Here is a 71,004-nt window from a genome sequence, read left to right on the forward strand (position 1 = left end):
TTCGAATGATAGCTTGTTAATTCCTAAAATGAAATCTTTCTGATATAAATTCAGTGCAACACAGACATTATATACATCTTATACAGATTACAAGAGCGACTCAGTCTTTTAATCTTTAGTCATACTGCAAACATTTAGAAAAATATCTCATGATCTGCAGCAGCATTTGACTGTCATTGAATCTTTCATTTAAAACACACACACACATTTTCAGAACTGCTTGTCCCTTACGGGGTCACGGAGCCTAACCCGGCAACACAGGGTGTAAGGCCGGAGGGGGAGGGGACACACCCAGGACGGGACGCCAGTCTGCCGCAAGGCACCCCAAGCGGGATTCGAACCCCAGACCCACTGGAGAGTAGGACTGTGGTCCAACCCACTGTGCCACCGCACCCCCCCTCTCATTTAAAACAATATATAGAAAACTATAAGATGGTGATTTGCCATGATTCTACAAAGTTTAACCATTTCAGTGTATTAATACCGTAATCTGGTACTAGGACTGAGCATTTTGTAAACATCTGTCAGTTAAACACTTAACAAGTGTAGTCATTACAATATTGTATAAAGTGAATAAAATTAAAACAGCCTGTTGATCTCTATGATGTTTTGCGGTTTTAAGATATTAGGATATTTTGTCACCATAATAACTGCATACATGAAGGCCTAACTGAAATATTAAGAGAAGAATTTTATTAAACTACTCTTTGCTGTAGTGCAGGTTGTCCTTTAACATCAACAAGTCAGCACTGTTATCTCAGGGGCTTTTGAGCAGCTTTGGTTTGCACCAACCTTTACACCTTTAGCAAAGGTATCAATTCACGGTAAAAATGTTATTATTATTACTATTATTGTTGCTGTTGTCATTATTATTAGTATTATTGCTATAATTGCTATTATTATTATTATTATTATTATAACCAGCTTACTGCAAGGTGAAAATTTTATAAGCCTATAAGGAAATGTATTATAAGTTCCCAATTTCTTTTTATAATTTTACAATACTTATATTGTAATAATATTTAAATATTAAAGCACTAGACACCCAATTTTATTTAAATGGTTACTCATAATTGTTCCCATTCGTTACAATGGAAACTGTTACAGATCACACACACACACACACACACACATTTTCAGAACCGCTTGTCCCATACGGGGTCACGGGGAACCGGAGCCTACCTCGCAACACAGGGCGTAAGGCCGGAGGGGGAGGAGACACACCCAGGACGGGACGCCAGTCCATCGCAAGGCACCCCAAGCGGGACTCGAACCCCAGACCCACCGGAGAGCAGGACCTGGTCCAACCCACTGCACCACTGCACCCCCGTTACAGATCGTATGTATCTTAAAGACCTCGTGCAGCTGAACTCTACAATATTTAGATTAATACTTCGACAAAAAAATGTAACAGTGTGGCTTCATATAATGCTTTTCTGCAGGCACGTTTAGAAGACACATGAAAGTTTTGCTCATAAAATGGGTTTACGTGCACAGTGCTATTTCACAAACAACCCAAGTGAATAAACACTGTCATAAGTGCAAATTTCAGCAGAGTTAAGTGTGGTTTGAATGAATCCCCTGCTCCACAAGAACGAAGTGCAATGAGAGACAGACAATTAATAAAACAATAGCAGTTTTCATTTTCAGAAGCTGTGAGGGGCAACAAGTGAGATTGCAATTGTTTTACAATTGTTTTTAGCTGGATCCAAGTGGAACTGCTCTGAAATACAGTAATAACTTGAGTAGTGCTGTACATGTTCCTAGAAAACTGAGTGTTAAAACAGAAGTCTATGGGGTCAATATAACAGTATAAATTGGAAAAAAAAAAGAAAAAAAAAAACTTTTTTAACCTGAGGCATATACAATACTGTATATTATACAGAACATGAAGAGCATGAGGAATAAGTCAGTGAACAGTTAATGCTCATAAAACAGAATCCCATGCAACAAAAAAACCACTAAAACGCTTTACAAAAATATAGCATTTCACTAAAAAGCTCAGACACTGTTTCTTCCAGAACAAAACCAACTGCATTCTGTATGTCCATATACAGTCATAAATCTTCCATCACATTGACTGTCTCAATCAATCACAACCCTCAATTAAGGTAAATGACAAGTGAAATAGCAAATGCAGCACACAGGGTCCTTGAGTTTAACTTACATGTTTTTAAAGTTAGGTTAATTTTTAATTCTATTTTCTTTACTTCTCAACTTTCAAAAAATTGCCCATCTATAGATGTTATGTGGCTGTAAAATGCATCTAGAGTAGGGATGTGAAACCAGATTAATAAATAAGTCATTTTATTTTAGCCTTTTTCAGTATTTTTCAAATAGCTTATTATAGCTGCATCAATGACATTTACAGAACCGATCCAGCAAATAAGACAAGATGTTCCTAAAAACAATATGTTAGTGTACAGATAATAAAACAAAGTGGGCAGATGCTGATGAATGTAGTACATTAAGTTAATAAAAGATAACTTGGATGGACAGGAGCAGTCATACACAGTATTCTGTGCTTCGTGCCTTATGTTTACAAGAGAGGCTTTGGACCACAACGACCCTGAACCAGTGAGCCTATAGTGATCATGTCTCCATTCAGGGTGCACACTGTCTCATGTGTATGCGGTGCTCTGGACCTCCACAACCATGAACTGGACAAGTGGTTACTCACAAATGACTGAAAATATAACATTAACACAAGATAGAAATAATTTATTAAATATATTGGTACTTCCATCATCATGCATAAAAATACTTAAGAAAATTTTAGGTGACAGTTTGACCCATTAATCAATTTTTTTTTTCTGTAAGAAATTCAACCCCTTCACATGGGAAATTGATTTAATGTGGTGATTTCACAGAACAGATTAACCTCATTACAGGAGGAACTGGTGTAATATGGTAATTTGATGCAGTATGTTTTGAACTGTATAATGAAACAAATGTGAAAAATGATGACTAACAAAGCCTTAGCTGTCAATGAGGCAGAAGGTGAGTGTTAAAGTAAATAGGCATAGTACTGTACGTCTATTCTGACGAACCTGCCTCGCTCGGTCACTGAATACATAAAGGATCTTTACATGCACTGAAAAAGCAAAAAAATTCAGATTACAATGGGTGTGGAAGATCGAACAACAAGGAAATGTTTTTCTTCCATGAGTGTGGAAGACTGCACTCTTGTCAGGTGTCCTGCTGTCACAGCTACAGCTAACTAGCTGATGTAAGAACACAACATCTACCGCAGGCTGGATGCGAGCGCACACGACGTTGTCCGAGTGACTGCGAGAACATACACAACCACTTTAAGCAAACTGTTGCACCTTGTGAATTTCGAATACGTTTATGAATTTTTACAGTTTATGTTTACAGGGCTCCAACACAAAAGAGCTATAGCAAAGCAGCACTTTCCAGGGTATTACTGTTTTGTTGCAGTCTTTTGGTCAGAAGTATTACCATGCAAAAACGGGAATAGTTTAAAATTACATTTTTAATCCTGTCACTGGTTCTTTTCACACTAAAAAAAAAAAAAATTAAGTCACAAATACTTTAAGTTGATAGACGTTCATATCATGCATCAACTATGTTAACATCAGTCCTGTACATAGAGATTAAACATTTCATACAAATGTCAAGAATTTTTATATAAAACCTTGTTAGCAACCAATGGTAAGACAATTCTTTTAATCTCAAAGTTGATACCAAACAAAAAGCTCATTCCACATTTTTAAACACCTGATGAATTTTTAGAGATCTTGCAAGCATTTTTCATAGCAGAAAGTGTCAATCAGCTTTGCAATACAGGTAAATATGAAATGCTGCAGCAGAAAAAACCACCTGCAGGTGACCAGGGACCACATGAATCAATCCCTAGCACCCTTTGGCAACTTATTCACTTCATCTTCCAGCAGCACACGAGATGGATCTTCTGCAGCTTCTTCCATTTCTCACTTCAGCCCAATCCATTAATCCAGCATCTCCAGGAACTGGAAAATCCATAGCGCTTCCATATCTGCTTAAATACATGGCTAAAGAGTGGTTCCAAAAAAGACCCTGTTAGAATACTTTTCCCGGTCACCTGGCCCCATTGCGCTTGACCACAATTGTACCAGCAACGATGTCATACACAGTTCTGTTGTGCTGAAAGAAGAGCAATGTGATGAAAGCTGGGAAGAAGAGGGCAATGGAGAAGTTCTTGTTTAAGGCTCGCACCGTGGATCTGCATAGAGAGAAAAATATTGTTATGCAGTATCTGTATTCAGAGAGCAAAGGAGAGACAAGCAATCAAGATCACAAGTATGGATACCTCCAATGTTCCAGTCCAACCCATCAAAAAGCTAGATCATTTTCAATATTTTCCAGGACAAGTTTTATTGAACAGACACACTGAGGTCAGAGCAGCCAAGAGACAGAAACAGCATACTAAGAAACTGCAAAGACATGCACATACACAATACAAAGGCAAAAGCCTTACGTTTGCTGGGGGTGGTTATCTAGCAATAAGACATTAGAAAAGGAAGATCAGATCTTTCAGAATTCATTTGAACAATCATGCAGATCAAACCATTTTGTACTGAAAGTTAGTTCAGCAAGTCACATGTTTGGAGAAGGAGCTTATGGTGTGGGCCATAGCACTAAAATACATTTCCTTGCCAAATGTGTAGGCATAATCAACCTATGTTCCATAATCAAATTGCAATCCAAAGGTTGTTTCTAACAGGAACATAGATGGCAACAAAAAACAAAGGTTTTTTGAGTAGTTGAGGTTATTTCAAATATCTGCAGAATGACAGAAGCACGGGTTCTTTAAATTTGTTGTTTCTGTGGCTCTGAACTATCACACAAGCACAAAGCACGAACTTTATGGGTTTGCTACTTACGCAGAAAATTTGACATTAGAAGCAGGCACCACCAGAACCCGATTGGGTCGTACCAGGACTGCAGTGTCACACGTGACAACCCTGAGGCCAAGAAGAAACTTTCCTGGGGTAGCTCCACCAGCCCCCCAGATACAAATTATCTGAAAACAGGGTAAAACACCACACTAGTTCCAAAGTGCACAAAATAGATCTAGTCCAGCAGTTAGTTTTAAAAATAAAAATAAAAAAAACTTTTCAAGAATTCCTTTTCTTTGTTCTCAGTTTAAAACTCTACAAGTACAACGCAATTTTTTTTTCCATTAATATTAAGTGTTGTTATCCACAGATCCATGGACGCCTTGGTGTTCTGTAGATGGACTACAAAAGCTTTGAAGTAAAAGCTTGTTGTAAAAATAACACAAAGTAATGAAAAGTGGGGAAAAAAATTATTGGAACTGCTAATATTGAGAATGGGCATATAATAGTGTGACTTAATTGTTTCATAAAGACCATTCTTTTTGCAATATTATATTAATGAATTGTGATAATTAGTGCTACTGTTACCTATGACATAATTCAATGTGAAGTTCATTTTCAATGCAATAAACTGATCGCAATATTTTCTCCGACAGCTTCAGATTCCTAAATAAGGTCTGTGGCCTGAAAAAGCTTATGAACCGCTGGTTTACATGATGGCCAATACATAAACCAATAAAATATACATTTTATTTAATACTATAATTGCCTGAACAGTAACTATTACACTGACTTCAAATAAATGTTTTATTTACACCTGGGAGTAATGAAAGGCAAATGTCACCTCATAACAGCACACCAGTATTCTGTAAATGAGTGCAACCAGCATCATCTTCTGTAGCTCCTCCATGGAAGTGTCCTCATCTATCTCCTCCACAATGAAATGCATTGCAAACTTGGAAATGTCCCTAAAATTAAAAAAAAATAATACTGAACTGAGAAACTAACACTGTTTTGGTAGAAATAATTTACAACTCACTGATCTCCACAGCGTCACTATTTTAATTTCTAGAGGATCATACATACTTCACCATGCAGCCGGTCAGCTAAATTTAACGGCATGTTCTGGAGCGTCCCCAAGACAACCAGTAAATTCAAAACACCACGTTAGAGTGCAGAAGAACAGGCTGACTCACTTCATCCCACTCAGGTGCATGATACTGAGGATGATGGTAGCCTTGATAAAAAAGAGAATGAAAAAATCCACCATCTCAGCGACAAATCTCTGCAGAGGAGAGGGGATGGAGAACTCCCGGCCTAGACACAGGAAAACACGGCAAGTGCAGGTCAGCTCTGCCTTGTCTTGCTTTTGCTTTAAATGCAGAAAAAATGGTTACACTTTAGATGACACTGTTCTCTAAAGTAATTTATAGCATCATGGTACAGTGACTTACCCACTTAAACAGGTGGGTAATTCTTACTGTACATATACAGTAAAAAGGGGGGTACGCTCTAGGGTACCACAGCAGGTGGTGGGATTCAGAGCTGTGTCCATCGAGTCCAAAGGTGGCAGTTCTAACCACTATGCCACCTGTTGCTTGGCGTTTAAGCCTCTACACGCTTCCTTCCACTCACACAAGATGGGTTTAAAATCTGTTGCTCAAGCATCAGCTAAATGAATGAGCAGTAAGAAGCAGTAGTTGAGCCATTTATTAGTATAGTACCTGACCCATTTTTCAGTGCAGCAGTTCAGGTAAGTACAGTCACGTGATCATCATAGTGATAATGAATGATAATGTATGAAACGAGGAGTGGGTGCCAGCCCTCACTCCTCGTTTCATACATCATTCATACATCACATAATCATCATACCTACCTGCACTGAGGCTGTGTACCTGTAGACAGAGTGTAGTACTAGTAGTCTAGTCCGTGTCCCTAACCTAGTAAGCACTGCGTCACTTCAGCAAACAAAACAAAATACCTGCTGCTGCTTGCTGGGCGTTCCGATTTAATTGCTGTTGTTGTTGTTGTTGCTGCTGTTGTTGTTGATGCTGCTGCTGCCCGGGCCTCGTGTCGCTGCTTCCCGGAGTCCCGGCGGCCCCGGCATCCGCCGCCGCAGCACTGCTGCCACTGGCAGTGCCGCTGCCGGGCGAGGCCGCGAAGGAGCTCGGCATAAAGAAAGGGAAGAGACGGGGATCCGGCACCCCGGGGTCCTCGCTGCTCACCGACAGCTGCGGTGGCGGGACGAAGGGAGGGAAGGCGAAGAAGGGCGGCGCGGACGCCCAGCTCAGCCAGCCCACGTAGCCGCTGTAGTACTGCCACATCCAGCCCTGCAGCCTCCTGCAGTACTCCGTCGTCGACATGTTCTCCACAGCACCTTGCTTACACCCTGAGCCCCGCTTGTCCCCTTCGCAATCTCCCGATATCACTTTCACACCGGACGCGTTTCTCGCATCATTACTGTCAAACGACTTTTCGTTCTGCCTCTCCCCTCCTCCCGCGTCCGCCATCTTTAATCGATGCCTTTTTCCGTCGTAAAGCAGGAAAACCCGGGGCGGCCGTACCAATGGGGTGAAAGAAACACCAGTAAAACAAAACTTCCTGTGGAAAACATCCTCTAATAAATATTAATAACATTGTAATTTTATTTTGAAATATGATACGAGCAACAATAACCTCTATTTAAACTCGTTATTTAAAATGCCCACCTAATTTGACAGTGGTATACGCTACGAGGTCGTGACGCAATTCCGCTACGTCATTGCGCTGCTACGTTGGTTACATCATAGTACCGCGAGTTAATAACAGCCTTACGAGATACGTTTCTATACACACAGTCTTAAACTCTAATGTGTGAAGCTAGCAGAAGTTGAAGTTACTGATGCTCACTGTTTGGTCACTTAAAGTTTATAAAACAAAATTCTTTTCTGTTTGTAATTACTGCAGAACAGCGTGTAGTACACAGAGAGGTTCAAATGACAAATCCAGCGTTGTTTTAGACTTGATTTTCAGGACACACTGGGGTTTTGGACTTGGCTGTAAAACTGCATTGCTGGTTTTGTGCTTCAGTTGGAAAAAAAAAATTAGATGTGCGTGTCTTTATTTGTCTGCAAAAGAACGCGCACGAGTTTTCTGCGAAAAGAGCTGTGATCAAAAATGCAGGAGAAAGAAGTATATTCGGGAAAAAAAAACCTAATTATGGCATTAGAAACACTTGCAGAAACACCAACAGTGGAGAAATTTTGCCAAAATTTTTGCTCAAAATTTGGCACAGTACGGTTTTTTTTGTGCCGTTCAAACCTTTATTTTTTTTCTCTTCAATCGTTTCACTCACTGCATCCAGAGGAAAAAAATAAGGTGAAAAAAACGAACGAGTACACACATTAAACATTCAAATCTGATAATATATTAAATACTTAAACCAGAAGTGGGGGACTAGCGAGTTACTGAAACGGGGGCTGATTCGCATAAGCAGTTCGAGCGTACAGTCTAATAGCGTAATAACAGAGACGGGCCACTAGGGGGCGGCACTGCACTGCCCAATAATACAGTACCTGCGTTCAGCACCAGATCACATTCGCCACTTCCCTTCAATAATAGAACATGTTCACGTTAAACTATTCTCCCATAATTGCAAGTGTATGGTTACATTTATTCATTTAGCTCATACATTACATAGCAGATGCTTTTCTCCAAAGCAAATTCAAATGAACGCTATGTAGTGTTAACAGCCCACACACCGTATTCACCAAGGTTAACTTACACTGCTAGATACACTACTAGGGTCACTCATCCATACATCAGTGGAACACTCTCCCTGTGTCACTCACACACTATGGGGGAACCTGAACAGCATGTCTTTGGATTGTGGGAGGAAACCAGAGCACCCAGAGGAAACCCACAGGGAGAACATACAAACTCCACACAGACTGAGCGGGGATCAATCCCACCTCCTCTTGCACCACCCAAGGCTGTGAGACTGTGCCAAAATAAATCCCCATACTTTTCTCCAAAGCAACTTAGTCACTTACCCATTTATACACACACACATTGAAGCCGCTTGTCCTCTTACCCATTTATTCTGCTGAGTAATTTTACTGGTGCAATTTACAGTAAGTACACAACTCAATGGTACTACAGCTTGGGGGGATTGAACCTGCAACCTTTAGGCCCAAAGAGGGGTACGCTACCAATTGGTTTTACACTCACACTGTCTGAAACTGCTTGTCCCGATCAGGGTTGCGGTAAACCGGAGCCTAACCCAGCAACACAGGGCATAGGGCTGGAGGGGGAGGGGACACACACAGGAGGGGACACACCCAGGATGGGATGCCAGTCCGTCACAAGGCACCCCAAGCAGGACTCAAACCGCAGACCCACCCGAGCGCAGGCACAGGCCAAACCGGCTGCACCACTGTTAGTTTTATATAACATTAATGTTATGACTTCACTATGATGAAAATAAAATCGAATTGCGAAGAACAATTAAAGAATTTTTGGGTAAATTTTTTTCAGAAGGTTTTCAGCAGCTGAAAACCTGTCATGTATCTCTTTCTCTTTTTCTCTCTCACTTGCTCTTGGGTCCTATTGCTGATGAGAGTCCATCAGCGTTAAGAGTGAAGTTCAAGTGGTCAGATGACTGTGCTGCCTGCTGGATGGAGCATTCCAGATGGAACACAATCCACCCCGGTGTGACCGATCGCTTCTGACAGGCTGCAAAGGGACAGGCCAAAATCAATAAAGCCAAAAAGCATCAGCAATGTCTGAGTCTGTGAATCCTCTAACACACCAGATCGATAGCGATGAGTTGGCATGTTTTTAAAAGTTGCTCAGTTGTCCATTCTGTGTTACACACACACACACACACTCTTTCTGAACCACTTGGCCCATTCAGGGATCGCAGGGAGCCAGAGCCTAACCCGGCAACACAGGGCATAAGGGGAGGGGACACACCAAGGACGGGACACCAGTCTGTCGCAAGGCACCCCAACCAGGACTCGAACTCCAGACCCACTGGAGAGCAGAACCCAGTCCAACCCATTGCACCACCACGCCCCCCATCCTGTGTTACATTTAAATTTATTTAGCAGATGCTGTTCTCTAACAGGGTGGTGTGGTGGTGCAGCGGGTTTGGCTGGGTCCTGTTCCCTGGCAGGTCGGGGGTTCGAGTCCTGCTTGGGGTACCTTGTGACGGACTGGCGTCCCATCCTGGGTGTGTCCCTTCCCCCTCCAGCCTTGCGCCCTGCGTTGTCAGGCTAGGCTTGAGCTTGCCACGACCCTGTTTGGGACAAGTGGCTTTATCCTGTGTGTGTTTGTGTTAATTATTTAGCTGATGCTTTTATCAGAAGTGATATTTTGTCACACATTTATCCTTTTTAGAGCTGGGTCTTTTATTTGAGCTGCTCAGATTTGGTACCTTCCTTAAGGTTCCCTCTTGAAACTTCTTCCAGTTAAAATAAGCATCTCAGGAAATGTTTCTGAAGAAAGGGAAAAGGGTGCAGTCTTTGCGCTTCAAGATAAATAAGAATGACATCGTCCAAGAAAGTGTCTAAGGTAAATACTTTATTTTGGTATTTATAAGATGGAAGTACATTTTCCTGGGATTTTCACTCTCCATTGCTGTAATGACAAGTATCATAAATAGGAAGGTGCTCTTTTCAAATAATGGAAGAAAATCCTGATAAACAGGTCGAGGTCCTAATTGAGTCCGTGTTGTTTTGTATCCATCTTTCACCCTGGCTGCGCATGGCGGTCCAATATGCTAAGTGAAAATCTATCTTTAGATCACTAGATTTACATATCTTTCTGATTTATGTTTCTACATACTTCATATTGCTTTTATTCTAATAGCAGGTTCCTCAGAAATCAACTGACCCAGAAGCGTTATTATTTTCGCGTTGGTAATTTACTGCCTAACACAATATCCATTGCTTCCATACTTCCAATCGGTCCTGTTCCTGGCTCTTAGTTCAGATACAGCTGGGAATTCATAAGGGTGTCACTTATGACAAAAAAAAGTTCACAATGAATTCTTTGATGCCACAGAAGAAACGGTGCCGAAATACCCCACGCATACAAACCACGTGACAAGGACAATCGCACCCAATCGCCGAAAGCTTAGCGGTGGCGAACCGAGGGCCGATTAGACAGAAAAGTGAGAGTAAATTCCATTTGTGTGTAAGAATGTCTCTACCCCACTTGATAAGTCTCTTAGAGAGCCAAATCAAAATTATTCACAAGACAAACAACATACAATACTTCAGATTTGCTTCATCTTCTCCTGTTTAGTTCCTTATGCAACTTTGAGTTTAGACATAAAGAGCCTATAACTGTATAATAAAATATGATGTGTACATTTTAATCCAAGCACCAGTGTCTCCTATGTGTAGTTTAGTCCCTTAAGGTTTGAAAGGTATTTGTTCAATATCCTGTTAATTGTTTTCCAGAGAAACGTTTTTGGCTGCGGTTGTTTTATTCTCTGCAGTCTATGCAAAACCTTTAATTTCTTATTATTAAACACATGCCATACTATATAGTAATCATACATTCAGCCCAATGACATGTTTAAAAATGTGAATTCTAGACTCTTGTACTCAGTTAGGCAAGTTTCCAATTAAATATAGTTATGTTCAGATATGCAATGCTGAGGCATTTAACAAGCACATAGTGTCATATAAACATTGCAGTAATTAATTAGTCAGGTACTTTTATTGTATCTTTAATTACCGCACTTATTGTTTGTAAGAAACTGCCTTCCGGCTTTTTGAAGTTTAATACTGTCTGCTATGAAAAAGTTAATAAGGACCTCAGCAAAATCAATCAATTTAAAACCATTGGGTAAGTAATGATGTCTATGGAGTACTAGTTATGGTATTCTTAATTTAATTGTATTTGCGTTGCTATGAAGAAAATGTTCACATCAAAATTACAACTCTTTAGTAGCACAAGCACCTTGTACTCTGGCAAAATTATTGCATGGTGTTAAATCATGCTGTGTCAGCATTCACATTTATTTATTTAGCAGACACTTTTCTCCAAAGCAACTTCCAATGAACTCTGTGTAGTGTTATGAGCCCACACACCTCATTGACCGCAGTGACTTACACTGCTAGATACACTACTTACAATGGAAGAGAGCATTGTAGGAGAGGTCCAGAAGCTTGAGAGAGGAGCCCAGGTGGCCGATCTTCCCCTCGTACATCCTAGGGAGACAGAGGGACCTGACATTGGCTGAAAGGGGCTCAGTGACACAACGCTGCTGCCACTTACATTTATTCCCTTAGGGTAGCTTTTCTCCAAAGTCACTTACAATGTTAAAGTTACAATTACTTACCTATTTCCCCCCCAGAGCAATTATTTTTTTTATAGCATAAGTACTTTGCTCAAGCCAGGATGTTACAGCCAGAGGTAGGGCTCAAACCTACAACCTTTGGGACTAAAGGCAGTAACCATAACCATTATGCTACCAGCTGTACAACCTATATTTAGCCACTTAGTGTGGCTTTTCTCCAAAGCCACTTACAATGTTAAGGTTACAGTTATTTACCCATTTCCCCCCAGAGCAATTCCATTTGCATTCACACTTCATAGGGAAAATGTTAAGCACTAAGTTATATAAAAGGTCAGGTGAGAAGTTCATTACAAGTATATTATCAAGAAGTAAACTTTTCAAATGCCTTAACCTCGGACATCGCGTGAACACAGCTACACACACACACACACACCCTGGTGAGAAAATACGGAGAAAACACCCCAAAACTCCGTTACCGGCACTTATTTTATCTGTTAACAATGACGGTTTAAGTAAACTCCAATCCTTTCCAACAAAAACACAGTGCTTCGACTCTTCTGGGCCACTGAACTTTGACGGCATTATGACTTGAAACTTTATTGATTTAATTAAACGGACTCTTTCGTTAAAGCAAAACATCCGTCTGTGCTGCACAGAACCAGAATACACTGTATAGCAGTAGAGTGACAGAGGAGAATAAGGCTTTGTGTTTTATGCATAATGACGACAATGGAGGAGTGGGAATCCAAGGCATGCAGCTCCTTCTTCCGTCCCACAGTGGGCTGTTTGTGTGTGCCATGCAAGGCTGTAAATGATGATACTGACACCCCAGCATCGAGCCCCACTCATACTGGTACCGGGCTCCGTCTCCATCGAGTCCATGCAATAGCAAGGATGCGAGTCCTTTATTCTAAGGGACTTCTTATGAACTTAATAAATCCGGGCAGACAAATACGAAGCGCTGATTACATCACGGTGTCGAGAACGGAGATGAAAAATCATTGCATTGCAGCGCAGAAGAACGGGCTTCGTGAGAATAACACACGTCATCCAGGAGTTTCAAATCTATAGTCTATTTCAATATTTCCAAACAACAATTTGTAATAAAAAAGTAATTCAGCATCACCCCATGATGAGTCCAGTCTAAATCTACTCCACTTTGGCTCCAAATTGTTTCTCTGCACTCTTTGAGAGGAATGGACTTGTGTTACTGTCATATAACTAAAGCATAATATTGTTTCCATTATGGTTATTTCTATACAAATATTTGGAAACAGTAGGATATAATGGAGAAGATTTTATAATGGTATTTTCATATCTGTATGCTTAAACATGATCTTATTTTTTTTCCCTTTCATAACTCTGTGTATCATCTATACCACCTTTTTACCCATATTACCATTCTGCCATAGAAAAATAAAAGAAATGCTGAATAATATTAAATACGCAGACTTATTTTGCTCAGTGTACACATCTGGCCAGCTATCCTTAAACACGAGCCAGAATGCCAAATTCAAAAAATACATGAGCAGTAGAATTTGTGCACTGTACTGTACAGCATAGAAACATGAATCATAGAATATGTGGATGAGGTTGTCTTAAATTGTAAAAATAAACTTGTACATTTAAAACAAAGAAGTATTTTACAGGTAAGTATGACTATATGAACGTTGTAAGAACTTTTTAACTCAGTTTTCACATAAACCTTGATTTGACTTCTGCTTTAAAGATTAAGGCCATGATGGAATGTGTTTGGATTTTTTTGATTAAGCGACTTCTCAGCAAAGGGCAGCTTCTCACAAAGAGAGCTTGTTGGCCAGTGAACACGCTAATCCAGTGGCCCTGAGAATTTTCTATTCACAGATCCACAGTGAATTAGTCTACCGCAGGGATTAAACATCACATGTTTTCAAGGGCTTCTAAAAAAACATGTAGGGGGGGGAAGACGGAAGGCTGCGGAGGGCTTTTAGAGATTTTTTTTAAATGATCAAAAATGCTCAAAATTTTACATGCTCAATTGTTACTTAATATTTCGTGCCATGATCATACAATTATTTGTATATTTCAGATATGCTATGGAGAGTTTTCCTTTCTATGATAACATTTCCATGAGAACAATATAGTTACAGCCTGCCATGTGACACAGTTTTAACACAACTGCTATAAATACAAATTACGCAGATTTTAAAAGATGCTGAAAAATGCAAATATGTTCAAATGAAAATGTGTAATTACCAATGACATAAAAATATTTTTTATCATATAAAGAGGGTACACTTATGTACATTCAATATTTTGGTAGAAATAAAATAGGGGGAAATGCAGAACCTTCATAATTGTTGTCTTGAATCTGGTTATATTTAGCATTAACCCACGAAGCTGGGAAAAAACAGAAAGGTTCAAGTGTCCAAGAGTAAAACAAGGCAGTGAAGAAGTGTTTTTAAGAGCAGGAAATGCTATGTGTCATGAGGACGTGAACTGTATGCAGTTCGGGTCCAGCGTCATGGAATTGTCATTATGAAGCAATTGTTCTCATCGCTTGTACACTAAACATTGTTTATCACTTTTCATCAGAGAGCAAATGGATCCTCCAGCTCTGGCCCTCTCCCATGAGGGGATGTAGGTGTAATGTGCATAAAGTTGAAGCTCAGGTCACTTGAACACTAAACTCAAAGCCAAAGTTGGGCACAATGGATTAAATCACTGTCATTTACTGTGGATCTCAGCTTCAAAAAACAAAAAAAAAAATACATTTACATACAGTCATTGGGGGGGGGGGGCAGGTCCTGCTCTCTGGTGGGTCTGGGGTTCGAGTCCTGCTTGGGGTGCCCTGTGACGGACTCCTGTCCCATCCTGGATGTGTTCCCTCCCCCTCCAGCCCTGCACCCTGCATTGCCAGGTTGGGCTCCGGTTCGCCGTGACCCCCTATGGGACAAGCGGTTTCAGAGAGTGTGTGTGTGTGTGTGCAGTCATTAGCAGATATTGTTTCTGAACAGTGATTTATTTTTATTTTTTATAGAGCGCTCTTCTCACGCAGTGACGCAGAGCGCTTTAGCACAGGCATACAGCAAGAAAAACTGATACAAACAAAGAAGACAGTCAACTAATGGCTGCCATAATGAAGAACCTATTACAGAGCTACAAGTATACCTACTGGCCACCGGGGAAAGGAACAAAAACTCCCAACTGAAGGTTGAGGGAGAAAAAAACCTCTGGGGGTCCACGGGCCAGTGTTTGCCCACCCCTCCTGGTCATTCTAGAAAGTAATTGACAGCTCAGGGTGTATAAAAGTGTTGGCACTCCATCCTTGGGGGGAAATGGTCAACAATTAATACCTACAGTAAAGCTCAGGCATGCCTAATTAAATCATTTCAGTTATACTTTCAACAGTCACTTGCTTTTGCTTTAAATAAACCACTCTACTTGAGTCTGTGTCAATGAAGAGGCTTAAATACACGATTTATAAAAATGAAGTTTGTTCGTCCGATACTTCTGCCTTGTTACTTATAGAGCTGCCTGTTTGAGTCAGAATGAAAATACGAAGCTGCTCATGACAGTATGATACATATTTATGCAGCTGTAAGGAGATCTGGAGATAACTGGGTCTGAAAAGACGTTTTGCTTTGCTTCATGGATGTCGAACAGGATTCAGCAGTTCCGAGGATCTTGTCAATTGACTTTTTCCCCCACTATGAAGACATAATTTAAAAGGTTTTTTTTGTCTCAATACCATTATCACGAAAGGCCACTACTGTGGCTATTTCTGGAAGAGTTTAATCAAGAGAGCGTTGCTGTTGAAATGGTGGACTGATATTATTCCCCATGTTGGCTGGATTTGGAGCTCATCGAAAGCATGTTACTAGAACGCCGTACCCAGAGCGGCAGAGGTGCTGACAGAGCAGAACTCCCTGCAATCCTGGCTTGGAACAGGCAGCACGTGGGAGCAATGAAAGGGGAGGTTTGCTGAACACAGTATCATATTTAATGCTTATTTGTATGACTCGTAGGATTGCAAAAGAAAAATTCCGCAGTCAGTCGAATTACCTTTGACGGGTCATGTGAGTATCTAACAATTACATTATCAGGCTCAACTAGTTTTCTGTTTAATACCTAGTAGAGTTGCCTTCACAACTCTGCAAGAACATTCGGAATATCACGCCACAGTCAGACAATGGAAGGATGGGAGCAATATAATTACTTCTAAGTGCAGATTTCCAGATGTTACCAAGTCACACACAGGATGTGAGCTCACTGATGTGAAATGACCTCTTCGGCAAAACAGCTACACTGCGTTCCCAAGATAAACACACACGATATGCTTATATCCTACTGGGTGTGTGACTAAGAACTAAAAGCAAAAAAAAAAAAAAAAAAAGTTTCAAAATTACTCAGGTGCTACAGGCTGCATTCTGCTAAATTAAAAGACAAAATTTGCACTATGTACAGTAACAGTCAAAAGTTTGAGTACACCTGCTATAAACTAGTATTTATGAAGCACTTGGAACCTCATTTCCTTAAACTTGACCCTGTTTTCCCAAACACGCCAGTTCTCAGAAACTGAATGGAAGCATTTTGCTTTCCCCTTTCTTGTTGGAGGTGTTGGCCTGTTATACTGGTTACTTATTTTACATTTATTCATTTAGCTGATGCTTTTCTCAAAAGCCATTTAGTGTTAAAAATATAGCCATCTACCCTTTTATAGATTTGGGTAATTTTACTAGAGCAGTTTAGGGTAAGTACCTGCCTCAAGGGTACTTGAGCCAGAGGTAGTTTGTCAAACCTACAAACTTTGGGGCCAAAGGCAACAGCTTTAACTACTACACTAGCAGATTTTTGTATTATGCCTCATAATTACATGAGTCTAACAGATGTAGACTTCCTGTACTGCTTAAGTTCTAGAAGTCTTATTGTATGCCTTTCCCCCCCTCTCTCTCATGTATAGCTCCTCTATTTGCTGGGAGCAAGTACACCCTTCTCCTTTCAAGCTACTCTTGGAGCTCTGTGGGCAATAAGCCAGTTGAGGCATTATCTGAGTGAAATTGTATGGCTCTATATTTTTGCCGCGACAAAGCCAGTCTGCTGATTGGGCACCTTCTCTGGTCGGCTGATTTGTATGTCGCATGTCCATCCATTCAAGTTCCAGAACACTACCTGGATTCTCCTTGTTCAAACTCAAAGGCTCTCTTGCATGGGGCTTGCAGACATCCTAAGCATTCAGGCAAAGGGATTTTTTTTTTTTTAAAAAAAAAACCATTGAAAGTTGACTTGTGAATGGACTCAATTTCACCTGCACCATTTCATTAGCATTTTTCAACACTGGAATCCTGCCAAGTTTGAGAGTTTAACTGTTCCAAATAGAGGCACATTGTATAGTTCTAGATTAGAACCAACATCCAGTAGTCACATGTGCACATAGACCAAAGCTTGTTGGGTAGCTATAGGTGTATTTGCTGTGCAAATAACCCTCAAAAAAAGAGGCACCCAAGATCCATTTTCAATTTGACTTTATTTTTTTTTGTTCAGTAGAGAAGGCTTTGTTGTAACAAGCAGTAAACACCAGTTGACCAGAAGAGGAGTCCTCAAACCTGAATCATGCTTCCTTCACATATGTCCTCACAGCCACAACATCACCCATTATGCATTTCTGGAACAGAAAAGTACAAAAACCATTTACTTCATTTTAGTAAATTCAAAAGGTGCCTTGCCAAATAATTTAGTGATTCACCCATTAATACAGCAATGGATAGTTGTTACAGCCATTGCCTTTTGCAGTGGCAAAATCAGCATGAGCCACTACACTATTAGAAGACTTGATCAAGGAATGTACCTTAAAATTACCCTAGTAATTTACCTAGCAGAAGTTCTACAAGCTACTTTGAAGAGCATTGACTACATGAACACAGCAGGGTGTTCCTATTGGAGCAGTTGAGGGCAAGTACCCTACTCTAGGAGAATAAAGCAGAAATGGGATGCAAACAGATCTTCAGAGTGCAGAACCCTCATTAGAGGGATCTATACAATGAGTCCAACTTAAAGGGTTGGGAGCAGAACAGCTGAGGAATGTACCCAGCAGTACTGGGTATACTCCCATCTCACAGCTGGGAGAAGGATCGAGACCCAGTGTGGTTTGATCACTAACGTCCGAACATCAAAGACACAGGCAGGATGCGATCAAAGGCCAACTTTCGCAGCCTCAGTGGAGGCTGCGCGAGGAGCTGCTCACCGCCACGAGCTTGTCGTCCTGCACGTCCCTCTCTATCGTGGTGATTTTGTCGTCCCAGCGCTGCTTCTGCACCAGCTTGCAGTCCTCCAGCGTCACCACCGTCTGAAGCAGGAGCGCCACGTGGTCAGCACGGGGAAGAAGCGCAAACGCGAGCGACCGAGTTATTGAGATGTAACCCCCTCCCCCGGCCCTTCCAGACACTATGTGAAGCCCCCGCGTTGGACATGGGGGATTCGAACCCACCTTCGTCTTGCGATCGTCGGCCGTGGTCTCGTCGAACTCCTCGTTGAGTTTGAACTTGATCTCGGTGGACTTGAAGGTGCTCTGCGACTTCATGGTGATGAAGCCCTGCTCGTCCACGCTAATCAGCAGGTTCGGCTTCGCCATGTTGCCCATCTGCCGAGTAGCGAACCCCACACCTACCGGACGCAGCCGGCCAGTTACCACCACAGAGCGGGTTCGTTCGCAGCCCGAGGACCTTGAGACTCGGCCTTCTCGAACTCTTAACTCTAGCATTTCCCTTTAGCTCAATTAAGGTGAGAAACCCTACAAAACCTGATTACTGGAGAAATGGTTGTATTTCTGCTTAAAAAAATAATCCAACATTTACTTAGTGACTAAACGTTAGCACTGACTTAAAGTTTAAGCGTTTTACGTAAACATGCTTTTTTTTGCGCAAGTGGAAAATAAAGTTTCCCCAACATCAGCAGTTCTACAGTCAGCGAGTAAACAAAAACAGTCCCAACTCTACCAGCTCCTAGATGAGAAAAATGTGCACAATTCTCACCTAGAGCCTTCATGTACTCGTCGAAATTATCGCTGGAGATCATCTTCCATTTTCCCACGAACCTCTCAACCATGTTGACCAGCGAAGGGAACCGAACCGCGCCAGTGGACGCCCAGCCACAAGAGCAGATGCAAGCCAAGGAAAACAAGCACCTAAGGGCGGTCATTTTTTGTATTTAAATGCGCGTGGCCGGCACGTGACTTGCGATCTGCCCAATCGGGAGCTCGGACCTCAGGCGCAGGGGTTCGAGGGATTCTGCGAGGTCAGAATCATGGAGAAGTTCTGACAGGTTGCGGGTTGCTGTCCCCGGCGATGTTTTTTTTTTTTTTTTTTTTTTTTTGTATTTGTGCGTGTGTGTGTGTGTATTTTTCATATTAACAATGTTATAACACGACAAAACGGATGAGCTATGTCTTTAAAAAAGTGCAGTTTATTTGCTTGGTTGTGGTAATAGATGTTAATTCACCTTCATCAGTGCTGGGAGGATGAAAAATGTGTCGAAATTTCCTGTTGCTAAAGTTTCCTGTTTCATTACAAGGAAACACACACACACACACATTTTCAGAACCGCTTGTCCCATACGGGGTCGCGGGGAACCGGAGCCTGACCCGGCAACACAGGGCGTAAGGCCGGAGGGGGAGGGGACACACCCAGGACGGGACGCCAGTCCGTCGCAAGGCACACCAAGCGGAACTCGAACCCCAGACCTATCGGAGAGCAGGACCCGGTCCAACCCGCTGCACCACCGCACCCCCCTTTTATTACAAGGAAACATGATGTGTAAAGTCTGAATACTCTGGAAATACACACGAGGAGGCCCTGTGTATTTCCACGACAGTTTGCATCGTTATTTCCTAGAATAAATAGTTTAGTCTCGGCATATGTTCAGGAAAGCTGATAAAAATTTGCGCGTTGTGAGGAATTTTCCACACTTAAATGGGGGAAGGTATGCGGTGACAACGAAGATCTCGTATCCGCCCTCATCTTTACATTCAGCTCAGCCGTAGGGATGCGGTGCTGCACCCTATGGGCTCTGTCTCCCGAAGGCCTGGGAGCTCGAGACCTACTGGCAGTACTCATTATTTTACACCTCTCAACAAGTGTTTGTTGGGTCTTGATTTATTAGCGGGACAGGAATTCTGTTTTGGCAGTGGAGGCTAAAAAAAATATTTACTAAACTGAAGTGTGAATTAAAGACTATCTTTGAGACTGGATGAATTTCCAAGCGCTCGATAGGTTCACATGTGCAAGTGGTTCGTATTCTGTACTATGGGAAGCGGCTCTGCCCTCTGCCAAAAAGACTGATGGTACAAGCTGACAGATTTTGTTTCATCCCACAATCAGCAGAGTGCACCTGTAACACTTAAAAGCCCTGTTAACAGTTAATGGTTAATAAATGTCAAACCTAAATGAGTTTTTAATGTCCTAATCATTGTATAATAACCATCTTCCACAGCAAATCCTATTAAATTGCATGTGTGTACATACATATATACACATCAGTCAGGAAGAGATTTGTTAGAGTGTGCTCTAGAAATGTTAAATCAAGGATGTGAACCCAGAACCTTGTGGTTACAAGTCCAATTCCTGAACAATTTTGCAAAAACACAGCACTCAGTAGGGTTCCAGGACCAGAATTTGGCCTGAAGATGGCAGCAGAGAGCTTTACCATGAGTACCTTTTATTTACTCTTTTCTCACCGGTTCAGAACAGACACAAAGACCATGAGACCAGAAAACTTCTCCTGCCATGCTGTAACTGTTGAGTACTTGAAAACTATGGATGAACATCATTTTAGCCTTTTCATCAATCCTAGAAAAGGGTTTTCATGTCAAAGCGTTGAAAAGGGTGTTTTGTGCAGTCAATTGAGAGCACTGGGAATGACGTAATGCTTACAGTGGGTCTAATAAAGAGCACTTTGGGTAAGGAGCACCCTGACATCATGCAAAGAAATGAAATGCCTTAAAGCCATAGGACTCAATATTTCTGACTAATGAATTTGAAATAAACATTGTGCATGCCAGATTGTCCTGGCCCAGGGCTGTGCTGTTACGCATTTTTTTGGACAACTCTATGACATCTGTGCGATTATTTTAAAGACGCAGACGTGGCACTGCATGATATGAAGCTGTGCGGTGCTCATGGTGGGCTACACTGTGGGGAATCCTTTGTTTTGGAAATATAGGCATGAATGTCATGGCTATAAAACAGAGGATCCCGGTGCATTGAACTAAGGCTGATGGCAAGAAACGTACTTATGACCACAGAGCTACAGATTCAGATTTGAGGAAGGGATTTTTAATCCTCGATACTGTGTAGTCATTCTGTGTAGTTCAAATAAACAAAATATAATTAAAAAGATATGTTGCTGCTGTAATATTTTGGACCTCAAACCGGTATGGATTCGCTGAAAGTGGCCGAATTGAGAACAGCCAGTGATAAAAAAAATGGGTGACAGGAGGGGCCATGAAGATGCAACATTACTTTGAATTTATCCTTGAATCTGGCTCTTCAACAGACTTACCTATTCATGGAGTGTTAGAGGAAAAATATTGAATTTCTCAGCCTCCTGTGTATTTTTTTTTTTTATTTTGACAACAGTGTTTCTATCACTGGTTGGATAAATTTAGTCATTATCAATGAATTTTTAAAGAGATTGTATTGAATTAAGGGGGTGCGGTGGTGCAGTGGGTTGGACCGCAGTCCTGCTTTCCGGTGGGTCTGGGGTTCGAGTCCCGCTTGGGGTGCCTTGCGACGGACTGGCGTCCCGTCTTGGGTGTGTCCCCTCCCCCTCCGGCCTTACGCCCTGTGTTACTGGGTAGGCTCCGGTTCCCCGTGACCCCGTATGGGACAAGCGGTTCTGAAGATGTGTGTGTGTGTGTGTATTGAATTAAGAGGGGGGCGTGGTGGCGCAGTGGGTTGGACCGGGTCCTGCTCTCCGGTGGGTCTGGGGTTCGAGTCCTGCTTGGGGTGCCTTGCGACGGACTGGCGTCCCGTCCTGGGTGTGTCCCCTCCCCCTCCGGCCTTACGCCCTGTGTTGCCGGGTAGGCTCCGGTTCCCCGCGACCCCATATGGGACAAGCGGTTCAGAAAGTGTGTGTGTATTGAATTACTAATGACTTGCTTTATTTACTCTTTTCCAGAAGGAAAAAAATAATTGCTGGAGCACAGTGGTGATGCCTCACAGCTCCTGGGCTGTGGATTCAGAAATGAGGTTGATCCATGTGGGGTGCGTGTGGGGAGTCCGTGTTCTCCTAGTGTTCACATGGGTTTCCTCTGGGTGCTCCAGCTTCCTCCCACAGTCCAAAAACTTGCATTTCAGATGAACTGGAGACTCCAAGTTGCCCTTGTTGTCTGTGTGTGGTATTTCCTTGCAACGGACTGGTTTTTGTTCTAAGAGTACCACGCCTCACACACCATGCTTCTCGCATACGCAGCGTGACCCTGCATTAGAAAAGCAGTTACAGATAATGGAAACATCCATTTCAATTAATCAATTTGTGATCATAAATTTTGCAAATAGGATGATGTGTGATATCCTACTTATGCAACACACATTATCTGGCATTGTAAAAAAAACACAGTGAGCAGTATACATTTCTAATGTGCTGCTGCTGGATGGTGATGAATTGAAAGTACTGCTGTGTGCTGTTAAAAATGTAAAAAAATTGCTGCACAGATATACTTAAACACAGATATTACCATATGGCATAAACCTGTGGTTTTATGCCATTTCACTGTGTTATGTCAACCCACATATCATCACTAAAGCATTTAAAAACAGAACATCTCAATGTGATATTGTTCAAAGTAAAATTACCTAACGCATTTGTTATGTCATTCGGCACAAACAAGCAAGTATCACGCTCTTTGGCATTATAAAGTGAATTTTACGCATGTAATAAAATGATCAGAAATATAAATTCTTTGCCTTGGAAGTAAATATGTTCTGTTTCTGTTGACAGCTCATCAGCAACGTGGAGGGAGGTGTTCAGTGCTGAGGATCCATCTCAGGAATGTTTTAATTCCTTAGAGGTGCAGGTTGTTAACGTAGGATTAACTGTAAGGGATTAGTGGGTGGTTGGGAAATGGTGCACATTGAAAAGATATTGACAGGTCCTAAGAGATGTGGGTATGGGTTTATTGTGGAAATAACAATTGAATCAAAGTTAATCCCTCTGTGTTTAATTAACTGATGTTCTTAATCATGTGTATTGAACCTTGTTTTTCTATCGTATTTATTGTGTGCCAAAATATGTTGATCTGTTTGTCTCACAAAATACAAAATAAAATTAATTGTTGTGTAAGTCTTGGTGTTACACACACACACATTTTCAGAACCGCTTGTCCCATACGGGGTCACGGGGAACCGGAGCCTACCCGGGAACACAGGGGCGTAAGGCCAGAGGGGGAGGGAACACACCCAGGACGGGACGCCAGTCCGTCGCAAGGCACCCCAAGCGGGACTCGAACCCCAGACCCACTGGACAGCAGGACTGTGGTCCAACCCACTGCGCCACCGCACCCCCTCTTGGTGTTACCATTACCTAAATTTCAGTTATTGCAGACAAACAGAAACTCAGCTAGAGTGAACATGTCAAACAAATATGTGTTAAACTGATAATGCCATACTGGTGTTTTTTTTTTTAAGACTTGTGAATTGTGACTCAAGAAGCATGCTGGACGTGTGTTGAAAATTTAACTCAGTTTTCTGAGAACCTCATGGTTTCTTGCGTTTACTCATCACTACACATTGATATATGCTCACTGTAAGTGCCTTCCTTAGCAGAAGGCTTAAACAACAATCATCTGGAATTTTATATTTTTAATAAGAAATCTGCAAGGTGGATTCTGCTAGTAAGGAAAAAAAACAGATTATAGTTTGTATATTTTCCATAGTAATATTTTATATCATATATGTCTTTATATCACGAGGACTGATTTAAGATAAGTTTGTATTCCCACAAGTCTTTCTTTATTACATTGAAATACAGAGTCAGTAAAAGGGCTAGCAAAATCATTCTAGACCCCTCACATCCAGGCCACTTCCTCTTCGAACCCTTGCCATCTGGCTGGCGCTACAGAGCACTGAGCACCAGGACAGCCAGGCACAAGAAAACTTTCTTTCCTCAGGCCATCTACCTCATGAACAGCTAAATCCCCCCTAGAGAGTAAACCAGTGCAATACACAAGGCTATTTATATTTATAACTATTTATTACATCATATCTCTTACTCACACTCCCTTGCATTTTTATAGAACATACCTGTACATACATACAATGTCTAGTGACTATTTTTATATAGTGGGTACTTTATATTTTTATATATTTTTTATCCTTCATCCACATACTCTATCTTCTCATCTGTCTTGTCACTGTCATTCTGTCTGTGCTGTGGAAGTTTCTCTCACCAAGACAAATTCCTTGTATGTGTGAACATACTTTGCAATAAAGCTCGTTCTGATTCTGATTCTGAAATTTACATGGATTTACTAACATGACAAAAATTTTCAATTTCTATTATTGTCAAACAGAATTTATTATATATGGAAAGAGTAATAACAGTATATACTGAGATACTAAAATTACTAACGTGAACTGCATTGATTGTTCATGAGTAGTTAACTTATTGTGTATGACTTTGTGTATATGTCGTACACATGGATATGCACATATGCATAATTATTGGACCGTGTATAGATGCACATTAATATCAGTGAGTAAATTATATATGTGTGTGTGTGTGTGTGTGTGTGTGTGTGTGAATCAATATATATGACATATACAAAAAACTCGGTGACATGTCACGCTTACTGGGGGTCAGTTGCTAGGCGATAAGGGCACAGCCGCCGTACGTCCAGTGACGTCGTGGAGGCGTGTGCCTTACCGTCCAATGGGAAGCCCGAACAGCAGAGAAGCCGCACATGTTCGCGGGCGGCATTCCGCCGGTCTGGACTTGTGCTGCGGAGAGCCAAAATGTGAAGTGGATTTCATCGCTGGACTGGCACTGCTTGAAAAGTATGTCTGGGTTTTGTCGTGAATGTTGGTTTCGCTTGATATCGACCGGAACGAATGCGATTGGTTTCTGTCATTCTTTGTCCCGGTCAGATTCAATGAGGAGAATAATCAGCTCGAGCGCGGACTGTACACACTGACATGGCGTTTCCGGGCCCGTATGGACACGATCCGTGTCGGGTTTTCCGTTTCTCCACGAGCCCACGGGAACGGACAGAAAAACAAACAGGTCGAAGGAGGAAAGACACGGCAGCCGGTCGGAGGAAAGGAATGAACGTGAACACGAACGCGAACTCGAACTCAAACATGCAAGATGTGCTTTGTTGTTTTTAAACATGCTGTCACTTGCCCTCGCCTGCTGCCATAACATAAGGTACAATCGAATCGATAAGTGAATAGCAGGCACAGTGGAACGTGTTTTCGGCTCCAAAAAATTGCGGCATTATTAATAACCGACAGTAAGCCATTGATTGATCTGTATCTGCAGAATCTATCGTAGATTATATGGCTCTAGTGTGTGAACGAACCCTGTAGCTTTTGGACCCAGGGCAGGGACGCGAACATGCACTCCCGGCGCCAGGTGAAGCGCTCTCTGCTCGGGAGCCGGGTGTGCGCCGGTGCCGGTGCCGGTGCCGGTGAAGGAGCATTGCTGCCGTGGGGGCTCCACGCGGTCAAGCAGGAAAACGGCGACGCTCCAGTGGGACTCCAACACGACGCCTGCGCGATCATGCCGCTGAAGCGGGACGGCGAGTCGTGCACCGACGAGGGAAACGGCGCGTGCGGCGACCGGCTGCGCGCGACAGCACCGCTCACATGCACCCTCAAGGTTGGTGCGTGGGTGGGTGGGTGTGTGTGTGTGTGTGTGTCCGTGTGTTTACGCGGCATCTGTGTCTGTGTTTTCCCCATCCTTCACCAAATGAGTCACCGCCTCGCTCGCGCCGTGCGGGACCACCGCAGTGCGCGTGCAATGGGCTGCGCTGCGGCGTCGGCGGCGGATCTCCTCCACCGCTAATGGAAGGACCGGCGGTGTGGAAACGGCCGTCCCTCAAAACACAAACCGTGAAATTTAACTGATTAAAAAAAAAAAACGCATCCGATCGGTGACGGGTGGTTGTGTGTTGAGCGTTCGCGCCCGCGCGCGCCTTGTCCCGCGCGCGCTCCTCCTCCGCAGCCACCCGCCGCGTGCCGCACCGTCAACATCGTGCATTTTTGATTCCCCATTATGCACGTCTCATCCCACTGAGTCGGCCGAGAGACGATTGATTGGTTTTCTCCGCAGATGCGTGCGTGCGCGCGCGCGTGTGTGTGTGTGTGTGTGTGTTTGTGTGTGTGTTTGTGTGTGTGTCTCGCACACCGACATGTCGGCACCGCCGAAGCGATGATGTAATTTCTCTAGTATAAATAAAGACACATGATGATGACAACCTCTCCTCTCCGTCCGCGTTATTGTGCGTCGAGCATCGACAATAAGAATAAGAGAGAAGAGCTAAACAGTGACTTTCGAGGTTAATTTCTTCATAAGCGCAGATGCAGTTTGACAACATGCGTTATTGCGCTCACAAGGTGTAACGGATTTATTGTCATTATGTCCAGTCTGGGGTGGAGGGGGGGCGGCGGCGGCGGGGGGGGGGGGGGGATGTCTCTATGACATAATGGTTTAGGACAGGAAGCTATGAACGCATAAGGTCAACTTCAGGTGAAAAGTAACGGCACTAACACAGCACGGAGAACGAGCAAAAGCCCCAGAAAAGACGTGCGCTTCTTTGCAAGTTGGACCTGTTTCTGTGGGACACGTTGGATTTGCTTTCTGCACATTCCTTAATCCCCAGACAGTCTCGCACGTGCCGCACAAGCCAGCCTGAGCTGAACCTCAATCCCAGACAGCATTTGTGGCACGGCGAAGGTGCTGTGTCTTTTGTCCTCGCTCCCCAAAACAAAACAGCCCTGGCTGGATGATGTGCATGACCTTCTCTGACAGAATCCTTGTGGTTAAGTCCCGGTTAAGATACCTGTCCTGGCTGACACCTGTACCGCAGGGCTCGCTTGGCGCTCAGGGGGGCCGTGGAGCTTTCCAGGCTGTAGGCACACCTGCAGAGGATGACCGAGGTGAGAGATGAATGATGATGTTTTCGATTCTTTTCCGCTCGGCTACTCGCTGCCTGCTGTGCGCCACGGGACTCGCACCCGTGACAGGTATTATGGGTGGAACATACTTGAGGACCAGGTACGGTGTCATTACGTTTGGACCAGGGTGCTGCGGTTTGCCCGTCTGCTCCCTCCTGCATAGCCTCACTTTCACACTGACGCAGTTACCATGTTTTTTTTACTCATAAGGCTGATGTTGACTTTCTATCCTTTTGTCTTTCTCAGCGTTCCCTTCAATTTCCATTTACCGTCACTGTTGAATTTATAGTCTCACCGTATCTTTGTGCTTTTAGCCGAATGTCAGCCACAATAATGAAAATGGACAATTTTAAGTATTTTTCATTTTTTTTCACATTTCCATTTTAAGTATTATTTAAATACAGGTGTTCAATATGGTTCTAAAGTTGTGCTAATATGTTGGAGTCTTCTGGGTTTTTTTTCCCCATTTCTGTACTTCCTTAATGGGTGTATGTGCGACATAATCAGTGTTTGTCTGGTTCTTGGCCATGATTTCTGGGGATATTTTTAACGAGAGACGCATTAGGCATTGTGCTACATCCTTCAATTTGTTTAAATTTGGGGTGTAGCACTATGCTCTTGTGGTTTTCTTTAGCCCATCCTTTTATCTGGCTGGTCGCTCTGGTACGTTTTACGTGTCGGTACAGCGTACAGTGTTGCATATTAGCAATGTAAGCCTCTCTGGTGTGGGTGACAGCGTGCCTGTTGTTTCTGTCTCCCTGCATCAGAGCTCCTGCAAGAGCAACGACCACCCAGTGCTTGAGACGCTCAGGAACTCCAAGGACACGCAGCCCGGTAACGCTGTGTTGGAGGGAGCTGACTGCAGCCCGATGAGTCGAATCCCAGACCCGGAGAAGGACCACACGCGCTCCGTCTCCCTGCTGGAGCAGAAACGCAAAGTAGTGTCCTCCAGCATTGACGTCCCTCATGCCAGGTAAGGCGGTGTCTAAGTTGTCTTCATACCTGTCTTTTTGGAGCAGGTGACAAATTTCACTTTGACCCCTCCCGCAAAGATTTTGCTCCCCTCTTCCACCCAAAGGAGTTTTGATTCCTCCTCTCTTGCCTTCTGCCTTTTTTCTGCGCTTCTTTACTGTATCAGAAATATATGCGTGAGTGTGTCTGTCTAAATTACTGATTTTCCTTAAAATCTGGGGGGGGGGCGCGGTGGCGCGGTGGCGCAGCGGGTTGGACCGAGTCCTGCTGTCCGGGAGGTCTGGGGTTTGAGTCCCGCTTGGGGTTCCTTGTGACAGACTGGCATCTTGTCCTGGGTGTGTCCCCTCCCCCTCCAGCCTTGCGCCCTGTGTTGCCGGGTTAGGCTCCGGCTCCCCGCGACCCTGTATGGGACAAGCGGTTCAGATGTTATGCATGTGCTTTAAAATCAGGTCACCTGTATGTTTTACTGGAAACGGTTTGCTTCTGCTCCTGTCCATTTATTGAACAATTATATAATATTGAGAGCATTTTGTGGCAGACTGGCGTCCCGTCCCAGGTGTGCCCCCCCCTTGCGCCCTGTGTTGCTGGGTTAGGCTCCGGCTTTCCATGAGCCCGCGTGGGACAAGTGGTTGTAGACTGTGTGTGTGTGTGTGTGTGTGTGTGTGAGAGCATTTTAAAATTAATGTTATAATACTGTTTTACAACATACGCTGCTGTTCAGTGCATTGACACTAACCAGCACGTGTGACTCTAGAAACCCAAGAGGGCGACACGTGTCGGTGGCGCTCCCTTTCAGGTTGCACTCCTGACTGTGCAGGGTCCGTCTCCATCTACACTTTTAAAATTTCCAGTGCAAAAATGTGTGAATCTGCATTTCTGCTTATACACTTGCAGGTTTTAAATAACTGCTCTATAAACAGTTCCCTACTATTGATCAGGAGGGAAGTTTGTGCTTCTGCTTTTTTAAGTTTCAAAAAGTTATAGTTGTTCTACATGTATCTTATTCCAGATTGTACACCTAATTGTTCCTCTTTGCTGAACCTCAGTGATGGACTGTGATAAGAATTTGGATGTATAAGTAATATTTTACTCTTGACAGAATTACACTGACACTACAACATACTGTATATAACTATTTTATAATGGTACAAGTAAAATGTATAAAAGGGAAGAGCTGTGGGGCTTTGAGCTGCCATCAATTAAAATACTCGCTTTTTCACATTTTCTTTAAATATTAACGTGATATTACGTATTAGCAGAGGGGTGCGGTGGCGCAGTGGGTTGGACCACAGTCCTGCTCTCTGGTGGGTCTGGGGTTCAAGTCCCGCTTGGGGTGCCCTGTGACGGACTGGCGTCCCGTCCTGGGTGTGTCCCCTCCCCCTCCGGCCTTACGCCCTGTGTTGCCGGGTAGGCTCCGGTTCCCCGTGACCCCGTATGGGACAAGCGGTTCTGAAAATGTGTGTGTGTGTGTATTACGTATTAATTAATATTGGGTTGCCTTCCACAGTCCGAAGATATGTTTCAAGTGAACCTGTGACTCTGAATTGCCTGGTGTGTGTGTGTGTGTGTGTGTGTGTGTGTGTGTGTGTGTGTGTGTGTGTGTGTGTGTGTGTGTGTGTGTGTGTGTGAGAAAGATTGCTCCACAGTGGCCTGACGTCCTGTCCAGGGTCTACCCTGCCTCACAACCTATACTTCCAGGATACACTCTGGAGCCTTGAACAAGATCATGGATGGATATGTATGTAAAATACAGAAACACTTATAGTGTGAAGACACACCAGCCCTAGAACGAGGAGAATAGGGCCATACAAGGACAGGAAAGGATCTGCAGAATTAAGTACACAGTGTTTGACAACCCGAAAGCCCTCGGGTTACTGTGAAAAAGTGGCTTTGACTAGTCGCGTTTGTCTCTGCATACACCTCATGGCCTATGCAGTTGTTCTCCAAAGTATCCTGGCTCATTGCGGTTCCTCCCCCACGTTCAGCTTACGAAGAGAAGCTGATGAGGCAGGTTGGATATCTGTTAAATTTAATATGCTGGCAGTTCATCAGTGCAATTTATTGTGAACCTCCAGAGGAATCGTGCTCTTTTTTTTGTGGGGGGGGGGTCTGCCTTGGAACGCAGGAAATGACCAGTCGTAGCGAGAGCTGGCTGCAGCTCGGAGACTTCTGCGGATCCCCTGATATTTGCCAAATTGCTTTCATAAGACTGATTGCAAACAGAGAAAGTCGATGCGTGTTCAGATGGGGGGGAGAAGAAAAACAACAATATTTAATTTGTTTGTTATTGAATTTTTGTCCAGTGCAATCATCAGATTGCATTACAAGTTTTGTGTTGTTGCTCTTTTAGCCGAATTAACTTTGAAGACATTAAGAATTCAGCCACAAGTGTGAAACAGAGCGGCGGAGAAGTGTCAAAAGAAACAGTTTTTGTTTGCAACTAGCATATAGGTGTAAAGAAAATATGGTAGAAAACAGAGGAGACGTGATTTAATCGTTGTTGCTCTCGAGAATGAAGAACTTTTCTTTCCTTGCTGTGGAAAAGGGAGCGACGGTAACACCTCACCAGGCGGCTCACTCCCAAGATGCACCTGTGCACCTGGAACCCGCCGCTCGGCGCAATTGTCTGCGGGCGACCCTGGAGCCGAGGGAGACGAGACCAAAGACGCCATCCTTGCATGACACCTTTTAGGAAAGAGTTTTGTCGAAGATCTACCTTCGTTTACTTTCCTACGCAAAAGAGCCTCTGAGCAGCGCTCTCGTCTAGTCCGGGGGATGCCGAACGAAATGGTGATGCTCCGGAGCCGCTCGACATTTGCCAAGGAAAACATTGTTCTTTGGCCTTGGGCTTGAGGCTGCTAATTTGAAAACATGTGATTACCATCTGAAAAGCGCTCTCCTCCGCAGAGCTCCGAGATCTGCTGGCCTGGATGCCTTCCAGTTCACCCGCAATAACTTTTATTAGAGCGCACCAGTCTCATAGTCACATGGCCCTTATCAGATCGGACGTGGTCTCAAGCCAGCGTCCTCGAACCCGCATCAAAAGAAACGTTTGGAGAATGCTTTGACTTTTCCCGGATTGCTCCTTTGGGGGGGGGGAGCACAGCAGATTGCCTGCTGGCAGCAGGAGGCCTGTCGGGAAGCAGCCGGCCGCGGAAGCGGACGAGCGTTCCCAGGGCTGCTGCGGAGCATGTGGCGGGCGCCACGGCAAACGCAGGGGCTGATGTAAATGGGCCGGGGCTGCCGCTGGCACAGTTGGTTGTGGCTGCGGGGTGCTCGTTGCTACGCTACGAGCGTCAACGGCGAGGTGGACCTTCCGCTCGGACCCGGGCTCGTCTTTTTTGTCTTTACGGGGCCGCTGCGTCTGTGGGTGGAGCAGCCCTGAGCGCCGCCAGCGGTTTTGTCCTCGCTCAGCCCCCGCTGGAAAATGCACCGGGTGTGAGAATGCACATCCACGTGGGAGGCACCCCTCCTGCGACGCAGAGAAAGGAGCGCCTCATAGAATGTGCTCGCCCTGCATCATTACTCAAAGCACTCGAGTGAAAATTGCCGCGTTACGTTCATTTCCAGAACCTCTCCTTGTTTTTATTAAATAATGAATGCAATATCCCGTGTATACATCCACCACGTCTCCTTGTTCGTGAATAATTTAACATGTAAAATATAGTCAACCGCGTTGCAGATGCTTCTTTTTTGCCCATTTTCTCGTGTGATAGTTTGGACTTTGCACGATAAACCGTACGGCAGAACCGGACCAGTTCCGGAGCAGCGTTTGAGGCAGGACCAAGCGTTCTTCTGGAGCCTTGCTGTCTTTAGATGCTTCTGCCAATATTCCGTTCGCAACATCTGTATTAAACCAACAGGAAATCTTTCTGTCAGCAAATGTCTTCCCTGCAGTGCAATGACATATGCAGATCAAGTATTTTTGTGTTTTTAATTATTTTAAATGCCAGAATCCGTCAAAATCTGAGGGCGAAAATGGCTGCAGTTACCAGAACTTTTGTTACCCCAGTTTTAAATAACAATAGGATGCTAATTTCTAGTGGTGCTTTCATTTAGAAGGTGTCTAGGAATTTTAATACTGAAGACCGTGTGAAATAATATTTGACCAATGGTCTCCTGCAATCGATTTAGTGCTGTTTGCCCGAGGAGAGGCTCTCTAATTTATTGTGCCGCCATGGGGCCCCAACACTGTCCGGGCCGCTCCCTGTAAAGAGCAGGTTCTGGGTGCCGTAAGTACAGCAAGTCCTTGATACAACCATAAAAGTATCAGGCAGTTGGCAGTTCTAGCTTGGTCACCTCCAGCTGCCTTTTGAAAGTGTTGCTGCTCGAAAAGGAGCAGCTGGTAGCGTATCACCTGAAACATGGCTTTGGGTTGAGGGTCGAAGAAGCCAGACAGGAGCGGATCTGCTGCTGCTGCTGCTGTGCCAGTGAGGCAGATGTGTGGTGCTTCTTTTTCTTTTTTTTCTTTTTTTATTTTTTTTACTGTTCCTGCAGTTAAAGAACAAGTCCCTACAGTTTTGGGTTCGGGGAAAACCCTTGTAACTCTGCCATCCTTTGTCACTGCATGTCATGTGAGTGAGTCTGTTTTTTATACCGGCTCTCCAACATTTGACTTTATTCAAAACAGTGATTTTTGCAGTATTCATATTTAGTGTTTTCTAACGATACGGTAAATAATCGGAAGCATCCAATTATAAACATGTCTCTATCTTTAATCCATCCAGTTGCTTTGACACCCTTACCAGGGATATTTTATATGTGAATACACACACACACACACAGTTTCAGAACCGCTTGTCCCATACGGCGTCACGGGGAACCGGAGCCTACCCGGCAACACAGGGCGTAAGGCCGGAGGGGGAGGGGACACACCCAGGACGGGACGCCAGTCCGTCGCAAGGCACCCCAAGCGGGACCCGAACCACAGACCCACTGAAGAGCAGGACCCGGTCCAACCCACTGCGCCACCGCGCCACCGCGCCCCCTACTTATATGTGAATAAAGATATTAAAAACTTAAAAATAGAGCACATCATTCTCCGGAGTATTTGTACTGCTTGTGCTGCAGATGAGGACAGAGGGGAGGGAACATGCAGTAAGAGAAGGAATTTACTGTACACCTCTCACTTGTAGTCCAAGGTTCTTCAGAGAAACCGAGCGATTCCGGCAAAGTACGGTGTCACAGTCAGCGGTGTTTTCTCCCGTTTGGAAATAAATGTTTTGCTCTGATAAAGAACAAAAGCTGCTGTTATGCTGGCGGAAGAGAAAAGGCTGAGGGGAGAAGGCCGACCCAGCAAAGGCTTTGTCTGCAAACAAAGCAGGCCTATTCTAACAGGTTCTCCTCAGATGGTTCGCGGCTCCGAGCAAGAACGACACCGGTCAGGGTTCCTCCGCCGTCACTGCCTGTTGAGAAAAGCCTGGGTCGCGTCCCGCGTGTTTGTCTCCCTCCCCTTTATTCCACGCGGATCGAGCAAAATCTCTCGGAGCACGGATGTCATGTCACAAATAATTTACCGTGAAGCGTTTTGTAAACATTTATCGCAGCTGTGAACGCCTGCCGTCCGAAAGCCTTTCCCCCTTCTGAAGGCACCTGACAGCCGACGGGCGATTCTCTTGCGGCGTGTCATCGTGTAAAACGCGTCCGTCTTTTCAAACTGCACCCGCTGTGCTCGTATATATCCCTCCAGAAGAGGGTGGGTGTCCAGCCCTTCCGCTGCGCCTGTCCTCCGTGGAGCGGATGATCAGGTACCCTCAATCGGCCGTGTCCCCGTTAACTGCAAATCTGAACAGGCTGACAAAATCAGTGAGTAAAAGCAGCATCCACTGGTGCTGCACATAATGTTTCCCGCCATTAATGTGGAAATCACTATAGATATTGGATAGCCCCGCTCTCTGTCTCAAGCACAGCCTACTTTAAAGTTAGATTTTGCAAAAGATTTTTTTGATCCATTTTAGGTAATATGTGAAATTAAAGTGTTAAATCTGAGGATGGGCACCTGGTAGTGTAGTGGCTGGAGCTGCTGCATGGAGGCCCAAAGGTTGCAGGTTTGAATCCCACCTCCAGCTCTAGTACCCTTGCTTTGGTACTTACCCTGAATTGCTCCAGTAAAAATTACCCAGCTGTATAAACAGGTAAATAATAGTAAGTTGCTTTGGGGGAAAGCTTCAGCTAAATTAACATAATTGGGTTAATTGTACAGTTACCACATTTTGACAGTAGTTTTCTCTAAAAGAAGTGACACAATACTGTACTGTAACGCAGGTAGCGTCGTAGGTAGAGCCACTGCCTTACACCCCAAGGACCCAGGTTCAAATTCCACATCCTACCTCTAGTTGTCTTTATCAAGATACTTTTGCTGAATTGCTCCAGTAAAAAAAAAAAAAAACTCATCTGCATAAATGGGTAAATCATTGTAAAAAGAGTCAGCTAAATAAATAAATGACTTGTGATCTGAATCTTAGTTGTTATGACTGTAATTTTTAATATGAAATATACATAAGAGTGGACACTAAGGAGGTGAGGCTGCGGAGGAGGATCCGGTTCGATTTGTTGTCCTCAGCAGTGCTGTGTTTGCTTGGAAAGATGACCTCATCGACGGCACGGCAGCCGCGTTCTAGTTCTTTGTCTCCCATCTCCCATTTGTCCTTCACCGTCTGTGAGGGTGGGCTGCGCATCGCTGTCGTGTCAGCGGAGAGCCTGGTGCGTCTGGGTACCCCTCGCCAAACTCCGGGCTCGGAACACACGCACACGTGATCTCGCATGTATGCGCACACACACGGATATTGGAGTGGAGCAGACGAATCTCGAATTTTGTTGTCACCAGCATTTGGATAAAAATAGTCACGAGGGAGGCAGCGCCGAGTAGCTGCAACTCCTACTCGTATCCGTATCTTTTATCCTTCTTCTCCATCCTTCCTCGTCCGTTTTTTTTTTCTCTTTTTCTCTGTCTGTGCAGAAGGAGGTGATTTCTTTCTTCCTTCGGCTCCTTCATTGCTTTCGTTTCTCCACCACTTCGGAGTGGACGCAGCAGCATGAGTGCGAGCAATTCGCTGTAGGAGCAGCAGGTGGCGTAGCGGTTAGAGCTCCTGCCTTTGGACTGAGAGGTCACACATTCTAATCCCGACCCCTGCTGGCGTGCCTTTGAGCACAGCAACCGCTCTGAATCGCTCCAATACAAAGTACCGAGCTGTATGAATGGGTAAATCACTGTAAGCCACATTGGAGAAAAACATCAGCTAAGTGAATAAATGTGAACGTAATGTGGACGCTGACCTGTGACCAGGTCGTTATAATCAAAGGGCAAAGGGTAGCTCTTGGAGCCGTGGGGTTGAGGCTCTGGATCTCGGAGGGGGTGTTGCTGGGCTGCGTCCTCTGCGCTCGAGCTTGCGTGCAACTGATCAACACCATAATAATGTTCTTTCATAACGGAAATGAAACGGGTTATTCTCCTCCGTTATATTTGCGGTCGCCGATCACAGCTGCAGAGGGTAAATGAAGAAGAGTTTTTTTTTTTATTTTTTTTATATTGTTAATTTCCCGAACTGAGTAATTCATTGTGCAATTAGTGCTGTTTGTCTGCGAGCTTGTATAAACGGAGCGAGGGAGCAGAACGGGGCTGGGGCCGTGCTCCGTCATGCTCTATAAATAGATCCGCGGCTGCCCGTACAGGCGCGGCCCAGCCTTGTGTTTGGTCTGAAGGCTGGAAACCAGAGAGCCAGGGGGATGAGGGATGAGGGATGGCTTCAGAGACTTGGCCTCCCTGTGGCTTCATCTCGGCGCACGGCCGCATCGCTTCGGGGGGCAACCTGCTGGAGGGGGGCCCGAGCAGACCGCTCAGCGGACCGTTCGGCAGCCCTGCCGGCGGCCTCGCCGACACACACGGCGGCCCCGCCTCGGACAGGCTGCAGCTGGCAAAGTGGCACCGCGGACACGACTGGCATCAACAACGGAGAGCCAGCGGGCCACGGGATGGATCTCGAGTGGAGCAATGGAATAATATGTAGCAGCTATGTGAAAAACAGAGATTTTTAGCTCATAATGTGTGTGTGGTCCAGGCTCGCTGTCATTACAGGCATTGTGTGTTTCATTTCAGTGACACTGTAGAGCCTTTTTCTGATAAAAATGCAGGTGACGGCATAGGCTGTAACGTTTTATATCCCCTTAGCAGCTCCTACGGCTGGGAACAAATGTTTAAAAAGTCATGGGTTGGGTTCACTGTGCTCTGTTTATGAGTTTCTGAGGTTTTTAGATTTAATTTGGAAATCAAAAATAAATGTTGTAGCCTTACAAGTGAATCAGAAGCTTCTGTGTGCCGATCATTAAGCTAATGCTCTTCTCCAAAGGAGTTTACAATGATTTTCTTCATTAATGCAGCTGGAGCAGTTTTACGGTAAGTACGTTGCTCAGGAGTACCGTAGCAGTAGGCGGGATTCGAACGGACAACCTTCCGATCTGCAGATGGCAGCCATAACCACTACGCCACCTACTGATGACTGTCGGTAGATGTTACTGGAGTTGAATCCCTCCTTTCCCTCCTTTTTCAACAAGTCCCAGAAGACTTGAATTATTCTATGGTTGCAGAAGGCTTTTAACGCCCTTTAAATTTGCAGGCTTGGTTTTGGACTCGAACACGTCGCTTCGCGTTTCTAAGTTTATTCAGCACAATGGTTTTGGAGTCGGAGTGGAGTTGTGCCTGTGACCGTGCGACTCACCTGGCTGCTCCTGTCTGCTTTTAGCCTGAATTTTCCTCTCAGTGCTCAACCCTAGATCCCTAAATATGCTGCATCAAATATCCAGTGTCACAATTCTAAATGGGTGGTAAGGTAGATTTTTGACACATAAGTCAATGACCATTAATCATACGAGGCGAAGAACGCTGGAACGCCCAGGGCAATGCGGTAATGGTAAAAAATGAAAATATTACTCTCAACTAATTAAGCAGATTAGAAAAGTGTGGAAACAAATTTATCCAACCGATCGCGTAACTTTTAAAATTGAGTTAAACTACATATTTTTGCATAATGCCACCCTGAGGGTGTTCCGTTTTTCACGGCGTAAACTTGAAAATGTGCCTCCTCCCAGTGACCGTAAGAGTAGTGGGTCCGACTGAAACACTTAAAGCCTTTGTCCCCCCCCCCCCGAAAGTCTACATAATGTTTTATGATAATATTAGTCTGGGTTATTTGAGGCGGCGCTGCGGGGAAAAGGATTCGCGCGGCCGATTCACTGCCGGGGTCAGAAAGCTGCTAATGGAGAGGATTGTAGCGCAGCGCCGTGAACCGCAGAGAGGAAACGACATATAAAGCCGCTCATATCCACGGCCCACGGTTTCAGGTCAAGCGTGACACTTTTTGAACTCTCGAACCCCCTGTCCTGGTCACAGCTACCCTAGAAAAAAGTCTAGAGCGATAAGAAGTTCTGTGCTGCCCTGTGCAAAGGGCACTCTATAAAAACTGAACTGAAGAAATCAGAAATATGTTAATTGTGCATGGTAAAAACCACGTTTCTCACACTAACACTATTACTTGCATAGGTAGATGTGTGTTTTTTGAGTTTAATGTTCCCTACCTATTAATTTCTCATTAGACAGGGGCCTTGCACTGTTTTGTCCTAATGAGAGCACTAATGATGAATTTGATGCGTGTGTTTGCATATTTGTCCCCTTTTCTCCCCCTTGGGTGAAAATATGGAGGTGATTAATGGCGCACAACACCTGTGCACGACAGCGCAAATGCGGATCTCGTGGTCGGAGAGACGAAGTTTGCGTTGGGAGAGTAGAGATTCGACGTCGAGACGGGAATTAACTGTTTCCGATTCGGGACCCCGCAGGAAATCCGAGGAGGAGGCCGATATGGACAAGGTGACGGCGGCCATGGTGCTCACCAGCCTGTCCACCAGCCCCCTGGTGCGCAGCCCACCTGTCCGAGTCAGCGGTGAGTAGTGGTGAGCTCCGGGGTCCAGGGTCAACATGAGGCACTTTCGCACTATTGATTTCTCATTTGCTGTGGCAGCAGCTAGTAATGCTGAGACTTGTAACCCAAAGGTTATTGGTTCAAGTCCCACTCTCTGCTATTGCTGTAGCATCTTTGGTCTTTACCCTGAATTGCTTCAGTAAGAATACCCAGTTGAAGGGATGAGTCAAACACTGTAACTTATTTTGGGTAAAAGAGTCAGGTAATCAACTTATTATTATTATTATTATTATTATTATTATTATTATTATTATTATTATTATATATTAATAACTGAGACGATAAAGACGGACTCTGCGTGTTTTGTATTACTTAGCCATGTAGTTCTACTTAGCTTTACATCATTGACATCTTTTGCTCCGGTGGTCGTCGTTTCTCATATGTGTGCTCTGAGACCTAGTCGTCTTTCGGAGAACTGGCTGCGAACGCCGATGTCTCCTTTATCCAGCCGAGGCGCTGAGTGGCTCCTGGAAGGACGGCGGCTTTACGCCCTCCAGCTACAGCAGCGGCTACTGGAGTTGCAGCATCCCGAGCGACCAGTCCAATCCATCCACGCCCTCCCCACCGCTGTCCGCCGACAGCGTCAAGCCCTTCCGAATGCCGGCCGCCCCTGCTCAGCCTGATGACGCCATCGACGAGCCCGACGGGAGCAACCTCCTCTTCGATGAGCCGATCCCTCGTAAGCGCAAAGTGAGTTGGATCCACCCCACTGGTGGTGAAAACCAGCTGAACTAGACTGGCTCTGGGTGCTAAGCTTTATTTTTCCCCATTGTGATCTTGCTTGGTGTTGATACAGCTGCTCGCTTTTGTAAACCTCCAGTTTTCCAATGGGATACAAGTCAATGCAAACGATTGATCATTCACATGTATTCATTTAGCTGACGCTTTTGTCCAAAGCGACGTACATCTCAGCAAAAGTACCATTTTTGCATTACGAGACATTTGACTCTCAAGTAATGCAAATGATTGATCGTTTACATGTATTCATTTAGCTGATGCTTTTCTCCAAAGAGTCTTACAATGATAAGGTCACAATTATTTACCCATTTATACAACAGGGTAATTTTACTGGACCAATTTAGAGTAAGTATGTTGCTCAAGGGTACTACAGCTGGGGATCGAACCTGCAACCTTTGGGTCCAAAGGTAGGAGCTATAACCACTATGCTACCAGCCTTCCCTTAATTGACACCCAGTCAATCAATCAATCATTGATTGATTAAGGGCAAATGATTTGTAGAGTACTAAGGCAGGCTGTGTGTCCATTCACAGGCTGTTTTGTTATTTGCACCTGGGCTTCCCCTTCCGTTTAAGCTCACGGGCTCGGCGGCTCGGTGTGCGGCCACAGAGACAAAGGATCTTTAACTGGCAGGGCTGCAGCGCCGGCGAGCCCGCCGGCTGTGACCTAATGTGCCGTCTCCCACGGGGAGAGCGGACACGTGACTGGGAAGATCAACAGCGGCGGCACCGGCGGCTGCCGTGACGTAGTGCGTTAGACAGGGTAAACAACAGGAGGGGGATCTCGGGGGTGGGCTTGGAAGCCAGCCGGAGCTTTGTGTGTGTGTGTTGTGTTTTTTTTTTTTTTTTTTCCTTTGATGGGACACTTTCTCCTCATGATCCCGAAATGGCGGTTTTCAAACGGGATGATGACACCAGATGCAAGGCGCAGGTATTGTCTCAGTGGCGTGCGGGTGCCCGGTTCCGCCCGACGCCTGGGATCCCGTCTTTGTTACACCGTTCCCCTTCCCAGAGCGTGTTCAGTTAACCAGTTTACAGCTGATCCGCCAGCCCGACGGCGTCCGTATCGCCATCCTCGCCGACCCCCCCCCCCCCCAATCTCTGCAAGGGAAGATCTAGGCATTAGCCTGCTATTGTCTTCAAGCTGTCATCTGTATGATGGAATTTTTGAGGCATCGAGGCCAAATTCTGAAGATGCTCTTCGTCTCCATCCGAGCACCACCTCGCTGCCGTTCTTCCTGTTGTAGCACTTTACAAACAAGCAGGGGCGCACCAGGCATTAATTTCAGGAGTTTAATGTCTTCACTGACAGCCGTGGAGATCCAGCGTGCCGCCTTAGATCGATAACGCTGTGGATGCAGCGGACGCAAGTGTTGCCACTGTCACGTTAATTGATCGCCGCTCCTACTGAGAGGACGAACAAGAGCAAAGAATATCAATACGGCCATAATAAGAACATTTTTCCCCCCCCACACTCTTGAGAAAGATGCACGGTGGGTTTTTTTTTTTTATTTTTTTTATTATTATTATTAAAGAAAAGCTGGACATCCTGGATAAGTGTGGGGCTGGGGGGGTTGTTTACCAGGCTTGGGCCACGGAGAGCGAAAAACAACTTCGCAATTGATATGAAAATGACCCCCAATCCATCAATATTGCCCGAGAAACAGCGCGCCCATCCCTCTCTTTCTTCCCTTTGTTAAGCAACAATGGAGACGCATATTTCATTGTTACGCCGCGGTGCGCACGTTAATCCGGAGGACAAAACCGCTGTCGCCGTGAGAGGCGCCCCTTGTTCGCTCGAGTAACTTAATTACTTTGTATGGAAATTGAATTAACGAAATGAAGACTGGAAATCCAAGGCTGTGTGACACGCGTGAGGATCGCACAAGTCGGCGGCCTCAAGGAGGTCCATTCCGTCCTTTGCGCTGCCTTAACCCACGCTGAGCGGCTGCCTTGGCGCATGCAGTCGGGCTCTCGAAATTATACCGAAGACGTAGGCGGTGGGAGCCAGCAATTATTTTCAAAAATCCAAATTTCAAAAGGGAAATTTCATGTTCCCTTTTAAGATAGGGCTAAGCGCCGTCGAGTCAAAGTTCACTCGTGGCGACCGTTTGTATTGTTTCCATGGCGACGGAGGGTAAAGAAGCGGTTTACCTTCGACTTCTTCTGTGCGTGTCTTTAGCCTGAGGGAGGAATCCCGCTCACGCGTGTCAAGGGTATGCAGTGTCCACGGAGTCTCCCAACAGACACAGGCAGGTTTGAGCCTCAAGTTCTAAATCACAGTTCAGGAGCTCTGAGGCTCCAGCACTACCCGCTGTGCTGCTGTACAGTATCCTTCAGCTTGGCAGCACTTCTGGTGCCAGCAATGTCTCCTGAAAAGACTAAACATCGCAAATGCTCGTAGAGTTAAGCGAACGTTTCCTCACGGCGTCGAGTGCTCAAGCCCGCGTCTGTTCGCTCTTCCTCCGATGTGTTCCGCAGAACTCCATGAAAGTGATGTTCAAGTGTCTGTGGAAGAACTGCGGGAAGGTCCTCGGGACAGCGGCGGGGATCCAGAAGCACATCCGCACCATGCACCTGGGGTAAGAAAGAGAGCCTAACGCGCGCGCGCACACGTCTGTACCACAGCTGCAGAAAACCAAGCTGGAAAAAAATGAAGTGTCAAAAGTATCTAAATTTTTTAAGGAAAATCCTATTATATTCCACTCATCTAATTTTTTTCCTTCCACTTCTCCGTCTGTAGAGTGAGAGCGATTGTCTCATCTTTCTCCTTAAAAAAAAAAAAAAAAAAAAAAACCATCGAGCATCAGTAGTTAACCTGTTCTAAATGGCACTGTGAGAAGACCACACGAGCCTCTTGTCGGGATTTTGATGGGACTTGACACAACCCCATTCATATGCAGTGCTGGGCCGCGTTGTGGCGAAAAATCAATGCGGGGCAGCGTTACGGCAGAGCAACCAATTCGCAGGAGCCTTGACGCCATTTAATCACATTTAATTCATAATGAATGATGATTTTATTAATACAGCTTGCTTTTCTCTTCTTTTCTGCGCGCCCCTTCTGATCCATCAATCCCTATCTCTGTCTCTCCTGGCCCCAACGTCTGTTTTCCCGATCAGGCGAACCTGTGACTCAGAGTGCAGTGACGGGGAGGAGGACTTTTACTATACGGAGATCAAGCTCAACACTGAGTCTGTGGCCGAGGGTCTGGTGGGCCCTCCGCCGCTGCCTCGACCTGTGCTCTCACCGCCCCCTCCCCCACCCCCTGACCCAGGACGCCCCGATGGGGGTGGCAAGCTGATGACGCCCCTAAGTCGCTCCGCCCCCAGCGCGCTCTACCTCATTCACACAGACCACGCTTATCAGGTACCGTCCTCCGTGTTCAGCCTCCTCGCTCGCTGTCCATCCCAGCATTTGTTCAGCGGCCCCTAAATTCCACAGCGATTACGAATAAACCACCTTCGTAAGCTGTCAGGAAAACCAGGTGCAAGATCCTGCTAATTTCATCATGGTTAGGATGCACTGGAGTGGGGACGATAAATCTGCCTGTGGAACCATACGGTATTCACGGTTTAAAATGACACCGCGCACACTGCTCAGATTTTTCATTATAATTAAGTTGATTGACACCTAATATATGCAGGTTTGTAAAAATAGATAGATAGGCAGGTAATGATCAAGGCTTTGTGGGTGACATCCTTATAAATAAGGATGAGTGAGAAATAAATTAATTTATACCTCCGTTTTTCGTAGATGTCGCCGAAATCTCGATTCAGTTTGTCATTGGCAGTATGTCTTAACTGCGGCTAGAATTTCTGCATGAAATGGTTTCGTGCAGAAGTTCTAGCCGCAGTTAAGACTATAGTAACATTTAAATGCTGTCACTTTCATGTTGCCAGATGCTGGTAGTTACTGTACGGACACGGAGTTGCGGATGGAGTGATGATTCCAGTGTTAATGCTGTCGTCGTCGTCATTCTTTGGGGACGTTGTTCGCTTAGACCTCCCCGTGTGCAGGAGAGCTCGCCGCCGCCGCTGCCTTCGAGGGCCGACGAACGTTTGCACGAACCCCACTAAGCCTTCCTCATCTGATACGCTGCGATTTATTACGGCTCTTGCTTAGATCTCTTAATCCAGGATTTAATGCAGGAGGACCGGGCTCTGCGCGGCATCCGTGTGCGCGAACGAGCGCGTCGTTCCGTCTTCCTGTTTAACGAAGGACTGGCGGAATGCGCGAGTGTGATAATATGTAAATGAGGCCCAATCCCACACTGAACTCTGGGTGAACCCACAGCGACGGCGTGCGGCGCGACGACCTGCTCCGTGTAACCCCCCCCCCCTTCCTTTGTGCCGCTCGCTCTACCCTGACAGGCCGGCCATTCCCAACTCCACCAGCTTCGGTGTGTCCTGGCAGGCTCCGTCCGTCACACACGGCGGGAAGATCACTCGGTGGTGTGGGCGCTCGTGAGTCGCTGGCAACCGGTCCTGGTAACGGGGGGGTGGGGTAGGGTAGACAGGGGACCTCGCACACTTTGTGTGTAGCCTGTGAGAACCCGAACCAAGCCGCACTGACTTGAACCCATCGCCACCATGTTTCTGTGTGTGTGCGTGTGTGTCTTTCCCTCTGCGTGTGAATATGTGCGTGTGTGTGTGTTGTGACCGGTGCTTTCTCTGGCCGCCGCAGCCATCCCCCCCCCACAGCCAGACGAAGGGCTGCCCGGAGCAGCGACCGCTACCCCCCACGGTGCTCTCCTCGCCGCCGAGGGCGGCCGGTCTGCTCAGGTACCTCCTGCCGGGGTGATGCTCCTAATCTGTGACGCCCTGTTAAATAAATTCGGAATGCGTGGTGGCTCACGTGTCTTGTGCCCAGCAGGAAGTCGCGAGGCGAGGGGAAGAAGTGCCGCAAGGTGTACGGCATGGAGAACCGGGACATGTGGTGCACGGCCTGTCGCTGGAAGAAAGCCTGCCAGAGGTTTGTGGACTGAGGGGGCGGGGCCACCGTCTCAATGGGAGGAGCTTCGCTTTGTCTCCGAAGGACACGCAGGCTGTCCATCGACCCGCAGGGTGGGGCGGAACCCCCCTCTCGTGAAGCGCTTGCGTAGCAAGGGTCCCGCCCACTGCCACTTTTCCTCACAGCTCCAGGCAGCTCCACTTTGCTTATTTATACACTTCTGATCGCCGTCGTCTTCACCTTTGACCAGCAGTGACTGATTCCAGCTTGCTGCACCGGAAAGATTTCAGCTTTTGGTGTCTTAAGTATAATTCCGTTTTTTTTCCCCCGTGGAGAACAGTGTGTCTTTTTTTTGACCTTTCGGGGGAGGGGGGGGACATGAAAATCTTCCAGGATGTCCTTCGTAACGTGCTTCTTTTGGCAGCAAAGGGGCCCGCGTGCATGGAGAGCAGCGTCCGGAGGTGCCGGGGGCTCGAGCTGGTGCGGAAGGAACAAAAAATGGGGAGGCATCTGTATATAACGAGAATATGTGGAAAGGAACGATTTCGGGTGCATTTTCCTTTTCGGCTCCCTTACGAAGTGAGAAGAGAGAAGACGCTTTTATACATTGTTTTCTATGTTCGTTTGCTAATAAAAACCGTTGTCCGGGACACAGTGGAACTTTCTTAAACCAGCAGCTACGTTTCTATACAGCTCAACACTGTAGTCGCTGCTCCTCGTCATGGGAATTTTGATTTGTGGCAGCCAAAACAAATTTTATTTTCATTTCTTTCTTATTGATGTGTATAGACTTTGTTACACGATGACAGCGTTGAAATTTCCGCAGTTTTACGTGCGACGGCAGAGCGGACCGCGACGAGGCCACGTTTGTAATATGCAGGTTTCCCCCACAAACCTGAGTTTGTACAGGAATTTTCGTGTCTATTTCTAATACTTTCATTCCCGGGGGGGGAAAAAAAAAAAGATCCTGGCCAGTTGAACACGCATTTGCAGGCCGTGCTCACATTTTCTTCTGTACGGGTCGGTATTTCTCAGTTGACACATGTGCGATAGGGTTTGTTGTGCGCGGTAGGCCATGTGGAATAACATTTAAAAATAGAAATGAAATGTCGTAACTTTTTTTTTTTTTTTTTTACTGCTTGTGTGGCGATGTTAATGTTTTTCTTCGTTGCAGAGCTCTTTGAACCCAAAGGGAGAGCATATTTGTATAACAGCCTCCAGATCTCCGCCGGGGTACCGCCGTATCGCGTTTGTTCAGTATTGCACTGTCCTCCGGGAGCACGCTTCTGCACACCTTTTCCAAAGTTCGCAGGGGTTCGAGGGGGGCAGGGCCTGATGGGCATATCTGAGGCCCACAGGGTCGGATGCACAGAAGCACAAATACTGCAGAATGTACACCGAGGGTGTTGAGCGAGCAACTCTCGCGTGGTGTTTTTAATTCGGCCGAACCTGAGCTTGGAGGAAGCGACCCGAGGTTGCTCGGCAAATCCACGACGGTCGGTCGAAAGGATGCAGTCGGTACCTTAGGTGGGACGTGTCCGACTGCGTGTTCTATTCAAGCTGCCGGAATATGAGGCTGGACAAAGTAATCGCGGGATTTACCTAAAGGAAAAATGGACACAACTCTCGCCGTTCTCTCGTGAATATGTCGTGCAGCTGAAAACATGCAAAGGAAGTGCTGTCTGTGCTTCTCTCAGGCAGGATGCGACAGTAATGGCTATTTTCAGTGTTCCGAGAAGCAGAGGTGGTGGGAAATGGGCTGCCTTCTTAGTGACCTTTTTAGGACCACCTGTGTCTTTAGCACTTTAAACGGCGCTTTAATGTGTTTCGGGAATCCTCTTTTCCTTCGGCGCGTGTGTGTGTGTGTGTGTGTGTGTGTGTGTGTGTGTGTGTGTGTGTTACATGTAGAAATGGGCAGTTGTAACTGTCTCTCAAACTCTGTTTTGTAAGACTTTTCAACGTTTCGTGTGTTTTATCAGCCATGTTTGCACTACGTTTTGTAGGGAATCTGCAGATGACGTTGCCCTTGGACCATGGCCGCTGTGACCATGGTTCTGCCCCAACCCCAGTGTATGTTTGCGTGTTACTTGGGTCGAAACATTTGTTTAGCACCTTCGCTGGCATCTAAATGACACTTTCAGCATCATCTTAGGTTGTCATCTTAGTGACACATTTTCCTTTGCTAGTGGTGAAATAAAACGCACAAGTTCTTACACTTATTTCCAAAGGAGTTTTTTTAAAAAAAAAAAAGTTAGCTTTTACATTTCATATCTTCATAGCAAGCCTTGATTTTTTGTGTGTGTGTGTGTGTGTGTGTAAAAACAGATTGTAGGTACAGTATTACATTAAGGGGCCTTTAGAGGACCCGGTCCCAGCATTTGCAACTTTAAAAATGATACCTGATGTTTTTTATCCATGCAACAAAGTCCTTAAAATACTTCAAATGAGCTGTGCTCCAGTTCACAAGAAACAAAACAGAAATGTTTTTTTTCTTTTTATATCCTTTGTCATTAGAATCACTAGTGACTGCTTACTATGGGCGGCACGGTGGCACAGCGAGTAGCGCTGTTGTCTCAGGCCCTGGGGGGTGCGAGAGTACGTGGGTTTGATCTCCGCTCAGTTTGTGTGGAGTTTGCATGTTACATGGATTGCATCTGGGTGCTCTGGTTTCCTCCCACAGTCCAAAGACATGCTGTTCAGGTTCCTCCATAGTGTGTGAGTGACACAGAGAGTGTCATCCAGTGATGTATGGATGAATGACCCAGTGTAAGTAGTGTATCTAGCAGTATAAGTCACTGCGGTGAATAAGGTGTGTGGACTAGTAATGCTACATAATAACCATTGTAAGTCACTTTGGAGAAAAGTATCTAAGTGAATAAATGTAATATAAATATGACTGTGGCACAGCAGGTAGCACTAGTGCCTCACAGCTCTTGGGCTGTGGGTTTGAATCTTGCTTAGTCTGTATAGCGTTCGCATGTTCTCCTCCGTTCTTGTGGGTTTCCTCTGGTGCTCTGGTTTCCCCTCGTAGTCCAGAAATGTGTTTCAGATAAATCGGTGACTAAATTGTTTGTCTGGACGTGTGGATTAAATTTCTGGGTCATGTGGATGGGTAGGTAGTTGTAAGGAATACGGTACAATATATCTAGTATTTTAAGTTGCCTTGGACAGAGATGTCAGCTAAATATTACATAGTAATTACATCGTAAGTCACTTTGGATAAAAGTGTCTCCTAAAATGAATACGTTTAAATGTAAATAATAATTTCCAGGGACTCGGAGGAAGTGGTGACAATGTTGGACAATGATTTTATTTGTGCTTCCATCCAAATTAATTTCAGAACAGTACATTAACTGGCTTAAACTGTTACAAAACCACTGGCAAATTCAGAATGACTGTCCATGGATTTATTAAGCGGAACTCCGTTAATACTAAACAATCTAAATAACAAATAGGTGAAATATTAAATTTGCTGGCTGCGGAAGTGTCAAATTAGTATAATCGCAATAAGTTTGTTATTTTGAGAGATGTGCAAAAAACAGAGATCTGATGATTTTCTTCAGTAATTTTTTCTAATGGATTAAAAAAACATTTTTTAATGTGTCCCCAAACAACGGTTGCCATACCAACAAAACAAGGGGAAAATCCGAACACGAAAAAGGTCAAATGAACCCAATCCGCAGCAGAGGCACATCTGACTATGTAATCGCTGAACGATATTGTCAAAATATGTTGTTTAATTCAGTGGCGGTCCGTATTTATCCCAAAGCCCTCTCTAAATTACAGAACATGTGTGTGGTTCCCATCAGAAGTTCCACTGAGGAAGTTCAGCAGGAGGCCCCCACCAGCCGCGGCCCCCGGAATGGTCTCCGGCAGCAGTTTCTCATTATTATCGTGCTCTGGTCACTTGTTCCCTTTAATTTGCTCCTGCTCACACTCAGTTTCTCCCTCTCGCTTGCGCTTGTACAGCTGGCCTGTGTCCGGGCCTGCTGTGAGCCCTTCCTTTGACCGCCCAGGACCGTGTGACCACAGATAGCAGCAGGCAGTCAGGGCTGCGCTAATAAACACAAAAGACGTAACAGGATGAGAAACGCGGGGCAGCAGGTGGCGCAGTCATTAGAGTTGCCGTCATGGACTGAAAGGACCCGGGTTCAAATCCCGCCAATGACTGTATTCCTTGCTTGAGTCGGTATAAGTAGGGGCAGCTGGTAGTGTGGTGGTTAGAGTTGCGGCCGTTGGATCCCAAGGTTGCAGGTTCGATCTCCAGCTGTAGTACCCTTGAATGAGGTACTTGCCCTCAATTTCTCCAGTAAAATTACCCAGCTGTATAAATTGGTCAATAGTTGTAACCTTAACATTGTATCAAAAACCGTAGGCTTCCGCGGTTAGGGTCAACTGACTGGAGGTTTTGTTGTTCTGGGTTAAACCGCGTATGGGACATTGGTTCCTAGGTAACCCATAGAGGAGCGGCGGATGAGGGTCAGTTGAAAGGAATTTCTTTTTTGTGGTCTCATCAATGGATGACTTCTTAATCAATCCATGCAGTTTCGTTTTAGTGCTGCTGGTTGGGTTACATATTTTACAGTAGGAGCTGTCTTCCAATGGATCCCGCATTTTATTCTTATACGTTGTCGTCTCCAAGGTAACCGTTGCGTCACCTTTGTCTGCTGGGAGAACAACGATGTCTGGGTCTTCTCGTAGTTGTTTTAGTGCTTTTAACTTCTCTTTGCTGATGTTGCTGGTAGGTGGTTTTGCTTGCCGTACTAAGACCGAGACGTCCTGTCTTATTTCTTCTGCAGTCTCAGACGAGAGACCAGCAATCGCTGATTCTATACCGCAAATGAGCTTCTCTATGGGGATCTTCCTTGGGGCAACTGCGTAGTTGGAAGCCCTTCTTGAGTACGTCCTCTGTAGGTTTGTCCAGTGTCTTCTGTGTTAGGTTGATGATGATCACCTTATTGGGTTCCAAAGCGTCCTGGAGTTTGTTCTTATGCAGCCATTCGAATTTCCGTGTGTGTTTTGTATGTGGTCTTCTGCCATATGTGGGTCTCTTCTTTTGCGGTTGTTCTGTCTACCTTTTCCCAGTTTTCTGCAGATAACGTGTGAGACAGGTGGAGGTGTAAATTGTAAGTCTCTCGGGTTAGTTGGTCCAGGAGACGCCGGTGAACTTGAATCTCGTTCCGTAAAAGTCTGATGCTGGCTAGATGGAGAATCTTTTTGGCGCGTTGAGCAGTTGTGGTGACGAAGCTTGCAACAGACCGGTATGATGTCGTGGTCACGGCATCGTTTAAGAAACGCCGGACTAGCGATATGGTGCATAATCTTGTTCCGTAGGTACCCGAATCTCCTCGTTAGTTTGAAGATATCCTCTCATAGAGGTGACATATCAAAAACCGTAGGCTTCCACGGTTAGGGTCAACTCACTGGAGGTTTTGTTCTTCTTTAATCCAGAAGAACAAAACCTCTAGTCACTTGACATTGTACGTCGCTTTAGAGAAAAGCATCAGCTAAATGAATATAAGTTGCTCTGATGGAACATGTCAATTAAATGTAAACATAACACCGTCATGAAAGTTAGAGAAGTTCAGAATGCAGTCCATTTGCAGTGTTTGCGGTCGACTCGCCTGTTCCGGAAAGCGCCGACTAGTTCGCGCGCACGGGTGCGGCACTCAATTTTCTACTTGTCAAACGCCTGAAATGAATTTTCCAGGCAATGATTAACTCACGGAAGCAGTAGATCCGTTAGCGGTGCGAAGGTGGAGGCTTTTTCCCGCCGGTGGTGTTTGCTCCACTTGGGGTTGTGTGCGCAATCCTCTCCCACCAGCTCTGCTTTGGGCTCCTGCAGTATTTGTGCCTCCTTGGGGAACGTATGAGGGCCGCGTCCTTATTTTATACCCTGTTTCAGGGCAAGAGTCCACAGAGTGTCTCCCGATGAACACGTGGAGTCTGGCGCCCCTTGCGTTTTTTTTTTTTTTTTTTTCTCCTCCCCCCTCTGTGTGCTTCCATAACCTTCTCTTCAATTTTACTATGGGCTTTTTGTAACCGTGTAAATCTGGGACTTTGTTTTATCCATTTCCCTTCTCCCTTGAATACGACAGTTTTGTCTGTGCCTGAGGTTCAGTTTTGTCACGGGACTTTTCTCTGAACAATCCATTGTGTTTGATAACTAAACAGAAGCTTTTTTTTTTTTTTTTTTGAAAGCTAATAAAGTGGGGATAAACCCATCAGTGAGATAATTCATTTTAGAGAGAGACCACCATCCTGATTTCTTCTTCTGTTTTAGAATTGGACACATTTTAAGACTTGATAACAAAACTGCATAAACTGGTACACAAGCACTTGATTTCACACTTTACTGCTCCTCTATATGTTGTCTGGAGGGGAAAAACTGACAACTACAATGTAAAGGATCAGTGTTCGATATCGATTAATCGCAACATCTGTAAAAGCGTGCAGGATTTTTAATGCACCTACTTTGATCATTTTGGGGCAAAAATCGCCTGTAATTGCAACACTGTTTCCAAACAGAACTATGTACGATACCGTATGTATATACTGTATACACTTTATTTGTTTTGCAGCACAGCAGCTCTGTCCATCAAAGACAGCAACATATTACACATTAAGGGGAAAAATGCAAAAAAGCAGCTGCAGGTGACAAATTTCCGCTTCCTTATTATTCCACAAAGGTTAAGAATTGTGTAAATCACTCTTCAGCACCATGGACAGTGACTGTTCAGATTTTTTTTAAATCTCCGTCTTTTGACGTTGGTTGGCATCAACTGTATTAAACTTTTTATTTGAAAAGAAAAAAAAAAAACTTTGTAACTGCATTTAAATGAACTGCGCTGGATGTCTACCTTGATTTTTCCCTGTGCTTTTTTTTTTTTTTTTTTTTTTTTATAGACTTGTTTTATTCAAGTAACAACAAGGTACTGTTCCATCCAGCAGCACTGCAGGTGTACTCTATATGGTAACTAAATATGCAGAGCAAATATGCAAATTATTGCTATGTAATATTTATTGAGAACATACTGGAAGTTAATGAAAATTAAAGTCACAGTTATGACTGGGTACTAAGGAACATAGAAAACCATGTAAAATATGTACGTGGTAATCGCTGTAGTAATCCAGTGGAAAATCAAGTGCTTTCATCAAGGCCTTCCTTGGCCGAGACCCTCGGTGACAGGGGTCGACAGGTGGCCACGACCCTCCAGACGTCCTGTGTGTGCCTTCGAAATTATCGAAATTTTTACGCGGCGCTGGACGAACAAGAGAAGCGCAACGTTGCTATGGGGTCTCGCTAATGGATTACCTCACTGCTCACAGAAACGACCATGTTAACCTCAAGAACTCAGCAACAGCCAGGCTAGATTTTTACGATACTACAGATACCCTATGTAAGTGTATTTTTATATTGCATGTGCATGAAATGTGTATACATGAATATACAGTATATATAAATATATAAACATTGTACGATGTGATGCCTAAAAGAAATCATTCCTTTAGAGCAAGCTACACTTTGCTTTTTTTGTAAAGGATGGTATTACGGGGAACTCAGGATGTCCAAGGAGGAAGAGTGTCCCTTTCAGACACTGACTGTGTTTGTTTTATTCTTGTCTGGGAGCGTAAATACGACGAGAATGTTGCACGTTTGTGTTCGTACTTCACACCGATCATATCTCCCTCATCTCATTTCTGGATGTCTGTTACCAGTATAAATGACTCATAACTCTTCTGCGGGATGCATAATGCAAACCCTGGAATCGCATTGGAAGGTTAAGTTTGGTGCCAAGTGGTATCGGTGGAATTTTCATGAAAAGGGAGGATGAGTAGAAAATATAAATGGTGTCAAAGCAGGCAAGCAGTGTAGCCAGGCTCGTTCGATTTATACCACATTTTCCTCGCATTTGGTGAATTTCTATTTGTTCCATGATGTGTTATTGTGCAACAGGTCCAGCCTTTGACCCCAAGAGCGCAGCTTTCTGAATCCCCCCTCTTTTCCGCAATCTCCGCGTAGAGAGTCGGTATAACGCTCAAGATTAGTGCTACTTAACCCAAAATGAGTCACATATTTTGCCTTGCTGAGGCTTCTCAAGGGGGGTTTGGTGGTTTTGGCCAGGTCCTGCTCTCTGGTGGGTCTGGAGTTCGAATCCTGCTTGGGGTGCCATGCAATGGACTGGCGTCCCGTCCCGGGTGTGTCCCCTCCCCCTCCGGCCTTGCGCCCTGTGTTGCAGGGTTAGGCTCTGGTTCGCCGTGACCCTGGTTGGGACTGTGTGTGTGTGTGTGTGTGTGTGTGTGTGTGAGGTTTTTTAGTCTGCAAAACAGGCTATGATTACATCAGTGATGACAGGGTAATTGCGGTCTCCCTTCCTTTCACTGATTTCCAGCACTTAAAACGTGGTTAGTGGTAAGTGAGGGTGGGTTCGAGACTCTCTTGCTCATATGTAAAATGGGTTCAACAGCTTATGCAACAGGACTCGTTAGGGTAAAAACAAAGCCTGTGCAATGTTTCCCGGCTGTTGGGGCGCCGTGCGTGGAACAGTCCTCGTCGTTACATGTTTTTCTCAAACGCTTTTCTTTTCTTCTGTGTTCACACGAGCGAAATGCCACTCTGCCTCTCTGCTGGTGTTTTCGGTCCTCGGACCTTCTTGCGGCAGTTTTCACGTGTCATCTGCTCGCAAGTGTTTGCCGAGAAACTGACTGGGCGACTTCACACGCAGTTTTATTGCAAAGTTTTCTTGGCAGCTTCGCTGGGGCCGCTGTGTGTGTGTGTGTGTGTGTGTGTGTGTGTGTGTGTGTGTGTGTGTGTGTGTGTGAGGGATGGCACTTCTTTTCCTGTCACCCCCCTTCCACCAGGGCGCTGTTGGTCCACAGAGACTGGACTCCATTGAACTTAGCATCACATTATAGATACATACACACATCAAGTATAAAACACACACACACACACCACCACCACCCCAGGACAATATGAGGAGTTGGGCTACACTGTTAGACAGCAGGTCGGTCGAAACGCGCACGCGCTCTGCCTTGATGCACGACGACTGTAATTCTCGTACCCTGCTGCACCATGTATTTTTTTTTTTTTTTTTTAAATCGCTGTTGTCATTTTATGGTATGAAATACTCTTTAAAGGCCTGATGTACTGAAACCAAACTACCGACTGTTAACTCTTTGACTGCTAGCTGTTCCACCCGTCAGCACTGCACACACACCGTGGCCCTGATGTTGTGTGATGGTAGTGGCGTCCCGGGTTCTCCTAAGCGTAACTGTGGCAGTTTACTTTGGTGTTTTAAAAAAAGAAACCTCACTTCAGTGTTGTCTGTGTTATCAAGAGCTTCTGATAATCAAATAAAAGTACCGGCAGCTGTTTACCACGCTGAGTCTGCGTCGTCTTTAGTTTCCGGACCGAAAGCTGCTGCAAAACACACATTTCCGGAGTCCAGCCTGTGGAAATCAGCTTTGGGTCCAACATCTGTGCTCGATCTAACATGACCCTCCCCTCTTCTTTTCCTTGTGAAGATCTAGATACACGCTGGTTATTGGGCAAGAATTCGTGTATTTGCTGCCCTTCATAACATTAATCCTTGGAGCAGTTTGATGTTTCTCGCCATATTTCCAGGGCTTAACTCACATTTTACTGTACGTGCGAAAAGGATCCTGCTGCAAAATTATAAATGCAGATTTCCTTGTTTAAACTTTCTCTTTATACATATGGATTTAAGTTGAAACTTCTGTAAGGAGGAGGGGGTGGCGGCTAAATGCAGTAGTTTGAAGAAATAAAGGCCAAGAGAAAAAACTGACATGTCGGTTTCTTCAGATATGTCATTTCCATCATTGGCAAATAACTTGTGAAGTCTTATATACAAAAAAAAAAAAAAAAATCAAAGTGATAACTGAGGAAAATAGCAGAAAATGATTTTTTTTTTTCTCATTTTTAATTTTTTTTTTTTGTACAACGTGTGGGAAATCGGTAAGTTGTTGTTCCACAGTTTTACACTAGATGGCAGTGTTAGCCTTCGAACACACGCACACACACACAGTGGGAAAATTCACCTGAATTCCCCAATTCACCTGAAACGCACGTCGTCGGGCTGTGGCAGGAAACCGGAGCACCCGGAGAAAACCAGCATGGGAAGAACACGAAAACGCCGTACAAACTGAGGGGAAAAATATGGGTGTCATTTGCTCTTATTGTGGAAGATTTTTTTTAACGTTCAAATTTAAAATATGATTACAATATGAACAAAAGGTATATAAAGTTTCATTTACATGTAGTGTGATTTTATTAAAGGCAGGGAAACAAGTCAATATCCGAAACGCACGAGCAAAAGAGAGAGAACACTGCCCTCTGGTGGCGAGTTGGGTGGAGCTTTGTGGCCCTTTCAGTGTGTCTTTACCTTACTTTACCTTACTTACACTGCATTAATTCATGTAGCTGACACTTTTCCCCAAGGTGACTTTGGCATGTTAACCTACTTCCTATTATTTGATCCTTATTACTTACAGTGTGGTAGTTTTGTTTTGTTTTACTATAGTAATTGAGGGTAAGTACCCTGCACAAGGGCACTGCAGCAGTGGGAGGAATTCAAACCTGCAACCTTCAGATCTGAAGATTGCAGCTCTTAACCGCTACAGTACTTCCTGACTTTTTTGCTCCTTCGGGCCTCTTCTCATAAATATCTTTGATAACCACAAAAAATCCGTCATCTACTTCTGCTGCTCTAGAGCTCATGTATGAGCAGGTTTTTTCCTTCTTAAGAATTAGGAACTACAAATATCATTGTTTAGTGCTTAAGTAGAAAAAAAATAGCATTCCTAGTGCAGTACTGTTCCCTCTAATACTTACTACTATGGTTGTTATTATTATTACTACACTACATTTATTCATTTAGCTGACACTTTTCTCCAAAGTGACTTACAGTTTTAAGGTTACAATTATTTGTCCGTTTATACAGCTGGCTGGTTTTACTGGAGCAATTTAGGGTAAGTACCTTGCTCAAGGGTACTACAGCCAGAGGTGGGAATAAAAACCTTTGGGTCCATAAGCAGTAGTTCTAATCACTAGGCTATTGGCTGTCCTGTATTCTTCTTCTTCTTCTTCTTCTTCTTCTTCTTCTTCTTCTTATTATTATTATTATTATTATTATTACATCTGGAAACTGCCCTGTATTCTGTAATCAGAATCACCGGTCAGAACACATTCTGAGACCTGGTTCAGGTATAGCTTTGACCGCTCCTGAACGCGCTTGTCTGACTGAGCAGGCTCTCCCAGGTTGCCGTAGAGACGGCAGACCTCTTTATCACCAGCTCCATCCCGCACTCCAGCCTCCATTGATCAGAGAGCAGCGGTGGGGGACAAAAGCCACACATCCAGTGTAAACAGAGCTGGGCCGGGAGTACACTGAGCCATTCTCCTGCGTGTGTGAGAACGAGGGCGCTCTCTCCGCGGGCCCTTTGTGTCTGTGTCCGTCAGCGGCGCTCGTCGGGGGACACGGCCATTGTGCCTGCTGTTTGCTGTTGACACAGGCTCCCCGCTCTGCTTGTTCCCAGGGTGCAACCTGTGGGCCAGGGGCTTGCTCTGAAACTGCCTGTGCTGAGATTTCTAAACAGAAACTCCCCTTGTAAAATCAGGGTCGTCACTTCCATGTGGACAATGCTGAGTCCACAGCTACAGACAATGTGTTGCTGCTGAGCCAATGTGCCAAGACTAGTAATGGGTGATCCTCGTGTGTAGAGTGTAGTAAGTGATTTTTTTACTCCATCCATCCATCCATCCATCCATCCATCATCGATAACTGCTAGTCTAATACAGGGTTGTGGTGGTCTCGACCCTACCCCAGAAGCAGAACGTGTGAGGTAGGGTATAGCAAGTCCACCACAGGACAGTAACACACACTCATTCACTCACACCAATTAACCTGAAACACATGTCGTTGGATGGTGGGAGGAAACAAGAGCACCTGGAGGATACCCATCAAAACAGGGGGAGGACATGCAAACTCCATATGGACCGGGCCAGATTCAAACCCACTTCCGAACCCGCAGCCCCAGAGAAGTGAGGTACCTTTGATTCCTACTTTTCCACCCTTGATATTTTAATAATAAAACGATGTCGTTCTGTTACAGTCTGTCACATGAATCCCTATAAAGCGAATGTAAAGCTATGTATGCATCATGCATAAGCGTAGGGTCGAAAAAATATGAATTAAAGTAAAAAAAAAAAACTGAGCAATGCAGCACAGGGCAGAAAGAGAACACACTTTCACATAAAATCAGACACGGTTCATAATTTATTTACACCACAGAGTGGAGGAATCGCAGGTCTTTACAAGAAAGTGGCCTGTAGCCTGTGCCTGAACTGGCTGAGAAAGTGTGTGTGTATAGACCTGGCTTCAGTGTAACTGAACACAGAGTGAGTGAGTGACAGTGTGTGTCAGTCATCTGATCTTGAGCAGGCAGGAGGAAAGACAGGACCCAATTTCTTAACCCCCCCCCCCCCCCCCCCCCCCGACACTTTGGCTCCCTGTCTGCTCCGCATGGAGTCAAAACAGCCTGTCAGAATGAGCAGATACATTTTCCACAAGTTCCAAAATGGTACGTGGTGAAGTGTGCAGGGAGAGAAGGAAAGTACAGTCCACAAGGGCCTTAAGGAGTGTCTGCGTTGCGCGAGCGTGACGCGGGAGGTGACGTCTCGCACTCGGGTGCTGCCATCGGAACAACAGGCTGAGGACAAAATCAGTGCAGTGTTATTAAAGTGCCGCTGTGCTGCTGGGGCTCCCCTTCGGAGCTGCAGGAGTTCTGTCCGTCCTTCCGTAATACGACTGCGGAATGGTGGAGGTCTGCAAAAAAAAGAAGTCCTACCGGAGCGGCTCGGAACAAGCTGCTGTGGCATAATGCAGCAATTAAGTGGCCGGTGTCTTCGGGCACTTGAGCGCTTCCTGCAGCGGAAGAGGAGCCCTTCCTGTGTGCCGCGGCGCTGCGAGCGATGGGAATGTCCCTTGTCCCCCGCGGAGAGCGAGCAGGAACCAGGTGCCTGACAGTAATTAGCCGCACATCTGCTCACACCGCTGTCCCCGATCGCAGCTCCCCTACCGACACAGCTGGATAGCCCCATCCCCCCCCCACGGAGCAGCCCTCAATCCTCAATAATCCTGCTACGTTCCCTCAAAGGCACAGTGCAAAGTATGCGGTGCTGTGCTGAAGTGTTGCCCCCTTCCCAGTCTTCTCTGTTCTTGCAGTTTTCTGACATTCAGTTTGACGAGACCCTTTTTTTGTCAGCAACTGTAGCACATGAATGGAGCGCGAGAGAGGAAGAGTGTCATCGGTTTCGGTTATATGTCAGTTCCTTTGGCTTGGAAGACAAATGTGAAATGCGCAGTCGTAGGTACGGCACGGGGGCGTCACCGGGGCGGCATGGCGAGTAGCGCTGCTGTCTCACAGCGCCTGGGTGGTGTGAGAGGACGTGGGTTCGATCCCCACTCGGTCTGCGTGGGGTTTGCATGTTCAAGATTCAAGAGTTTATTGTCACGTGTACAGTAAACAGTTTGTTACAGCATACAATGAGATTCTTACTCTGTGAATCCTCTCAGCAGCCTATGACATAAATTGTAAGGACAAGAGGGAATAAAAACACAAGGCATAAATCACAAATTACAAAAATTACTATTAGTGCAAAAATCCAAGAAACTAACTTATATACGTATATAAAGTGTGCAGTGCGCAATGTAAACGTGGAAGACGGACAAGTGCAAAGTCCTGCAGAGGTAGATTGGGTCAATTCGCAGTCGAAAGGGGTTGTGTATTTATGTGCACAAGGTATGCGGAGGCAGTCTGTGGTCTCTCATGTTATTGGCATTGCGGATGTGTGTGTGTAAGACAGATGGGGTAGTTGACACCTCTTGGGCTCAGAGGGTCATCTGTGTCTGCCATGATGGGTGGAGAGGCAGCGGATGGGTGTCGTTCACAAGCCTGATGGCCTGTGGGTAAAAGCTGTTTTTCAGCCTTGAAGTTCTATTGCCCCTATTGTACATACATGTACTATGTGCTTTACATCGCCCTGCTGCTTCAATGTGTGAATGGTGGTACGGAGTTTATTGGTGTGTATCTAACACTCCAAGTGACCCCAGATAAAGGTACTAGCTCATAATCATTGTTCACATCTTTGGAAAAGAAGCATAGAAGTAACAGGGGGGTGTGGTGGCGCGATGGCGCAGTGGCGCAGTGGGTTGGACCGAGTCCTGCTCCCTGGTGGGTCTGGGGTTTGAGTCCTGCTTGGGCTGCCTTGCAATGGACTGGCGTCCCATCCTGGGTGTGTCCCCTCCCCCTCCAGCCTTTCGCCCTGTGTTGCCGGGTTATGCTCTGGCTCCCCACGACCCCATATGGGACAAGCAGTTCAGACAGTTTGTGTGCACAAAATTAAACTTCCGGTACTGCTCGGCCTTCGGGAGGTGTGCAAAATCCAAAATCAGTCCTCATAAATGAGAAGAATTGCCTCATGAGTTGAAGTAGGGGTATTAAATGAAACTCTTGAAATAATTCTCGGCACTCCTGTGGCCGTATCTCGGTGTCGATGTTGCTGTGACTCTACGCTGTTCGTAACGCCAATTTAAAAATGCATCAAAACATTGTCATTTAAGCAATGAGATCACGCAGATGTTCCCTGCAGCAGTTTCGTGGTACTGCTGTGAATTTGTTCCGACTGCTGAGCTCCCAAGAGTCGTTTCACTTGTTTGACACAAAGGATTGGCTGTGTGGGGAATAATGACATTAACTATCATATTGGACACTGTGACAGGAGATGGACCTCCCCATCAGAGCGGTGACTGCGACTCCACATTTCACTCCCAGCCCTGTGATCCAGGCATTGCTGTGCAGGGTTCAGATGCTCCTTGATGATCACAGGGCAGTGAAGATGTTTGTTTCACCTTGCTTTCTAGCAACCATGAATGATCCATCACTTGAGGGAGACATCATTTGACAGACCTTCTTATGTAGCTCCATTAAACTGCTGACACTTGTTTCTAAAGCAACTTACAGTGTTCAGGTACACACACACAATCTGAAACCACTTGTCCTGAGTGGGGTTGTGGCAAACCAGAGCCTAACCCAACAACAGAGGGTGCAAGGCTGGAGTGGGAGGGGACACACCCCCGATGGGACCCAGCAAAACCACCACCACCGCTGTTTAGGTATTTGGAATTATTTACCCATTTCTACAGCTGGGTCATTTTTAATGGATAAACAGAAGGTAAGGACCCTAAGCTCAACAGTACTACAGCCAGAGACGGGAATCACACCTGCAACCTTCAGGTCCAAAGGCGGTAGCTCTAATCACTACACTACCAGCTGCCCCATGATATGTGTTTAATTATTAAACTAGCTGGTGTCCTAGTTATCACATGACACGAAATCATGCAAGCTTCTGTAAAAAGATGTTTTCCCAATAATAGAGAGCGAAAATAACCCTTAGAGTTCAAGTGAGTTTGTTTATGAACTCATGGTAAATTAATTCTGGAAAGCTGAAGTCCATACAGCATCGCTGGACTAGTACTAAATTATTACATATGCAGCAGGTACTAAGTATACTGGGTAGAGCTACTTCTCGTACACGAAGAATCCATATTCAAATTCCAACTTGTGCTGCAGTGCACTTTTGCAAGGTACTTACTGTAAATTTCTCCACTAAAATGACCCCACTGTACAAACGGGTACATCGCTGTAAGTCGCTTGGGAGAAAAGCCTCAGCTATACATGAATAAATAATGATCTTACGTCCTTTGTGGATTCAAGGCGCGCACAGATAGCAGAACACTCAACGTATCCAACAGAGCAACATTTCCTCGCAGCAAACACACCTTCTGTGGTGCTTACACAGCAACTCTTAAAACCTGAAGACTCTTGGGTCACAGGAGGGACTTTTATGTTGTGCCTTTGACAAAGCAACTTTCCATAATTTGCGCCTGTAGAATTAACTATTTTGGGAAATGTGCGAATGTTTCCGACGGGCAGCAGGTGGCATATTGGTTAGACCACCTGCCTTGCAGGTGAATCAGTATTCAAATATTCCATATTCCATTCTATATTCAAATCCCGCCTACACCTCTTTGATCCAGAATTGCTGCAGTAAAAATTACAGAGTCGTAAAAACAGGTAAATCATCATACGTTGTTCAGTACATCAATATTTTGGGAAAAAGAGTTAGCTTAATAAATAAGAACCAATGCCCCAGTACAGAGAGGAGTGTGGCAGGTTTGGCAGGAGCCTGCTGTGTGGAGGGTCTGGGGTTCGAGTCCTGCTTGGGGTGCCTTGTGGCGGACTGGTGTCCCATGCGAGGCGTGTCCCTTGCGCCTACGTAGCTGGCTTAGGCTCTGGTTCAATGCAACCCTGCTCAGGGCAAGTGGTTGTAGACACTGTATATCACCAGGTCCTGACCTACTCAGTCCTCGTACTGAGATGAGCCCCAGCTGCAATGAACTGTGGGAGCGGGACCCTCTGTGCAACACTGGGGCCCCTGTGGGGGAGATCAGGAGACGGGACACTGGGATCCTCCCGCCCCAACCCCTTCTTGCTTCTTCCACACTTCCCTCCAGCAGCCACGTAGCGGCGGAACAGATCTCATGTGCAGAGAAGCAAATGTTGCAAGTTCTAACCCCTCTGACCTGGGACAACATGGGAACGAGCGCTTCTCAGCTGTTAGTCATTGAAAACAGCTGCGGTCGAACCAACTACCCACAGCCTCTCACGCCTCCACTTGGCTCCCATCCTGATGGTTTTCGCACAGAGCCTTGATTCTTATAGACTTTTTAACCAAAACGCATTTCTGTAAACTCTTGCTCGTCCTCTCTAAACCTACACCTTCCCTGTGTTGTTGAACTTACATCGCTTCTTTGCATTTTTCCAGGTCCCATAGTTACAAACGATATATAATTGCTTGCTTATGATTCTTAGTTTGATATCTGATCCCGTGTCTTTGGTGCGTGACCTCTTTCCAGGCACTCTGGGAATTATTTTAATCAGGTTATTAATATTAATAAACCATGATTATTCTCTTGCTGGTAGTTTTGGCAGCGAGCCAGATGTCAGTTGTGCTGTGAAAAATGACAGTTTAGATAAAAAAATGCTGCTTAGAAAAAAAAAGCTGTGCTTAAGAGCATCATAGAACTGAATGACGATGATAGGATGTCTACCCTGTGATGGACTGGGTGTCAAGCCCACCCTCCCTCGTACCAATGCGTTCGGGATAGGCTCTGGTTCATGGCGACCCTGACAAAGCAGTTTTTGAAACTGTATGGATGGATAATGTGACCTTCTTGATTGTTTGCCAGCTCTCATCAGAAAAATCATAATGCACATAACGCCGAATGCTCCAAACACTTGAAAATGTCCGTGTTTTGTGCTAACTGGGGGGTTCACGATTTCATTTCATGCACAAATTTAATTTGGACTGCGCCGAGACCGAGGTGGCGCATTAAAGCAAATTACTCCACCGAAATCTATGCCTGCAGCTCCCAACACTGCACCGCACAAGGGTTAAAAAGGAGGAACTGACTTTGTTGACCTGAGAAGCGTTATTCTCAACTCTTTGAAACACGAGCCTGCATGAGAGACCACAATGTGTCTGTCAGTGATACGCCCCCTCCGTCTGTGGGGGTGCGCTGACACACAAAGTAAGCAAGACACAGAGATGTAGATGCAACGGCCGTAACCTCCAACTGTGGATTAATTGTGAAATCTGACATGGAAAATGCATGGCTGCAGTGCCTGAACACGTCCCATTGGCAGCACACACAGAGTAACACTGTCTGAAACCACTTGTCCCATACTGGGCCACCAGGAGCTGGAGCCTAGCTCAGCAGCACAGGGTGTGGAGCTGGAGGGGGAGGGGACACACCCAGGATGGGACGCCAGTCCATCACAAGGCACCCCAAGTGTGACTTGAACCCCAGACCCACCGGAGGGCAGGACCTGGTCCAACCCATGGCGCCACGGCGCCGTCCCCCCTCCATTAGTGGCAGACTGAATCTAATAACATACCGAGCACAAACAGGGACACCTTTGCTTTAAAAAAATAATGTAGGTGTAAATATTGAGATTAAAAGACTGACAATTCACATTTACAGACATAGTGGGGAAAAGGGTATTTTCAGTCCATCCGAGAGAAGGTATGATGCATGAGGGTGTCTCAGCAATCCTCATGGTGTGTGTGTGTGTGTGTGTGTGTGTGTTCCCCAGCAGTCCATGATACAGTATATGTGTGTTTTGCACACTCTGTGTCAGGAGGCCTCGGAAAATGCTGCATTCGCAGAGCAGAGGAGGAAATGAATCAACTTTTGACATTCTTTTTTTTTGTTTCCCCGAGGTGGGTTAATTAAAGAGAGCAAAAGGGAAGGACGCGCGAGAGAGAGTGCAATGAGGGAAGGGGGCGAGCGAGCGCGGAGCAGGAGAGCTGGCGAGCCGCACGGAGAGCACGAGCACTTCGCCTGCGCTGGGAGAGTGATGGAGCTGGCAGAGCGGAATCAATTACTGGCCAGCGCACATTTTCCCACAAGGCCGAGCTTGGGAAAGTGGGCCTTAACAGCCGCCCAGACAGCTGGCACGGCGTCCGCTGGGAGAGGAGCCCAATCGCAGGACGAGGACATTTTTCTGTGACAAGCTTGTGACGGACTATAAATAACCGGTCCTCCTGTTTCCTTACTGACACAGAGCTTGTTACCTACGATGATTTCAAATCAAATTCCAGCACTTTTTCTCCCAGAATCAGGTCATCACGAAAAGAGGCTGTTTTCTCTGTGTGTGTGTGTGTGTGTGTTTGTGTGTGTGTGTGTGTGTGTGTGTGTGTGTGTGTGTGTGAGGTGTGGTACAGTGGGGTGAATCCAGTGTGCAGGACCCCTGAGCTGGGCTGCCAGCCTGCAGAAGTGTGCCACTCGGTGCCCTTCCTTGAGCCTCCGATGTTCTCACCTCCATCTGCACCAGAGTCGCACCACAGACACACTCCACACATGACCAGTTCACTGCAGGAATACACTACTAGTCAGTTAACACATCTGATCAGTAAATGCTAAAGTAAAAGACGCCATGTCTCCCCACCTCTTCTGCAGCAGTTCCCAGAGATGCGGGACACTTGTGTGTCACTTTGCTGTCACTCTCCTGTTCAGCGCCTCCCATGCAGGTGTTGTCCGGGTCACCCAGATGCACATTCGTCTCATACTTTATATTTGAGAGAACGTTCAAAAGTGCTGAATTTAAAAATAATATACGTTTAGTTGACACTTTTCTCCAAAGCAACCCACAATGTTAAGGTACCTACAGTTATATACCCAGTTGTACAGCTGGGCATGTGTTTTTTTTCTACAGCCAGAGGTTAGATGTCCTGTGAATTTATTGTCCTGTGTATCTACTCTTCTGTTCTGTATATTTATTGTCCTGCACTCGTCCTGCAACGTTGTGTATTTGCACTTTACGTGGTCCTGCGTACTGCTCTGTGTCGCGCCATGGTCCCGGAGAAACGACATTTCCGTCCACTCTATACAAGCTATATAGAGGAATGACAATAAAAACCCACTTGACTTGACTTGACGATTCAGATTTGTGGGTCCAAAGGCAGCGGCTCTAACCATGACACTACCAGCTGTCCCCGTATATATAATACACTTTTCCCATGTGTTACGGTGCTGTCCATTCTGCACCCTCATCAGTTTGGACTTGGTTCACATCCCCCGCAGGCTGAACGTAATTTACCAACCCAGTGGGTGGACAGCAGCAGGGACTACTGCACAAAATGCTCCTCCATAACTACATTTACAGGAGAGCAGGTTAGAATCCTGGGGAAAGGACGTGAACTTCACTGAGAGTCGGTAACAAAGGAAGGGGTTGATTCCAGAAAGGCAGGTATACGCAGTTGTGCAGGTGTACGACCATTGAAGACAAGTTAAATGGCTTTAGTAAAAGATTTCTGGCTGCATAAATGAGTAAAATTATTTCTTAAAACTTTTTTCAACTTGTATTTAGCCAACAACTTTGTCCAAGGAAACTTGCAATGCTGGATACACTACAATAATATACTTACAGCTATCTACCACCCACAGAGCAACACACACACACAAACACACTAAGGGCAGTTTAGAGTCACCAGTTAACCTGAAACATATCTTTGGACTGTGGGAAGAAACAGGAGCATCCAGAAGAAACCCACATAGACACAAGGAGGACATGCAAACTCCACACAGGCTGAACTGGATTCCAACCCACATCCGAACCCACAGGCCAGGACAGAGATGCATCAGCTCTCCCCGCTGCGCCACCCTGCTGCCCTCTGAGTAAATGAGTAAAACTGGAAGATATGCAATTGTTTTTTTAAAAAAACTTTCTAACCTCCTAAGCAACGGAAGAATGTAACTGCTGGTCCCCAGTGAGTACATCCAAATGTCACACACCAGCAGACACAGACTCCAACAGATTTTAATGTCTTGCTGTTCTGTTTCAGATTCAGTATTTACTCTGTCACTCTCTGGGTTTTTCACTAGACCGGTGGATTCCTCTCACAGCTTGTACCAAAGAAGCGGTTTCGGGGAGCGGAAGTCTCAGAGTCTTCTCTCACCCACGAGGCTCTGGTGGGCGAAGATTCCCACCACTCACACCCCCAGCTTTCCACCACTAACACACTCATGCACAAACACAAACACTGTTCTTTTCATTACAAGGTCTTACTAACTGTGAGCATTAAACAAAAATGATAAGAATAATAATTGCAGTGATGGTACACAATGAAAAATACTTTTTCCCATTAATATTTTGTGGTAAGAAGCTCATCTTCATTATGTAAAAATACAGTAATAGAAAGTGTTCAAATGTTCTGAAGTTCCGATATACTTAGTCTGATATTTGAAGACCAATTTCAGAAAATGGGTTTCGGCCACATGGGTGCCTTTGGCAGCGACAGCCATTACACTTTACTATGACCTGTGTCCATTCGAGCTGCAGAGGAGACGAGGGACACGTGGTCAGATGTGGGAGATGATGCTCCGCAGCAGACCTCCGCGGGGAGCAGAAACACGCAGCTTCACCCTGAGATATGACCATTTTCCCTGGCTGTTTTTGCTCGGATCGCTCTCCATCTGGGATGTATGACTCACAGGCCAGCTGGAGAACCCTGCTACACCAGAAATGGTTCTGTCTCATGGCTTATTGGACCAAATTCAGACTCAATCTAGGCTGAAATAATTGGTCTCTCTAAAGTCAGTTGCTACAGCTGGTCAGTTCGTGAACCCGGCCTGTCTGGTTCAGCAGCGAGGAAAGTAAACAGCCTTCCATTCTGGGGCGTCCTGCGGCTTTGGGTTTTGTGCAGGGGCCTCACATGTGCGTGTACGTGTGTATGGTGTGGAGCTGGACTTCGGGTGGGGAAGGGAGCAATTCCAACATATTGACGACTAGGAGGGGTCAGCTTGATGCCGAAGGAGACCGGAGAACAAAGTTCGATCTCCCTGGCTAGCGAAAAAAGAAGAATAAGATGAAGAAGAAAAACAACAGAGGAAGGAACATGGAAAAACAAATGGGACTGGGGATGGCGGGAGGCGGGGGGTGGGGTCCGTGGGCTGTCTGCTTGGGTCCCGACCCCCAGGGGAGGCAGCAACCCGACTCGCGACTGGAGCTGCTGGAAGAGAGACAGGAAGCCCTCGCTGACAGGATAACACTGCTGAATGGGGCGCCTTTTTTCTGTCCCCTTCCTCAGCATGGAGCAGCAAAACCCAGGGTTGGTGGTGGGTGGGGGTGGGAATGGGGGTGGGGATGGAGGAACACTTGAGTCACACAGCATCCAGAATGCAGCCAAACCAACATATCCTCATGGCTCAGGAACCTAAACATTTCACTTCAAGTGCGTTAAAGTGCACCACTTCACCTTCTGCACCTCACTGAGCAAGGGTTACAACCCATATTCAGCACCACCGACAGCTGTTTGTTGAAGCAACAGAGCTGCTAGTTTGCACTCTTACTCAGGGACTGTTGTGTTGTGCAGTTAAAATTATTGATGGACTTCTCAAGCAGCGGCCTTCAGCCTCCTCTGCCAGCAACAGGAACAATATGAAGGTGAAGATCAGCCAGCTTCAGCCATGCTGCTTTGGAAGGACTCCACTCTTAAGTTTCTTAGTTAGAAGCGGAATCAGCAAAGTTTGTGATCCTTACTTGGCAGAGGAGCAGCCGCAATCAAGAAAATGGTTCACCCTGGACGAGGCTTCATCGCAGGGTGTCTCCTACCAGGAAAACATCCGCTTACATCTATTAATTTAACTGACGCTTCTCTCCAAAGCAACTTGCAGTGTTAAGCTGCTCACAGTTATTTACCAGTTTATGCAGCTGGGTAATTTTACTGGAGAAATTCAGACTAAGTATCTTACTTAAGAGGGGGTGTGGTGGCACAGTGGGTTTGGCCTGTGCCTGCTCTCTGGTGGGTCTGGGGTTCAAGTCCTGCTTGGGGTGCCTTGTGATGGACTGGCGTCCCATCCGGGGTGTGTCTCCTCTCCCTCCAGCCTTATGCCCTGTGTTGCTGGGTTAAGCTCCAGTTTGCCACAAACCCACTTGGGACAAGTGGTTTCAGACAGTGTGTGTGTGTGTATCTTACTTAAGAGTACTACAGCTGGAGGTGGGATTTAAACCTGTGGTCTTTGGGTTTAAAGGCAGCAGCTCTCATCACTACACTACCAGCTGCTCGTAGTGTAGTGATTAGAGCAGCTGCCTTCCCAAAAATGTCCCAAAACTGCCATCCGAAACTTGACTGAGAGAGCAACTCAAAGCCAGTCATGGGTTTAAAGCAAAACTTCAGTGGAGTATTATATATGATGGGCCTTCCTTGGTGTTCACTACTAGGAAGCCATAAACAGCCTACCTCTCTCATTACCTGAACAAACATAAAACTACTTTTCCAGTCAACAGTGAGCAGTCTTTCAAATGTAGCCGACAAGCATTCACGTGTTCGAGCTGTTCGTTACAGCTGAAGCCAAACCATGTACCGTGTTTGGTTCCAGCATCAACGTGCAAAATGATCCGAGCACTAACCGGCCCTTCCTCAGCCATTCCCTCATTAAGAAAAAAAGGCCTGTGAGTTTCTGTTATATCTGTTCTCACGTCCCCGGTTAGTATTAAGTGCGTCTCACCTCATCGAAAGAAATGAAAAAGTCACAATCGAAGGTCATGAAAACTGCATGCCTATGCCCTTTCTCACCCCAAACATGCCCCATCCCTCCTGGATCTCCCGACCTGCAGATAGAGCATTTTGGGATGGTGTGTATTAGGGGAGTGAGAGAGGGGAAGGGGAAGGGGGTGGGACTGATGGCAGACATGGTGGGAGCAAAAACGACCGATCGCAAGATGAGCGACGGGCAGGGGTCGGTCACACGGGGATTGAAATACATCCAAGTATGAGCTGAGAGGTGGGAAATGACACCTTCTAAACACATGCCTTCGACACATTCAGGCACAAACAGGCGGTCACTCACTTTTTTGTTCTTGCTATCAGCCAAGTCTTGTTCGTGGATGCTGGTGTGTCCACTGGAAGCAGAGAGTTTTGATATGAGGGTGAGGGGGTGACTGGTACCAAGGACGCTGCTTGGCAGCAGACGTTGCCGGCCCCACAAAAAGCTGAAAAGCTTAGCCGGGCTCCGGCAATTGCCCCAGCCCGAAGCCGAACCCTAGCTCTGGTCTTAACCCTACCTCGAGCCGCAGCCCAGGCTCCGGCCTTGACCCTATCTCCAGCCCAAACCCTAGCTCCCAGCTGAAGTCTGGCTGCTGTGCAAGCCATAGCGCCGGCCCCGCAACAAGCTGAAACCCTTAGCTGGGCTCCAGCACTTGCCCCAGCCCGAACCCTAACCCTAGCTCCAGCCTTAACCCTACCTCCAGCCATAGCCCAGGCTCCGGCCTTGACCCTATCTCCAGCCCAAACCCTAGCTCCCAGCTGAAGTCTGGCTGCTGTGCAAGCCACAGCGCCGGCCCCGCAACAAGCTGAAACCCTTAGGCGGGCTCCAGCACTTGCCCCAGCCCGAACCCTAACCCTAGCTCCAGCCTTAACCCTACCTCCAGCCATAGCCCAGGCTCCGGCCTTGACCCTATCTCCAGCCCGAACCCTAGCTCCCAGCTGAACTCTGGCTGCTGTGCAAGCCACAGCGCCGGCCCCGCAACAAGCTGAAACCCTTAGCCGGGCTCCAGCACTTGCCCTAGCCCGAACCCTAACCCTAGCTCCAGCCTTAACCCTACCTCCAGCCATAGCCCAGGCTCCGGCCTTGACCCTATCTCCAGCCCGAACCCTAGCTCCCAGCTGAACTCTGGCTGCTGTGCAAGCCACAGCGCCGGCCCCGCAACAAGCTGAAACCCTTAGCCGGGCTCCAGCACTTGCCCTAGCCCGAACCCTAACCCTAGCTCCAGCCTTAACCCTACCTCCAGCCATAGCCCAGGCTCCGGCCTTGACCCTATCTCCAGCCCGAACCCTAGCTCCCAGCTGAACTCTGGCTGCTGTGCAAGCCACAGCGCCGGCCCCGCAACAAGCTGAAACCCTTAGCCGGGCTCCAGCACTTGCCCCAGCCCGAACCCTAACCCTAGCTCCAGCCTTAACCCTACCTCCAGCCATAGCCCAGGCTCCGGCCTTGACCCTATCTCCAGCCCAAACCCTAGCTCCCAGCTGAAGTCTGGCTGCTGTGCAAGCCATAGCGCCGGCCCCACAACAAGCTGAAACCCTTAGCGGGCTCCAGCACTTGGCCCAGCCCGAACCCTAACCCTAGCTCCAGCCTTAACCCTACCTCCAGCCATAGCCCAGGCTCCGGCCTTGACCCTATCTCCAGCCCAAACCCTAGCTCCCAGCTGAAGTCTGGCTGCTGTGCAAGCCATAGCGCCGGCCCCGCAACAAGCTGAAACCCTTAGCCGGGCTCCAGCACTTGCCCCAGCCCGAACCCTAACCCTAGCTCCAGCCTTAACCCTACCTCCAGCCATAGCCCAGGCTCTGACTTTGACCCTATCTCCAGCCCAAACCCTAGCTCCCAGCAGAAGTCTGGCTGCTGTGCAAGCCACAGCGCCGGCCCCGCAACAAGCTGAAACCCTTAGCGGGCTCCAGCACTTGCCCCAGCCCGAACCCTAACCCTAGCTCCAGCCTTAACCCTACCTCCAGCCATAGCCCAGGCTCCGGCCTTGACCCTATCTCCAGCCCAAACCCTAGCTCCCAGCTGAAGTCTGGCTGCTGTGCAAGCCACAGCGCCGGCCCCGCAACAAGCTGAAACCCTTAGCCGGGCTCCAGCACTTGCCCCAGCCCGAACCCTAACCCTAGCTCCAGCCTTAACCCTACCTCCAGCCATAGCCCAGGCTCCGGCCTTGACCCTATCTCCAGCCCAAACCCTAGCTCCCAGCTGAAGTCTGGCTGCTGTGCAAGCCACAGCGCCGGCCCCGCAACAAGCTGAAACCCTTAGCCGGGCTCCAGCACTTGCCCCAGCCCGAACCCTAACCCTAGCTCCAGCCTTAACCCTACCTCCAGCCATAGCCCAGGCTCTGACTTGACCCTATCTCCAGCCCAAACCCTAGCTCCCAGCTGAAGTCTGGCTGCTGTGCAAGCCACAGCGCCGGCCCCGCAACAAGCTGAAACCCTTAGGCGGGCTCCAGCACTTGCCCCAGCCCGAACCCTAACCCTAGCTCCAGCCTTAACCCTACCTCCAGCCATAGCCCAGGCTCCGGCCTTGACCCTATCTCCAGCCCAAACCCTAGCTCCCAGCTGAAGTCTGGCTGCTGTGCAAGCCATAGCGCCGGCCCCGCAACAAGCTGAAACCCTTAGCCGGGCTCCAGCACTTGCCCCAGCCCGAACCCTAACCCTAGCTCCAGCCTTAACCCTACCTCCAGCCATAGCCCAGGCTCCGGCCTTGACCCTATCTCCAGCCCAAACCCTAGCTCCCAGCTGAAGTCTGGCTGCTGTGCAAGCCACAGCGCCGGCCCCGCAACAAGCTGAAACCCTTAGCCGGGCTCCAGCACTTGCCCCAGCCCGAACCCTAACCCTAGCTCCAGCCTTAACCCTACCTCCAGCCATAGCCCAGGCTCCTGCCTTGACCCTATCTCCAGCCCAAACCCTAGCTCCCAGCTGAAGTCTGGCTGCTGTGCAAGCCACAGCGCCGGCCCCGCAACAAGCTGAAACCCTTAGCGGGCTCCAGCACTTGCCCCAGCCCGAACCCTAACCCTAGCTCCAGCCTTAACCCTACCTCCAGCCATAGCCCAGGCTCCGGCCTTGACCTTATCTCCAGCCCAAACCCTAGCTCCCAGCTGAAGTCTGGCTGCTGTGCAAGCCACAGCGCCGGCCCCGCAACAAGCTGAAACCCTTAGCCGGGCTCCAGCACTTGCCCCAGCCCGAACCCTAACCCTAGCTCCAGCCTTAACCCTACCTCCAGCCATAGCCCAGGCTCCGGCCTTGACCCTATCTCCAGCCCAAACCCTAGCTCCCAGCTGAAGTCTGGCTGCTGTGCAAGCCACAGCGCCGGCCCCGCAAAAAGCTGAAACCCTTAGCCGGGCTCCAGCACTTGCCCCTAGCCCGAACCCTAACCCTAGCTCCAGCCTTAACCCTATCTCCATCCATAGCCCAGGCTCCGGCCTTGACCCTATCTCCAGCCCTAACCCTAGCTCCCAGCTGAACTCTGGCTGCTGTGCAAGCCACAGCGCCGGCCCCGCAACAAGCTGAAACCCTTAGCCGGGCTCCAGCACTTGCCCCAGCCCGAACCCTAACCCTAGCTCCAGCCTTAACCCTACCTCCAGCCATAGCCCAGGCTCCGGCCTTGACCCTATCTCCAGCCCAAACCCTAGCTCCCAGCTGAAGTCTGGCTGCTGTGCAAGCCACAGCGCCGGCCCCGCAACAAGCTGAAACCCTTAGCCGGGCTCCAGCACTTGCCCCAGCCCGAACCCTAACCCTAGCTCCAGCCTTAACCCTACCTCCAGCCATAGCCCAGGCTCAGGCCTTGACCCTATCTCCAGCCCAAACCCTAGCTCCCAGCTGAAGTCTGGCTGCTGTGCAAGCCACAGCGCCGGCCCCGCAACAAGCTGAAACCCTTTGCCGGGCTCCAGCACTTGCC

At 46.4% G+C, this 71,004-nt stretch overlaps 3 protein-coding genes across 9 annotated transcripts; 1 reads left to right on the forward strand and 2 right to left on the reverse strand.

Annotated features, from left to right (window-relative positions):
- Positions 1-2,154: 2,154 nt before the first annotated feature.
- On the reverse strand, positions 2,155-7,577 carry fam8a1b (family with sequence similarity 8 member A1b). Its single transcript, XM_018762739.2, has 5 exons — positions 6,823-7,577; positions 6,038-6,158; positions 5,686-5,809; positions 4,887-5,026; positions 2,155-4,225 (listed from the first exon to the last, which is right to left on the reverse strand). The coding sequence occupies exons 1-5, from the start codon at positions 7,349-7,351 to the stop codon at positions 4,081-4,083; spliced, it is 1,059 nt and encodes a 352-aa protein (XP_018618255.2). The 5' UTR covers positions 7,352-7,577; the 3' UTR covers positions 2,155-4,080.
- Positions 7,578-17,619: 10,042 nt separating this feature from the next.
- fabp4b (fatty acid binding protein 4b) lies at positions 17,620-19,307 on the reverse strand. Its single transcript, XM_018762838.1, has 4 exons — positions 19,143-19,307; positions 18,599-18,774; positions 18,356-18,457; positions 17,620-17,776 (listed from the first exon to the last, which is right to left on the reverse strand). Exons 1-4 carry the CDS (start codon positions 19,213-19,215, stop codon positions 17,723-17,725), a joined length of 405 nt encoding a protein of 134 aa, XP_018618354.1. The 5' UTR covers positions 19,216-19,307; the 3' UTR covers positions 17,620-17,722.
- Positions 19,308-25,371: 6,064 nt separating this feature from the next.
- LOC108940520 (zinc finger protein 704-like) lies at positions 25,372-46,204 on the forward strand. Of its 7 annotated transcripts, none has more exons than XM_029246058.1 (10): positions 25,372-25,983; positions 28,049-28,254; positions 38,085-38,188; positions 38,676-38,917; positions 41,446-41,546; positions 42,085-42,331; positions 43,336-43,428; positions 43,649-43,746; positions 43,835-43,936; positions 44,340-46,204. In XM_029246058.1, the coding sequence occupies exons 1-10, from the start codon at positions 25,720-25,722 to the stop codon at positions 44,647-44,649; spliced, it is 1,767 nt and encodes a 588-aa protein (XP_029101891.1). In that variant the 5' UTR covers positions 25,372-25,719; the 3' UTR covers positions 44,650-46,204. The 7 variants fall into 7 exon arrangements, with proteins under 7 accessions (XP_029101891.1, XP_029101893.1, XP_029101894.1 ...); XM_029246060.1 differs by having other exon boundaries at positions 43,838-43,936; XM_029246061.1 differs by lacking the exon at positions 43,336-43,428.
- Positions 46,205-71,004: the final 24,800 nt, after the last annotated feature.

This window comes from Scleropages formosus, chromosome 18, assembly GCF_900964775.1.
Source record: "Scleropages formosus chromosome 18, fSclFor1.1, whole genome shotgun sequence".
In the NCBI taxonomy this organism is placed as follows: domain Eukaryota; kingdom Metazoa; phylum Chordata; class Actinopteri; order Osteoglossiformes; family Osteoglossidae; genus Scleropages; species Scleropages formosus.

Coding starts and splice junctions, on each gene's coding strand:
- LOC108940520 (XM_029246058.1), top strand. CDS start 25,720: ATGCACTCCCGGCGCCAGGTGAAGCGCTCTCTGCTCGGGAGCCGGGTG. Junction 38,189..38,675: donor CCCACCTGTCCGAGTCAGCG/GTGAGTAGTGGT, acceptor TCCTTTATCCAG/CCGAGGCGCTGAGTGGCTCC. Junction 43,747..43,834: donor AGGGCGGCCGGTCTGCTCAG/GTACCTCCTGCC, acceptor TCTTGTGCCCAG/CAGGAAGTCGCGAGGCGAGG.
- fam8a1b (XM_018762739.2), bottom strand. CDS start 7,351: ATGGCGGACGCGGGAGGAGGGGAGAGGCAGAACGAAAAGTCGTTTGAC. Junction 5,027..5,685: donor TACTGGTGTGCTGTTATGAG/GTGACATTTGCC, acceptor CCCTGTTTTCAG/ATAATTTGTATCTGGGGGGC. Junction 4,226..4,886: donor TCTAATGTCAAATTTTCTGC/GTAAGTAGCAAA, acceptor CTCTCTATGCAG/ATCCACGGTGCGAGCCTTAA.
- fabp4b (XM_018762838.1), bottom strand. CDS start 19,215: ATGGTTGAGAGGTTCGTGGGAAAATGGAAGATGATCTCCAGCGATAAT. Junction 18,775..19,142: donor CGAGTACATGAAGGCTCTAG/GTGAGAATTGTG, acceptor TGCGTCCGGTAG/GTGTGGGGTTCGCTACTCGG. Junction 18,458..18,598: donor CCGACGATCGCAAGACGAAG/GTGGGTTCGAAT, acceptor CTCCTGCTTCAG/ACGGTGGTGACGCTGGAGGA.